General features: G+C 36.5%; 3 protein-coding genes and 2 pseudogenes across 3 annotated transcripts; 3 read left to right on the top strand and 2 right to left on the bottom strand.

Annotated features, from left to right (window-relative positions):
* The first annotated feature begins 7,418 nt into the window (after window positions 1-7,418).
* On the top strand, window positions 7,419-9,076 carry LOC120179769 (annotated as a pseudogene).
* Window positions 9,077-10,889: 1,813 nt separating this feature from the next.
* Window positions 10,890-12,672, bottom strand: LOC120179774 (formin-like protein 5). Its single transcript, XM_039185271.1, has 2 exons — window positions 12,155-12,672; window positions 10,890-12,072 (listed from the first exon to the last, which is right to left on the bottom strand). Exons 1-2 carry the CDS (start codon window positions 12,670-12,672, stop codon window positions 10,890-10,892), a joined length of 1,701 nt encoding a protein of 566 aa, XP_039041202.1.
* An 18,198-nt stretch (window positions 12,673-30,870) lies between these two features.
* LOC120179748 (pre-mRNA cleavage factor Im 25 kDa subunit 1-like) lies at window positions 30,871-32,699 on the top strand. The gene is made up of 8 exons (XM_039185263.1): window positions 30,871-31,121; window positions 31,206-31,251; window positions 31,535-31,628; window positions 31,700-31,773; window positions 31,854-31,940; window positions 32,018-32,128; window positions 32,245-32,351; window positions 32,607-32,699. The coding sequence occupies exons 1-7, from the start codon at window positions 30,940-30,942 to the stop codon at window positions 32,314-32,316; spliced, it is 666 nt and encodes a 221-aa protein (XP_039041194.1). The 5' UTR covers window positions 30,871-30,939; the 3' UTR covers window positions 32,317-32,351; window positions 32,607-32,699.
* Window positions 32,700-34,175: 1,476 nt separating this feature from the next.
* Window positions 34,176-37,021, top strand: LOC120179766 (annotated as a pseudogene).
* Window positions 37,022-64,308: 27,287 nt separating this feature from the next.
* LOC120179768 (serine/threonine-protein kinase 38-like) lies at window positions 64,309-70,690 on the bottom strand. Its single transcript, XM_039185269.1, has 13 exons — window positions 70,506-70,690; window positions 69,304-69,478; window positions 68,465-68,548; window positions 68,003-68,244; window positions 67,624-67,852; window positions 66,995-67,074; window positions 66,401-66,485; window positions 65,915-66,046; window positions 65,720-65,833; window positions 65,590-65,628; window positions 65,369-65,453; window positions 64,723-64,773; window positions 64,309-64,631 (listed from the first exon to the last, which is right to left on the bottom strand). The coding sequence occupies exons 1-13, from the start codon at window positions 70,673-70,675 to the stop codon at window positions 64,579-64,581; spliced, it is 1,539 nt and encodes a 512-aa protein (XP_039041200.1). The 5' UTR covers window positions 70,676-70,690; the 3' UTR covers window positions 64,309-64,578.
* Between the last annotated feature and the right edge of the window lie 1,399 nt (window positions 70,691-72,089).

Raw genomic sequence — 72,089 nt, 5'->3', positions numbered from 1 at the left:
AAACTCAAGTAATTAAGTTGTATTCCATTGAAGAACAAGAAATTACAGCAAATAGAGAAGATAGAATGAGAAATAAGAGGGAAGAATAGAGAGAAAACTAGAAAGGGAGAGAGTAACAGATTATAACAATATTTCATGCCCTTCCTTCATCGACTCCACTACACTTTATAGCTAGTTACCGTAACCAACAAAGCCTTGAAATGCTGACCTGTCAATAATTGATAGGATTGCTGAGTTGGCATAGCTGCTTGGGTCATAACAGAATAGAGACAACATTTATCGTAAGGAGATCTGACAAGAATCTCATAGTGAGCTAATGGGATGAAGAAAGTCGTATGGGACGGATAGCACCGTCCATCACTTTTTTTCTCGATCATGTACCGGTCAGATTATATTTTTTGATTTAATACTGTTTGCAGAAAGGCGCGCTCCTGCAACGCGCTTAATGCTAATTTGACACCACGTGGGATAAGGCGCACCCAATGAGGTGCGTCTTATGCTGATATGGGATACACGTGTGTATAGCGCGGCCCTTGGGGCGCACCTTAGGCCACGTAGGGTATAGAGTGGGGCAGGGGTCGCGCCTTAGAGAATCTGCCACGCGTCAGTAAGGCGAGCCCCCTGCAGCGCGCCTTAGGTATAATTACCCACCTACCCCGACGTTTCACACCTCAATCACTCCCTATAAATACCCTCATCCTCAATCACTTTCATCACACTAAATTATCTCAACTTCTGTCAAATACTCTTATAATCTCTATCTAAGGTATATTTTATTATATTTTTAATATTTTGTATTTAATTTATTTAAGTATTTAATTTATTTAATATTTTACTTAATTAATATTTTTACATATATAAAATGGAAGACGGTCTACTTCGCTTGGATGGAAATCATATATCTCGACACTTTGCTAATACGGTAATATTTTAACGTTTTAATTTAATTAAAATTATTAGTAATAATTTGTTGATTTATTTAATGCATGATTATTATATTAAGAATTAATTTTTGTAATTATTTAATTTTAGGAGAAAGACCGTGTATTAGATCCTTTTATTATGATCCTTAAGTTAGTGATACCTAGCTGTGTCTTGTCATATTTTGTAGAGGCTGGATTCGGTTATAGGTAGATATCAGGGTCATTGTAAGATAGAACCAGACCTTATATCTGCCTTAGTAGAGCGGTGGAGGCCGGAGACCCATACATTCCATCTTCCGTGCGGAGAGTGCACGATTACACTTGAGGATGTTTCTATGCACCTGGGGCTTCCGATGGATAGAGATGTAATATCGGGGATCGCGTAGGGTTCCTGGACTATTTGGTGTCGGGATAATCTAGGACGTGTCCCGGAAAGTTTTAACGGTGGTCGGATACCGTTAAATTGGTTAGATGCCAATTTTCGAAAGTTGAGCGAGGACGGTCAGATGATGAAGTTAAAATATATGCATGACCATGCATACTGCAGCTGATAGGAGGGTTGTTGATGCCGGACAAATTGCGCAACCAAGTTCACTGTATGTGGTTGCGACATCTTGTCGACTTTCGTGTGGCCGGATCACTCAGTTGGGGCTCGATAGTTTTAGTTTTCCTGTACAGAGAGATGTGTCGAGCCACTGACTACAGGCGTAATGCTATCGGCGGATGTCTCCTACTGCTGCAGCTTGGGAATGGTATCGATTGCCCTTTTTATGTCTCGTTGTGAAGAATCCATTCGTATTTCCGCTACTCTTGAGGTAATTATAAAACTGATTTCGTATATTAATTATTTTATATAGTGTATAATAATTTTTTTTCCTTGAAGAGGTGGTCTATTGACAGGAAAAATCATCAGAAGCTACCTGATGATTTAGAAAAAATTAGGGTGCTAATTGATCAGAAGGATGGCACACAGGTATGAATTTTAATGTTTAAAAATCGATTTTAGATTATAGTTATATAATTAGATTATTATTTTGATAAAAATTATAGATATTTGTTTTAGTTTGAATGGGTGACATATTCTAATGATGATGTGAGGACGGTGATCTCACATGAGTTGAGGGGCTCATCAAATGTTTGGATGGCGATGGTCCCTTTGATATGTTATGCAACCGTCGAGTGGCACTCACTGATCGTGTGCTCTGGCAATTTGGTTGTTTTCAACCAATTCCGGAAGCACCTCGCAATATGGACGAGTTGCATAACACAGATAGACATGGCAATACCGATATAGAATGGCTGGTGAGGCATCATGAGTGGGTTGTGTTATGGGAGGATCGATATCGGCGCCTTCCCCGTAGAGAGCCCATTTATGTTGATGACTTGACGGTTGGTGATGATTATTATGAGTGGTTCAACAGAAACGGGTCCCAATGATGCACGAGGGCGGACCTTTCCACGACATCGACATAGACGTTCATTGACACAGCACCATCGTCCCACGACTCGTGGACGGAGAGCAGGTGCTTTCGGTTCATCCTCAATTGCACCAACAGGACCTTCACAGTAGCCACCGTCTGCAGTGACTTACATATGCATCCATATATGATGTCGTCACCGCCTTTCCATTACCAGGATGTCGTCGTCGCCTTTACCTGGTTTTATGACTCCGTCGCCGCCACCTTCACAGAGTTTTATGACCCTCTTGGAGGCTATTATGGGTCTATGTTTATAGATCTGACTTGGGGTTCATATGCTAGATATTTAGCGTGTTCAGCCTCATCACCCATGGCCGCAGCACATACACCCTGTGCAGTTTTCACACTCAACGATGTCTGGGTTTTATGAGTTTTCCCAGTTTTCGCAGGCCGGTGGGATAGTTAGTCATACACCTCCAGGGTCCTTATTCTATGGAGGTGCTTCATCGTCATCAGCTCCTCATCAACAAAATTTAGCTGCTCAGGACGACGACAAGGATGACGACGACGACGATGATGATGGTGATGATGATGACTGCGAGGAGTCACAACCAGTGATACGAAGAAATCCTCCTCGAGACCGACATCCATTGCCCTGCGGAACATATTCGCGTCGCATGCATCGATAGTTTTTTTTATATTTGTATTTAGTACTTTTTATTGTAGTTGTTAATTGGACTTTTTTATTGTAATTTTTTTATTATTTATCATTTAATATTTACTTTAATTCGTTAATATGGTTGGATTTATTTTAATTTGTTTTGTTAAATTTGTTGGACTTTTTGTTAATTTATTTTGCTTAATTTTGTTTATTACCATTTAATATTAGTTATTGTAATTTGTTATTATTTACCATTTAATACTTATTATATCGTTAATATCAGTTATTCATTAATATAACGCCAACGTCCAATCTCGTATAATTGTATCGTTTTTTTAATCTTCATCAGCGGTTATCGAATAACATTAACTTGAAGTAAATAGAAATTAAAGTACAATAATTATTAATTGATAAACAACTACATCATTTCCTCATCAATTGTTACTTAATGACAACAGAAGTGGACATGTGTTTCTAGTGTGTCTGGGTTTCTACAATGCCCACAACTTCTGTCTTGTCTAGATCTTTCTCGAATATCCATATTGTAATGATTTCGATTGGATTTTGGACGACCACGCTCCCTCAATAAACTCGGATTTGGTGCAATCGAAGCTAATCTTGAACCCCATCAGGGTCTTTATCATTACCTATGGGGGAACTCAAATTCGTATACCTTAAAAACTTTAAATAGTAGGTATACGTGATCCACAAAATGGTTATAGTCTTGACGTGTATATGAGCAAGCTGTTATCATATGAGAGCATGGATATTTCAGAGCTAGAAAAAACCTGCAGTTGCACGTTCTATTCCTGAGATTTACTCTTAACGACACAGCTTCAATCCCTTGAAGAGGTCGCGGTAACTCTGTGACACGAAACATTTCATGCCTTCTAGAAAAGCTACAGACATCCCATTTGATGCAGTAATTTTTTTCTGTAGATATGCAACTAATCTAGGGTGATAGACATGACCGCCTTGCATCCAGGTTTGAGTTTGTCCCCCGAGCTTCGCAAAAAGTGCCCCCAAATGAAAATATATAGTCTTTACTGAAGCCGCTACAGGTAAGTGACGTGCACCCTTTAAAGTTGAATTGATTGCCTCTGCCAAGTTGGTCGTCATGTGTCCATATCGATATCTACCATCATATGCGTTCGTCCACATTTCTTTATCGATGAGGCTGATGTAATCATATCCTTCTCGTTCTTCGCCCGCAAATCTTGAAGCATTGATTCAAACGTTCAAGGAAAAAGTTTGTAACCTGATAAAAAATGTATAACATACTAACCAGATCAAAATGATCGAAAGAAAACAAACTACATCAGATTCACTTACCCATGCGCACAATTAAATGACGCTCATCATTTTTCTTGTATCTTCCATGGTAGTTTGCAGCAATGTGTCGGAGACAATACCTATGTTGGACAAAGGGTGGTTGCCACATTGGACCCAAAGACTCTATTGCTGCTTTGATCCCAGCTCCGCGATCTGAAATGACAGATTTTTTCCCTCGTGATAACATGTTCACGTAAATTTCGAAGGAAAAAAACCCAAGAATATGTATCTTCTCCTTCGACTAGAGCAAAAACAACTGGAAGAATGTTGCGATTGCCATCTTGGACAACTGCCAATAATAAAACTTGCTTTTTTCCATACAAGAAAGTCCCGTCGATTTGAACCACAGGTTTGCAGTATTTGACAGCATTAACGCACTACGGGTAAGTCCAAAAAACCCGGTAGAATTGGAATCGATCACGGAGAACTCGATCATTATAGTATGCATAGGAGGTTTCGAAGTCCACAATTGTCCTAGGATTCAACCTCTGTACCAACCTAAACCAGCCTGGAAGTTCGTTGTAAGATGCATCTCATTCGCCATGAAGTTTGACAATGGCATTTTGTTTTGCCAACCAAGCTTTTTTATAGGAGACAGTGTACCCATATTGCGATTGTATAGCTGAAATCAACACAGCAACAACTATATGAGAGCTTGCTTTTACCATGAGCATGATGGCTTGGCATATCACTTCCGAGTCCAAGTTGGGATGATCTTGGTTGACCCCTCCAGCACAACATGTGTGAGGACCGTTGTATACTGTTAGTTCCCATCTGTTGTTTTTCTTCTTCCTCTTCGATACGCGAACCATCCAATTGCATCTGTTTTTGCGTCGGGCACAGTAGCATACATATTTTTCTGTCGTGGAGCGGTTGACTCTCGATTGAAGAGAATTACAGATATTGTAATTTTTTATCGCCATCATCGCTTCTTCTTTGCTTGAAAACTCCATGCCTAAATATAACTCATCATTATTTATTGATGAGTAATATCCATAGTCACCGAGATGAGGCATATCCGCAAATTCTGGCGCATACATTACACCATAATCAGCTTCATACATGTGTGCTGGAGGGTCAGATTGTTCCACATTTGCTGGAACTTCATCCACATCATCATCATCATCGGAGTTGAATTGCGGTGATTCTGGGTGAATGAATAGTCCAGTCTCAACACCATCCGCACCAGGCTCACGAAGCGGTTCTTCTGGTGGAGATGATGGTTCATCCATGCTCTCCACATTTAGGTCGAAGAACCTACTACTTGCACGCCTTCCCCTTGAACTGGAAGACATATCGACATTCAGATCGAAAAAGCTCGCAGTCGAATGCCTCCCCCTGGAACTTGAAGCCATCGTGTCAAATGGAAACTACACAGACTGTTGCGTCGATGAATCTCCATATTAAGGTCAAAGGGATTTGCAGATGAATGTCTTCCCCTTGAACTGGATGCAATGTTGCCATACGGATTGTTCGTCGACCCACCTCGGTACATATCGTAAGGAGTTGCGGATGAGTGTCTCCCCATTATGGCATTAAAATCATTACACATTACTGTCGTCGGGATGTCAACTTGTTCAGCCAGCCTAGTGTGGGACCTTAATGATTGACCCCAAACAACACGTACTTGAATAAACTTTGCATACATCTCAATATCGTCGTCTAAATAATTACTTTGAGAATCAGCCATCATTTCAACATCATCATTGTTCGATAGTTCGAACGCTGTATAAGTTAATGGCTACAATGATGTTGGAAATCTGTACTGCAACAACAACATTCTTCTATTACTTCCAACATGAATCTTCCTCGAAATAATCGTTATCAGCTCCTCAAGAGTTATGTTTCTCTTGAATGATATTTTAACACATTCATTTGATACGAAAACAACGTCGGTTTCATCTTCTAGAATTTCACCATCATAATAAATAATAACTGAAAGTCGCGCCATTCTTTGAGTTTAAAAGTGCGGCAATATTATATCTGCAAAAGAAACAACTGAAACAAAGTTGATTAAATAAATAATATATGAACGAAAATACAACACAATAAATTTTTTACACATAAACGTAAATAATTTAAATAATATAATTTTATATTATTACATGTACCGCAAAACTATTTCGAAGTATGCTCCCGCTTTCTAATTTTACAAACACAAAAATTAATTGACAACAATTAGTATAATATTATTTCAAATAATCATAATAAACAATAAGTATAATAAAAAATTATCATAAATTACCTAATAACGAAAAATCGCACGAACTTCTGAATCAAATATGAAAAGATTGTCGGATTGTTGTATTAATTTTTTTATAATCGAGAGGAGATGTGAGGAGTTACCGGGGGAAAAGGGTATTTATAACCTGGAAAAGCTACAAGACGTGGTATCTGCACCGCGCCTTACATAATTATATTAAATAAAGTTAAAACGCGGTCACTAGTCCGCGCCTAATATAATTGTGTTAAAGGTAAGGCGCGGTCCTACCTGCGCTATACCCTACGTGGCCTAAGGCGCGCCCCAGGGGTCGTGCTATACACTCGTGTATCCCATGTCAGCATAAGGCGCGCCTCATGAGGCGCGCCTTACCCTACATGACACAAATCAGCGTTAAGCGCGTTGCAGGGTACGCCTTTTTACAAAAGATGTTAGATCAAAAAATATAGTTTGAACGGTGTCTGATCGAAAAAAAAAAACGATGGACGGTAATATATCGAAAAATCACCACGGATAGCCAAGAGTTAATATGTGTCCAGTCTGTGGATCGAGAGCGAACTAAAACCATTCCATGATAAAAATATATATATAAATATATATAAAATGTTTAACATTTTTAAGATTTACTTTTTATAATATAAATAAATATAATTTGAATTTAAATATTGTTTTTGATAAGAAAAAGATAAAATCAGAAATAGATTAAGATTAACAAGCGCAAAATCGAACGGCTAGAAAGGTGTATCGAGACCTATGGCATCAGCCTTAAGGGCCCAGCAAAACAACCCATCTCCATTTTGCGCTCATTATTTCCCATCACTTGTATTACGTCACGTCACCACCCACCGCCTCCATTTGCAAAAATGGCTTACTCTTGTTCGTTGTTCCAATCTTCTCTCGCCTCCAAATCCAGTTCCCGTCGTTGCATCATCGGAACCACCGCGGATTCAATCGCCCTCCCCTACTGTTATCTCATGTTCCTCCTCTTCCACATTCGATTCTTCTTCCGCCACCAGTTCCTCCAACAACAACTCCCCTTCACCCCAGAAGGACCGACGCCACGCCGATGAGAACATCTGCGACGAGGCTCGTCGCTACCGCTCCACCTCTAAGAACACCCTCTCCACCAAATATGTTCCGTTCAACGCTGGACCCGACTCCACTGAGTCCTACTCTCTCGACGAGATCGTTTACAGGAGCTGTTCCGGTGGACTGCTCGACGTTCAACACGATATGGAGTCTTTGAAGAAGTTCGACGGTGCGTATTGGAGGGATTTATTCGATTCGCGCGTAGGGAAACCCACATGGCCGTACGGGTCTGGAGTTTGGTCCAAAAAGGAGTGGGTTTTACCCGAGATTGACCCGGATGACATCGTTTCGGCTTTCGAAGGGAACTCCAATTTGTTTTGGGCGGAACGGTTCGGCAAACAGTTTTTGGGAATGAACGATTTGTGGGTTAAACACTGTGGAATCAGCCACACCGGCAGTTTCAAGGATCTGGGAATGACCGTTTTGGTTAGTCAAGTTAATCGACTGCGAAAACTGAAACGACCAGTCGTCGGAGTTGGCTGTGCTTCTACGGGTGACACATCAGCTGCCTTATCCGCTTATTGCGATGCTGCTGGGATTCCTTCCATTGTCTTTCTACCCGCGAATAAAATTTCCATTGCCTAACTAGTTCAACCCATTGCAAATGGCGCTTTCGTTTTGAGTATCGACACTGATTTTGATGGTTGCATGAAGTTAATACGGGAAGTTACCTCCGAGCTACCAATTTACCTTGCCAATTCACTCAACAGTTTAAGACTCGAAGGGCAGAAAACGGCTGCGATTGAGATTTTACAGCAGTTTAACTGGGAAGTTCCCGATTGGGTTATTGTTCCCGGTGGTAATTTGGGTAATATTTATGCTTTTTACAAAGGGTTCAATATGTGTCAAGAACTAGAGCTTGTTGATAGGATACCTAGATTGGTTTGGCCCAAGCAGCCATTGCCAATCCACTTTATTTGTATTTTAAATCAGGGTGGAGTGAGTTTAAGGCAGTCGAGGCAAATACTACTTTTGCCTCGGCTATTCAAATCGGTGATCCTGTTTCTATAGATAGAGCCGTGTATGCTCTGAAAAATTCAAATGGGATTGTTGAGGAAGCGACCGAGGAGGACTTAATGGATGCAATGGCACAGGCCGATTCTACAGGGATGTTTATTTTCCCTCATACTGGAGTTGCATTGACTGCTTTAATGAAGCTTAGGAATAGTGGGATTATTGGGGCCGGGTACAGGACTGTTGTGGTTAGTACAGCTCATGGATTGAAATTTACACAGTCTAAGGTCGATTATCACTCGAAGAATATTCCAGATATGGCTTGCAGGTTTGCTAATCCGCCCATGCAAGTGAAGGCAGATTTCGGTTCTGTTATGGATGTGCAGATGAAGTATTTGGGAGATAAAGCTCCAAAGCTCTAGGTGCTGCATTTTGAAGTTTAGGAGATTATACTCCGAGATTTATGCTTGGGTTTCTTCGTGTTTTAAGAAGTTTCGATCTAGATTGCCGTACCTAGTTTACAAATCATCTGTCAGCCACATTAGTAATCTAAACTTCTTTGAATCAGAAGCATAATGTTTTTTTCCCAATGTAGATCAGGATTATAATTGCTTTATTAAATTGTTCAATAAAAGGTTTCTATATGTGGCTTTGGGCAATCAGATCTGCGAGTTAGATAGATTGATTTTGCCTCCAGAATATGCCTATGAAGATAGCATCACTCTGCATTCATGCCATGAAGTATGTATGTAAGTGGAGTTAAGGATTTCAAGTATTTCAAGTATTTCTTCTAGTCTCAATAAATTTGTTTATCAAGTTTGGAACTAGTTGTGCTTGTGGTCTTGGTCATGCAGTTGTTTGTGCTTTTACTGTTCTTTTCTCAACACGTAGAAAGTTTTCATATTGCATCTTAAAGATTTCTATGTTCTCGAGGCATATCAATGGGAAGATACTTGGAGGTAAATATCCATGGAAGTTTTAGATCTCAGATGCTGACTCTTGAAGCAATGGTTGCATATTCGAGGTGCAATGAGCTTTTGTCAGTGATCTGTGACCCCTGCACCAGGTCGAAATGCCACTGCCATCTTAAAATCCCTTAATGACCTGAACTGGTGGTCCAAATTTCATGGATTGGTGTATCGATGTGATCAATTGATTCTTGGGTATTCATTGGATAGGAAGTCATGATTTATGGAAAAAGAAGCATAGAGATTAGAAAAATAAAAATACAGGAGAAAAGTGGTAGGTTGCGTGAGACCTTCCATCAATTTCAAAGTGTCAATCATGGTATGGCCCGTGACATGCCTTTTGCTGCTGAATTCAACAAATTTATCACTTTTCTATGTAATATCCAAATAGATCATGTCTCTTTTAAGTGAAGTAATTTTATTAAACTCGTGGGAGTAATGAAACCAAAATTAATAGATATTTGTATCAGAAACAATTTGTTAATTAATTAATTAACACCAAATGCATTATTATAAGAAACGGCAAGTTGAAAGCAATGTGCTAAAGTTTTCGTTTGATTTGAAGCAATGGCACCCAAAAAAGAAACCTTTGTTATATATGATCTTCTGTCTATCGTCACTTTAAATTCAAGTCCTCAATAAATATACCCAACATTTACAGCCATTTATGTGTAGCCTTAGCCCAGCTTCATCTTTAATTCCGATGACCAATAAAGTCTCTGAATTTAATTCAACAGTTTCTCCTTTGTCTTCAAACCTATAAATTCGGAGCACATAATTAAGATGTACTAATAAAAATGCTATAGTTTATTATACACACGGTACTAGAACTAGCTTTGGAGGAACTTATATTCACAACATCGAACAGTAGTCTCGCCCATTTTTAATATTACAAGGAAATAAAAACAAAAAACATACAATCAGCAACTCCGTTAATCTCAATACAGATCAATTAATTGATTCCTAAACATTCTAGCATGACACCAAAAGAAACTAAAACTCCTCCGCCTTGAGCTTCGACAGGCCAAAAAAAAAAAAACACAGTCAGAGTGGCATCCAGGATAATAATATTCAAATCATCAGAAACTGTAAAAACTCAAAACTTAAGGATAGGATCTTCATGACAGTGAACTAAAAATTAACTCCCATGAAGCTGTCTTTCCATTCCTAGTGACACTGGTAATTGAAATATATATATATATATATATATGCATCTGTTGTAATATGTTTTTTAATCTTGTTTAAAAGGAGAAACCAAATTCAACCAGTAAATTGTGAATTGTGATCAGAACTTGTTCAACTTTGTCTTTGTTGGATCTCCGCTTACATCCTTTGCTTCTCTTTAATGGAGTTTATCTTCTCCAATTTCCATCCGTCCCGGAGTCTGGCAATGAAGGTCTCAGCTTTAGCGTTAACATCGGGACTGGGACAACACACCGGGACGCCTGCAACTCCAACCCCATCGTCACCCTCAGTCATGCTGGCTGTTTCTGTTTCATCTTTGCTTATTTCTTCCAAGTCAGGAGAGCTACACCGCGAGCTAGGACTGCTTCGTATCTTAACAAAATCCCCACGAATCACCAACTTGAAATTTGGCATCTTAAATGGTGGTGGAGGTGGAGGCGTCGGAATTAACGGTGACTGTCCGCCGCTGTTCACGTTCTCATCATAATAACTAATATTATTTGCTTTTGTAGGCAACGGGGGTTTGCCGTTGTTAGCCGTAGTTCGTTTCCTCGAAGGTTCAGGTGGCGGGATCTGACTGTTTTGCTTGGATAATCTATTTGTATAGAAAGTAGGTGATGGTGGTGCGGGCGGTGGTGCTTGTGGGATCTGAATGTTTTGCTTAGATGATCGTTTTGAAAACGAAAATGCTGCTGTTGGCGGTGGAGGCGGGGGCGTAGGAATAGAATGGATTTTTTTGCTTTTGCTGGCCTTTCTGAAAAGATTGTATTTTTGAAGGAAAGTCGGTGGTGGTGGAGGCGGAGGCGGTGGAGGAGGTGCCAGCGATGTTGGTTGTATGCTGGTAGAATAATAAGGCTGTGGCTCAGTTGGAGAATGCAAAGGACAATCTTGCTGATGATCATGGTCTTGTGACTTGTGTTTCCTCTTTCTCTTCCGTAACGAAGCAAAAACCATCTTTATTTCTTTGGTTGCAGTACTTCTTCTACGTTCCAGTTTCCCATACTTCTGCTCTGATCTATTTCCCACTTGAACTAGCGGCGATGGTGGTCGTCGGGGAGGTGGCGGGGGAGGCGGTGGCGGTGTTACTGATGGAGATTTAATTTCACTGAAATCAACACGATCGTTCTGATTCATCACCTTATGATTGTTCTGCCCAACTGCCTGATAGCTTCGCTTCGGTTTATGATGGGAAGCTGGAGGTGGAGGCGGCGGTGGAGGTGGTGGAGACTTCGACGGAGGTGATGAAAGAGAAGAACGAAGCACAAAGGTATCAACAGGAATAACCTTGGCTTCTGATTCTTCAAATCCACTCCTCCAACTCCTACGAAGCTCGTGAACTTGATCATCAGAACTCGTTGAAGATCGATATTTTGTTTATTTCAAAATCATCAAAGAACCGAAACCGATCTTCATTATTCTCCCATAAAGAATCCTGTCGCAGATCTGGGTACGAGCTACTGCTTCTCTTTAACCTCCTAACATCGCTTGCCGGAGACGGTCTCATGTTAATCGGAGCACCACCATCGTATGTCTTCCTTTCTGAATGCTCAAACCATTGTTGAGAAACATAAACATGACGGCCGCTTTCCTTACTATTATCACTAATACTATAATTTCTAATGCCGTTGCCGTTGTTTGACTCCTCCTCGTCGTTTCTTCGCGCCAAAACGCCGCAAATAATAGCAAACAAGACCAGAAAAACGTTGAGCGAGTCCCAGCTTTTTCTGATGCCGAGGGGTCTAAGAATCTGAGCGGTGACGGAGAGGAAAGGAGGGACTACCATGAACAAGAGAAGCAATGCGAGAATGGGTAAGAGAATGATTAGGACCGGGAGGCTGAAAATAGGAGACGGTGGCCGTCGGCGAGAAGCGGAGGTAGGCAGCTGTGGCCACAACGGCGGAGGGTCACCGTTTACTTCCATGGAAAATGGACCGGCTTGCGAGATTTTCTTTGTATTTTCTGTTCTCTTGAGTTTCTGAGGTGAGAGGCTTTATAAACTGTGTTAGAAGACAGGAGAGAGATTTAGCTGATTAATTGCAATTATTTACGTATTTAATAATTTTAAAAATTGTCGGAAATAATTGTTAATACAAATTAATTTATTTCAGAGTATTTTTAATAATATGTCGGAAATGATTAAAATGTGTCATTTCTTTTCTTATTTTCTGGCTGAATAATAAGAAAGGCATATATCATCATTTATTAACGCTGTTCAACCCATATTATTAATAGATTTTTACATAATATATTTATATCTAAATAATTGTAGAGTTTTGAGTTTTATAATTTTAAAATATCAAAATATATTTTAATTTCTCAGCTAGTGATAATAAAAATAATAAAAAGAAATTATTTCATTTTACGTTGATATAAATATTTTTATATTATTTAAAATAACAATAACTTTTTTTTGTCGAAATTCAGATTTCTGGTTTTGAAAGAGGTCTTTCCAAAAGTTCCCGACTTGGGCAGTGAGAGAGCAAAAGCATAAAAGAATGAAAACCCAGATTCCATATATCCCGTTAACCCCACGTGTTGGCCCATCAATGTGGAATTAAAAGAAAATATTCAAGGAGGTTTGGTTCGTATAGAAATATTATTATTAAAGATAATGATTTTTTTATTAAGTTAAGTTGATTATAAAATAAAATTTGTTTTAAATATTTTTAATAATTTGATAATGAACGTTTAATCACTCTACTATAATCGTTAGTGTTCGAACCGTGACCTCTAATAACAATAACGATTCTTTTAGTTATAGAGGTAAGTTAGTTCGTGTTTAAAGATAATAATTTAAAAAAAAATTATTTCATGTTTGATTCATTCCCAATTTTACGCGTTGAAAAAATATTATTAACATTAGGAATTTTTTAGTAGGATTCTAAATAATTTTTCGTTATTTTTTAATTTTTGTTATTCTGAATAAAATTATTCTTAAAATAACGAGTTTTTTTATGTTAATAATTTAATTAAAATTTTCATTTAAATAATTAATTATTATACTATTATATTATTATATTATATTAATTAAATATTTAAACAATATTACACATAATTAAATAATATTTTAAGCAATTATTATCAGTTTCTCTTCCTAATTATTGGAGTGTGGTTGCGATGATTGAAATTATACCCTTTCACAGCAGCATAACTCGCACACAACGCCTTTGCCTTGCTTGCCACTTCAGCTAATGAGAAAAAGGAAAATTGATGTCTAGTTATTTAATGAATATAATTAAAACATTTAGGGTTGTTTGTTTACTTCAGAATGATTAAGCGTTGAATGATTCAAATACTGAATGATTCAAATGCTGTTTGATTCAGAGGCTCTGTATGAATTAGTTCTGAATGTAACATGTTATTTAATAATGACTCTGAATCATTCAGAATGTACTTCTGTGTTGAATCATTCAGCACTGTTTTGTTGAATCAATCAGCACTGAATTATTCAGAGGTGCGAAACAAACGAGCTGAATGATTCTATTAAGAGGAAAACAAATAGCCCCTTATTTAATATTGAATAAATTTAAAATTCAAATTATAGAACGTGTATAATTAGTAATTGTTATCTTTAAATTACAGCTTGCTTTATCAAAAGAAGAAGAAGAAGAAGATTAACTAGCAATTTATTTATTATTTTTCAACTTTCACTTTGCTGAGGCACTATGATCTTTTAGACCCAATTAAGTTTCCCAATGTGAGTCCTTATATAGCACCAAAGGCCATTCACGTTCACGTTAATTAACAAGACGCAAGTTCTTTTTAATTAACGTGTAAAGTTGCGTTAATTATTATTACAAGTTGTGGCCAATATTGTCTCGTAGAATCTTATATTAGGTTTAATGGATTCCACTGATGCTTTTTTGAACTCATTCGGTAAAGATTTTCAGAATGTTATAAAGCCGATGAAGAGACAAAATAACTTTTTATTATACAATTAGGAACGATTATCATGATTTTTTCTACACGCTTTAAGTTCAATAGCATTTGAAGTTAACGAGTGGCATGGATAATAAAAAATATATATTTAAAAAGTGAATTTAAATAATATTATTTATAAAATATGCATGAATTTATCGAGAATGAAACAAAACAAATATCATTATAAGACCATAGTAAAATATTACAAAATTTGATAGCGTTGGTCTTATTATTTGTTGTGTAAATACAAACCCTACCTTATTAAGATTGAACTTAGTGTCTATTAATAAAGTGGTCTGAAATTGGTAAATTAAGAAATTTTCTTCTCAATATATATTTTTGAAAACTGTGGGTTCACATGACGGCCAAATCAGAAACGTGACAATTACTGGGGCTGGAAAATCATTGTATTTTCGGAAAATGAATAAATACTTATAATCTGATGGAAGGGTATAGGTCTTATCATATTATATTATTACAACCCCACGACTTCCTTCAAGAAATAGATTATTGCCAAAAATCTCAGTAAAAAGAGAGGATGAAACGCACTCACGAAGGTGTATGTAGACATCCGTTTTTTTTAGATCTAAAAAATATTATAATTATAATAATAATATAATAATAATTATTATTATTATTACATTTACATTTTGTGTAGGCTCAAATGGAGCCCAACTACACTCAACAGACCCAAAAACACAAGCCCAACACCAGTTAACCTACCCAAGACCCAAACAACTGACCTAAAACCCAGCTATAGCCCGACCCGTTTACAAATAACAAACCCAGACCCGGCTCAGCAGCCCACCACAATCTAGATCCGACTTAGCCCCTAGGGTTTCTAAAACCCTAACCCTAGAGATATGATGATGATGTCGCCGCCGTCAGTTCTGATGCTACCGCCAACTGTTCCCACCTGCACCAACACAGTGACATCCATCAGCCCATCAGTCATATAAACAAATCAAAATAAATCAGACCAAAATCCCGAGGGATTTACCTAGTGATATCAATATGCAAAGGGAATGATAAAAAGAAAGAAAGGAGAAGAAAAAAGAGAGAGAAGGGAAAATGAAAAAAAAAAATATCAGAGGAGACAGAGAGAAAAGAAAAGATTCGAAAAAAAACAAATAGATTCAAAAAACGAAAAGAAAAGAAAACCAAAGAGAACGATTCTAGCCAAAGAAAGAAAAATACCAAAGAAAAAATTGAGATTCTTACCTTGGTACGAGGGGTTGGAGTCCAAAGGTCGCTGGTTTCTGGGTGTTTCAAAAGATAAATCTGTAGATTTAAGAGACTGGGGTAGTTTTTAGGTTGAACGGGGACGGGTTTCGAGTCGAGGGTGAGGAGAGGAAGCTTTTTGATTTGGTTGTCTCTCTTCGACCGCTGTAAACCAGCTTGAGCTCCGCCGACGGTGGCTATCCCTTTCTTCCCCGATGAGGGGAAGTTGAGAGAGTTTCTCTTCTGGTTTTCTGAAACGAGTGGCAAATGAGGGGAGTGGGAATTGGAAGCTTGATTTCATGCTTATATAGCCCCCACAAAACGACGTAGTTTCGAGGGGAACAGTTAGCATATTTGCGCGTGGGTAAATCCCACTTTAGGTCCTCCTGCATTTTTAATTTCATTTTCAGTCAATTAATAAAATTTTACCTTATTTTATTTTGAGCACTTATGTTTCAGTATTTATGATTTAGTCATGATATTGTATGTTATGTTGTTCCTGTTAATATTTGACTTTGGTCACAATATTTATTATTATTTCATTTTAGTCACTGATTTAGAGTGTTGTGTATTTTTGTTGATGTTCGAATTTGGCCATGACATTTGTAAATCTTTTATTTTAGTCACTGTTTGGCATTTGGTTTAATTATTGGTTGGTCCTTTATGTTTCTGTTAGAATTTTCGGAAGCTCGAATCGACAACCGGAACGATTTGAAAAGAGGGGTCGAAACGGTTTTGTGTTTAGGGAGTAAGGAGATTGAAAGATAGAGAATTGCACAGCGATTTATAGTGGTTCGACTTTCTCAACCAAAGTCTACGTCCACTACCTTAGCTCCTTATCAAGGATTTTCCAACAAATTCACTAATTTGTTCTTTCTTTTAAAGACAAAGAGTAACATTACAACTCCCTAGTTTTTCCGGGCTAAACTAGAACCTTTTCCCTAGCTTTTACATGGGATAAGCTAGAACCTTTCCCCTTTACAAAAGGATAAAAGATGTAAACAAGAAAACCTCTCTAAGGTGGGTGTTTACAAGATTGAGCTCACAAGAACAAAATATTTACAAGAGAAATATGAAATAAGAATGAAAAACTCTTCTCTTGTGTTTGATTGCTTGGATAGTTGTTCTCTTACTTCTTCAAGTGTCCTTAGCTTGTATTTATAGCTTGGAATGTGTTTGAAGTCATATCTAGCCGTTGGGGATGTTTTGGAGCCGTTTGAGAATGATTTTTCTGCAAAGATAGGCTGCCCAGAATGAGAGGAATTGATATCCCTTCATAGGGAATCGATACCCCTTCATAATATTCAAATATTATGACCGTTAGGCTGATGAACAGTGAGGGAATCGGTACCCTTAAGGGAGGAATCGGTTCCCTTCGAGTAATCTGTTATTTCTCGGAGTCAAACCATGTAGGGAGAATCTATACCCCTGGGGGGAATCTGTTCCCGGGGAATCGATACCCCCTGGGGGGAATCTGTACCCCCTGAACAATCTGATTTTTCTTGAAACCCTTTAAAAAGAGAATATTTTTGGCTTGATTAAGGCTCGAAATACTTTGTAAAATTGTTTTAAAATAGTTTAAGTATAAAACACAATTTTACACTTTAGTAAGGATTAAAATGAACTTTGAAAGACTTGGAGTAATATTTTGATATTCGAATAATTACATCGAATATACTTAGAAAATATTTTGTAAAATCTTAAAATTCATTTAACTTAATTTGTTATATCGAAACATCAAAATGTTTTCAACAATCTCCCCCTTTTTGATATAACAAAACATTTAAGTAATTCTAAGATTTTGAAATAAAGTTTGAAATTACTCCCCCTTACTTTAACACTTCTCCCCTTTAAAACACCTTAACACTTCTCCCCCTTTTTGTTAAATCAAAAAGACTCTAATCTTTTAAAGTTCAAAATAACTTTGGAGAGTAAGTAGTAAATTTGAAATTTTAAAAATCATTTGAAAAAATCAAAGCTCCCCCTCAATAAATGCATTCCAAATAAAATTTAGCTTTAAGAACAAGACACTTAAACAAAATTGAATTTCAACAAAGAATAACAAACATGTTAGTAGCACGTGAAATTCAATATATCCAAGACTAAAATACTTTATGCAATACCAATTGTTGAAATTTGATATCAATACCAATTGTTAAAATTAAGTGCATATGCATAAAGTTTTCCAAAAATGTTATGCATTTGAAAATTTTGATATCAATTGTTAGAGATATATCATTTTCATTTAAACCACATGCATAAGCATTCAAATTTAGGTCAAAAATTTTAAAATTTGTAAAATCAAAGTATTTGAAAAGTTGATATCAATTGTTAGAGAGATATCATTTGCATTAAAACAAATTTTGACCAAAATTTTATTATGATGAACTAAAAATTCTGAAAAATCATTACAACTTTAAAATATTCATCATAATCATCTTTTCAACATACATGAGATTAAAACAATGATGCATAATCATTTAAAACCAAAACACATACATGCTTAAAATCAAATGAGCAACAAAATAATCCAAAATTAAAAGTATTAAGCTTAGAGGTTACCCATTCCTTTTTCATGTGTGGCTAGAGCATCTTGAATATCATCATTTTCATCACAATTGCTTCCACACACCTACAAGATACATTTAAGTAGATTTTGGTATCCAAATTGCTTTGGATCCTTGAACGTTAGTTACAATTCCCCTTGTTCGTTTTGGAACCCATACTTGCCTAATTTTAAAACGTTTTCCTTTCTTCAAAGGACAAGTATGTTCCATATGACCATTATAATGGAAATGTGAGCATTTTGCCATATTTAAACATAATAGGTTGATTTTAGAAATTAATTCTTTTTATTTTATTAAGCTTTTAAACTTAACACCTAACTCAAAATTTTCTTTTTCTAAATCATTTATTTTGATTTTTGAAAGCTCTAAATTATTTTTCAAAATTTCATTTTGATTTTCAAAATCAACTTTTGCTTTCAAAATCAAATTATCTTTATTTTTGAGTTTTGAAATTAATTTAGTATATTTGGAATTCATGGTCTCAAATCCCAAATACAACCTATTATAAGCATCTTGTAACTCATCAAAAGTAAATGAATTAAATTCATTTGAGTTAGAAGATACCTCGAATTCTTCTTGAGTGGTCATGAGGCATAGGTTGACTACTTCATCTTCATCATTGTCTTCATCCACCTCATCACTTGAATCTTGATAGCTTTCATTGATGCCTACGTCCTCATTCTTCTTCTTCTTGTTTTTCTTCTCTTCCCTTTCTTCATCTTCCTTCACCATCATCTCATGAGTGAGAAGGGAACCAATTAGCTCGTCGAGAGTGAGAGACTTTAGGTTTCTTGCTTCGATAATGGTCATCTTCTTTGATTTCACTTCTTTGGAAGAGAGTAAATCATCTTCCTCACAAGCTTCTCATTTGGGATTACTTCTCCATATCCCTTGAGACCGTTGACAATCACGGAAAATCTATCCGTCATAGCTTTGATGTCTTCATCGGGTTTCATCTTGAAGTTCTCGTAGCTATGGTTGAGAAGACTTTTCTTTGATTCCCTCACTTCATCGGTTCCTTCATGAGTGACTTGGAGCTTATCCCAAATCTCTTTGGCACTGGAACAAGATGAGACTCTTCCATATTCATTTGGGCCTAAAGCACAAAATAGAATATGTATAGCCTTAGAATTAAGCTGAAATTTTTTCTTCTCTTCTCTACTCCAATCGTTGTACTTGCCGAGTGGAGAGGAGTAACCGTCCATGATTGAGTACCAAGCTCCTAGATTGTATGATTGAATGAAGTACATCATCTTATTCTTCCAATGTGCATAATTTACTCCATTGAAGAAGGGTGGCTTGTTGACCAATTGTGAATCCATAATAGGATATTCTTCAAGATAATAAGCACCGGAGGAAAAAGTCATTTCTTTGTCGGTTGCGTCGGGAATTGGTAGAGCTTCTTCTAGGATCGTATCAAGGTGGTTAAACCTTCTTAATGAGTTAGACTCTGATACCAATTGTTAGGATTTTCGGAAGCTCGAATCGATAACCAGAACGATTTGCAAAGAGGGGTCGGAATGGTTTTGTGTTTAGGGAGTAAGGAGATTGAAAGATAGAGAATTGCACAGCGATTTATAGTGATTCGACTTTCTCAACCAAAGTCTACGTCCACTACCTTAGCTCCTCACCAAGGATTTTCCAACAAATTCACTAATTTGTTCTTTCTTTTAAGGACAAAGAGTAACCTTACAACTCCCTAGTTTTTCCGGGCTAAACTAGAACCTTTTCCCTAGCTTTTACACGGGATAAGCTAGAACCTTTCCCCTTTACAAAATGATAAAAGATGTAAACAAGAAAACCTCTCTAAGGTAGGTGTTTACAAGATTGAGCTCACAAGAACAAAATATTTACAAGAGAAAGATGAAATAAGAATGAAAAACTCTTCTCTTGTGTTTGATTGCTTGGATAGTTGTTCTTTTACTTCTTCAAGTGTCCTTAGCTTGTATTTATAGCTTGGAATGTGTTTGAAGTCATATCTAGTCGTTGGGGATGTTTTGGAGCCGTTTGGGAATGATTTTTCTGCAAAAATAGGTTGCCCAGAATGGTAGGAATCGGTACCCTTCATAGGGAATCGATACCCCTTCATAATATTCAAATATTATGACCGTTGGGCTGATGAACAGTGAGGGAATCGGTACCCTCAAGGGGGAATCGGTTCCCTTCGAGTAATCTGTTATTTCTCGGAGCCAAACCATGCAGGGGGAATCTGTACCCCCTGGGGGGGAATCTGTACCCCCTGGGGGGAATCTGTTCCCGGGGAATCGATACCCCCTGGGGGGAATCTGTACCCCCTGGACAATCTGATTTTTCTTGAAACCCTTTAAAAAGAGAATATTTTTAGCTCGATTAAGGCTCGAAATACTTTGTAAAATTGTTTTAAAATAGTTTAAGTATAAAACACAATTTTACACTTTAGTAAGGATTAAAATGAACTTTGAAAGACTTGGAGTAATATTTTGATATTCGAATAATTACATCGAATATACTTTGAAAATCTTTTGTAAAATCTTAAAATTCATTTAACTTAATTTGTTATATCGAAACATCAAAATATTTTCAACAGTTTCTGTTTAGTTCATTTCAGTCCTTTATATTATTTATAGGTTATTTTCACTTCTAGTACTTGTATTGTTTAATATTTGTGATTTTGGCTCTGATTTATTTGTAATTACTTTTTAGCCTTTCAAGTTTTGTTAAGTACCAATTTGGCCCCTTAAATTTTCAAATATGTTTATTTGGCTATTTATAGTTTGATGTGTAAACTCTTTTTATTGTTTTGTTTTAGTCCCTTATGAATTTACATATTTCGCTTATTATGTATATTTTTATGTATAACATTAAATAAGTGTTATTATTTTATGTTGTAAATATTTTATTTTACATTTACAATCACTTTTGTTTTTATTGTATTTCCTTAACGATTAATGTTATCTGAATAATTTCAAGAACACATATGCGTAGAATGAGCGTGGAAAGCATCACTTGGTCGAAGTGGTGCGATCCGATACGGCATTTTAACGACATGAGAACTTGAAATAAATTTTGTTTATTTTGCTAATTAATTTTATTATTCAAATGATGCAACTCTTCAAATAGCAATTTATTTTATTTTATGCAAAATGTCGATAGGCAATTTATATTCGATATGCATCTTTTATATTTTTGAAGATAGAATATTCGAGTAAAAGGATTTTCTTTTAGTTAATTAATTCAAAGCAAATTAATTAACTTTAATAAAAGGATTATACTTTAATTATCAATGCGATTTATAATTTCTGCCATTTTGATAACGTGTAAGTGAAACAGTACTAATTTTGGACACTGTGGGAGTGTTAATCATTCCCTACGCGTAACGGATTCCCGGACCCATCAAATCAAATTTCTGATTAACGCATACCGAATTTTGTCTTAAAAAAGGTTTTTTTTAAATTGTTTTAAAAGACTTATTTAGGTATTCGATCTACCTAACTCAAAGTTCGATGATAACTCCCTTTTCAATTTAATCCAATTCAATTTATAAATCTCTAATTTTTCAAATAAAAGTAATAATTATTTTTAAAAATAATATTTAATAAAATTTTTAAAAAATGGTTATAACAGTCTCCGGTGATACAAGACATGAACGGATATTAAATCATGCTGTGATTATAACGCGCGTGGTTAACGTGTGGGATTAAGCTTATTATTATTATTATTATCATCACGTAAATAAAATTAGAAAAACGAAAGTAGGAATGGACAGACAGAGACCGCGAAGTGTCCTCTAAGTCTCCCCAACAGCTAAGCATTTCGGCTCGTTAGCGTCGGTAGATAATCTGTTGTTTTCTCCCACGTTTAATTTAGTTCGTCAAAATTCATACGTATTTAATTTGTATTCCTTGGTTGAATTGTTGTAATTATAGATTTATTGTTTACCTCCCCTTACCCTATTGCATATGAAAATAAGATTTTGTTGTTGTTGTATAGATTTATTGTTCATAATACTAATACATTATAATAAATAAAACAAGTTTTACCATAGCAAGTTATATGTTCACAGTACGCCTTTTTTTTCTATGATCTCATGGTTGAAATGAGTTATTAGTGTAATTTTTAATATAAATTTTCATATAAAAATATTTTTTTAATTCCAAGAAAAAAAAATAAGATAGGTTTCGAGTATGGAGTATTTCATGTTCCCCATTTCAAAAAGCAGTTTCTTACAATTATGGATAGATGTTTTTTGTCGCCTATTGTTAATCAAGTTTACTCATACTATCTTTTTAGTTTTCCTCTGCTTTCATAATGAATAAAAGGAAGCTCAATTATGTCCATTCTTTGTATCGGATGCTTCTGGGGACGCTCTTGTTTCAGAGTATTTCCGTCCTTCACCTATAATTTAGTGGACCAATTCTATAAATTGTGGTGAATTTTTGTAAGTTTAACATATAAGATTAGTGGCTAAAGACTAAAATCCAACTCGAATGAAGCTCTTTTGTGGTGGATGGCTATGTCACTATAAACTAATTGCTTTTCCATGGCAGTTTTATAGTCAATTCATTTTTTTCCCATATGAAAAGGCTCTTCTTTGAGAATCAAGTTGTGGCTTGTCGTGACATTCAGCTCTAACCTATTAATCATTTAAAACGCTTATAGAAAATGTATTTGCCTACAACATTAGAAGAGAGTTTTGCCTGCTTTCCTGCATTCACGTTCTTATACCATCAACTTTGTTGAATCCCAAGTATATATACAAATAGAACGAATTTATTTACATTCATGCTCACTTCCTTTATCTTCTATCTTTGACCCCCAAAGTACAATTAACCTAAATTCAATCAGATTTTTAAAAAAAAACTCCAAACATCTCTTATTTCTTTCTTCATCTTTGATTGATGATTGACGTCATTATTGATTTTGATGTTGGTCGTTGTCGTCGATATACCTTATTTTTCTTTTAATTTGTTATATCATCTTCTTTTATTTTTAATAGCTGTCTTTGTTACACATTTTTTTTGTTTTTATGATAATTTTTCTCTGTCTTTTGGTACACTTTTTATTGTTTAACTGTTGTTTTTGTTTATATTTTTTTCTCAAGATTGAATTTGATATTACCACGACCGATCAAGACGATACTATCATTATGTTGTTATTCTCTGCTTCAGACTCTCGAATTGCATTTGTATACACAATTTGTATCCGTGGATTATTTTCTAACATTACTCAACTTTGATTTGTGTTTTGTCAATAATCTTTCATTAGCTTGATTTTCTTTTGTAATTCATTTATCAATGCACTTAGATTTATTTGTATATATGTCTTTTGTTGAAATTTTTTGTTAGATTTTCAAACATTTTTCTTGTATGATCATTCTTTTGTCATTGGTTACAAAAAATGTCCTAATTATATGTCTAGGTTGTAAAATTTTATTATAATTTTGGATCTTTTCTATTTTTAATAAAAATAACAGTTTGTATAAAAATAAATAATTATTAAATGGTTAATAATTTATTATTGTATTTTAATAAAATTAATAATGATCCGTTAATGGGTGATTTTCCCGATATATCACCGGTGACCTGTAATATTACCGATCTAACACCAGTCAGACTATATTTCTCGATCTAACACCCTTAGCAGTAAAGCGCCCCCTGCATCGCGCTATACGATGATTTGGCGCCACGAGGGGTATAGCGCGCCCCCTGCACCGCGCTATACGGTGAGCTGGCGCCACGTGGGTATAGAGCGGCCCCTGCAACGCGCTATACGCCACGTAGGGGTATAGCGCGGATCAGGTACCGCGCTATACATTTACTCCTGACATAATTTTATATAGCGCGGGGCAGGTACCGCGACATACCTTTAAACATAATTTTATATAGCGCGGATCATATACTACATTTTGTATAACTTTTCTCGCTATAAATACCATTCTCCGCCGGTTAATTTCTCACATCTCTCCTCTCAACTTATAAATTAATACAACAATTTCGTCAACGAGTCAATAATTCTGGCAATCTTCTCATATTTTATTTAGAAGTTCGTGCGATTTTTCGTTATAAGGTAATTTTGTTATAATTTTTTATTATATTTATTGTTTATTATGATTATTTGAAAAAATATTATACTAATTATTTTCAATTAATTTTTGTGTTTGTAAAATTGGAAAGCGGGAGCATACGTTGAAATAGTTTTGCGGTGCATGTAATAATATTAAATTATATTATTTAATTTATTTACGTTGATGTGTAAAAAATTTATTGTGTTATATGTTCGTTCATATATAATTTATTAAATCAGATTTATTTCATTTATTTTTTTTACAGATTTAATAGTGCCGCACTTTTAAACTCAAATAATGGCGCGACTTTCAGTTATTGTTTATTATGATGGTGAAATTCGAGAAGATGAAACCGGCGTTGTTTTCGTATCAAATTAGCGTGTTAAAATATCATTCAAGAGAAACATAACTCTTGAGGAGCTGATAACGAAGATTTCGAGGAAGATTCATGTTGGAAGTATTAGAAGAGTGTCGTCGTTGCAGTATAGATTTCCAACATCATTATTGCCATTAACTTATACAGCGTTTGAACTTTCGAACAATGATGATGTTGAAATGATGGTTTAAGCTCAAAGTAATTATTCAGACGCCGCTATTGAGATGTATGCACATTTTGTTCAAGTGCGTGCTGTTCGGGGTCAATCATTAAGCTCCCACTATGGGCTGACTGAACAAGTTGACAGCCCGACGACAGTAATGTGTAATGATTTTAATGCCATAATAGGGAGACATTCATCCGCAACTCCTTACGATATGTACCGAGGTAGGTTCACGAACAATCCGTATGGCAACATCGCGTCCAGTTCAAGGGGAAGGCATTCATCTACAAATCCCTTTAACCTTAAAATGGAGATGCCATCGACGCAACCATCTGTGCAGTTTCCATTTGACGCGATGGCTTCAAGCTCTAGGGGGAGGCATTCGACTGCGAGCTTTTTTCGATCTCAATGTCGATATGCCTTCTAGTTCAAGGGGAAGGCGTGCAAGTAGTAGGTTCTTCGACCTAAATGTGGAGAGCATGGAGGAACCATCATCTCCACCAGAAGAACCGCTTCGTGAGCCTGGTGCAGATGGTGCTGAGACTGGACTATTCATTGACCAAGAATCACCGCAATTCAACTCCGATGATGATGAAGTTCCAGGAAATGTGGCACAAACTGACCCTCCTGCACACATGTATGAAGCTGATTATGGTGCAATTTACGAGCCAGAATTTGCGGATATGCCTCATCTTGGTGACTATGGGTATTACTCATCAATAAATAATGGTGAGTTATCTTTAGGCATGGAGTTTTCAAGCAAAGAAGAAGCGATGATGGCTATCAAAAATTACAATATCCGTAATTATGTTCAGTCCAGAGTAGACCGCTCCACGACCGAAAAATATGTATGCTACTGTGCCCAGCGCGAAAACGGATGCAATTGGATGGTTCGTGTATTGAAGAGGAAGATGAAAAACAACAGATGTGAACTAACAGTATACAACGGTCCTCACACATGTTGTGCTGGAGGGGTCAACCAAGATCATCCCAACTTGGTCTCTGAAGTAATATGCCAAGCCATCATGCCCATGGTCAAAGCAAGCTCTCATATAGCTGTTGCAGTATTGATTTCAGCTATACAATCGCAGTATGGGTACACTGTCTCCTATAAAAAAGCTTGGTTGGCAAAACAAAATGCCATTATCAAACTTCGTGGCGAATGGGATGCATCTTACAACGAACTTCCAGGTTGGTGTAGGCTGGTGCAAACGTTGAATCCTGGGACAATTGTGGACTTCGAAACCTCCTATGCATACCATAATGATCGAGTTCTTCGCGATCGATGCCAATTCTACTGAGTTTTTTGGAGTTACCCACAGTGCGTTAATGCTGTCAAATACTGCAAGCCTGTGGTCCAGATCGACGGGACTTTCTTGTATGGAAAATACAAGCAAGTTTTATTATTGGCAGTTGTCCAAGATGGCAATCGCAACATTCTTTCAGTTGCTTTTGCTCTTGCCGAAGGAGAAGATACAGCTTCTTGGGCTTTTTTCCTCTGAAATTTACGGGCACATGTTATCACGAGGGAAAACATCTGTGTCATTTCAGATCGCGGAGCTGGGATCAAAGCAGCAATGGAGTCTTTGGGTCCAATGTGGCAACCACCCTTTTCCAACATAGGTATTGTCTTCGACACATTGCCGCGAACTACCATGGAAGGTACAAGAATAATGATGAGCATCAATTAATTGTGCGCATGGGTAAGTAAAACTTAGCAAGTTTGTTTTCTTTCGATCGTTTTAATTTTGCAAAGACAACAAGTTAGTAAGTTATACATTTTTTGATCAGGTTACGAACTACTTCCTCGAATGTTTGAATCAATGTTTCAAGAGTTACGGGTGAAGAACGAGGAAGGATATGATTACATCAGCCTCATCGATAAACAAAATGTGGACGAACGCATATGATGGTGGATATCAATATAGACACATGACGACCAACTTGGAAGAGGTAATCAATTCAACCTTAAAGGGTACACGTCACTTACCAGTAGCGGCTTTAGTAAAGACTACATATTTTCGTTTGGGGGCGCTTTTTGCGAAGCTCGGGGGACAAGCTCAAACCTGGATGCAAGGCGGTCATGTCTATCACCCTAAATTAGTTGCAGATCTACAGAAAAAAATTGCTGCATCAAATGGAATGTCTGTAACAAGCTTCTCTAGAAGGCACGAAATGTTTCGTGTCACATAGTTGCCGCGACCTCTTCAAGGGATTGAAGTTGTGTCGTTAAGAGTAAATCTAAGGGACAGAACGTGCGACTGTAGGTTTTTTCAAGCTCTGAAGTATCCATGTTCTCATGTGATAGCAGTTTGCTCGCATACACGTCAAGACTATAACCATTTTGTGGATCTCGTATACCTACTATCTGAAGTTTTTAAGGTATACGAATTTGAGTTTCCCCCATAGGTAATGACAAAGACCCTGATGAGGTTCAAGATTGGCTTCCGATTGAACCAAATCCGAGTTTATTGAGGGAGCGTGGTCATCCAAAATCCAATCGAATTCATTGCGATATGGATATTTGAGAAAGATCTAGACAAGACAGAAGATGTGGGCATTATAGAAACCCAGGACACACTAGAAAAACATGTCCACTTCTGTTGTCATCAAGTAACAATTGATGAGGAAATGATGTATTTTATTTTCAAATAATAATTCTTCTACTTTAATTTGCATTTACTTCAAGTTAATGTCATTTGATAATCACTGATGAAGATTAAAAAACAAACACAATCATTAAATTTTAACAAACTAATAACAATAAGTATTAAATGGTAAATGATAACCAAATTACAATAACTGATATTAAATGGTAATAAAAAAACGAACTGAAATACATTAAAAAAGTCCAACAAATTTAACAAAATAAAGTAAGTATTAAATGAGAAATAAAAAAATTACAATTTAACAAAATAAAGTAAATACAAATATAATAAAAACAAAATCTATCGATGCCTGCGACGCGAATGTGTTCCGCAGGGCGATGGCTGTCGATCTTGAGGAGGATTTTTTCGTATCACTGGTTCTGACTCCTCGCTGTCATCACCGTTATCGTCGTCGTCGTCTTGCGCAGGTACATGAGGAGCTGATGACGATGAAGCACCTCCGTAGAATAAGGACCCTGTAGGTGTATGACTGACTATCCCACCGGCCTGCGAAAATTGGGAAAACTCATAAAACCCAGACATCGCTGAGTGTGAAAACTGTACAGGAGGCGGTGTCTGTGCTGCGGCCATGGGTGATGAGGTTGAACCTGCCAAATATCTAGCATATGAACCCCAAGTCGGGTCTGCAAACATAGACCCATAATAACCTCCAGAGGGGTCATCTGTGACTGTGGCGGTGGCGGGGTCATGAAACGGGTGAAGGCGGCGGCGGCATCTGGTAATGGAAAGGCGATGGCGGCATCATATATGGCTGCAGCATCATATATGGCTGCGGTGGCTGCTGGGAAGGTCCTGCTGGTGCAGCTGAGGATGAACCGGATGCACCTGCTCTCCGTCCACGAGTCGGGGACGATGGTGCTGTGTCGGTGAACGTCTCTGTCGACGTAGTGGAAAGGTCTACCCTCGTGTATCCTCAGGAAGTAGAAACGGTTTCCCGTTACTGTTGAACCACTTATAATAATCCTCAGCATACATCAAGAGGTCATAAAAAATGGGCTCTCTACGGGGAAGGCGTCGATGTCGATCCTCCCACAACACGACCCACCCATGATGCCTAACCAGCCAATCTGTGTCTGTCTTGCCGCGTCTGTCTAAGCTATGCAACTCGTCCATATTGCGAGGTGTTTCCGGAATTGGTTGAAAACAACCAAACTGCCGGAGCACGCGATCAGTGGAGTGCCACTCGACGGTCGCATAACAGATCAGAGGGACCATTGCCATCCAAACATCTAATGGACCCCTCAACTCAGGTGGGATCACCGCCCTCACATCATCAGTAGAATATGGAACCCATTCAAACTAAAACAAATAATATATAATTTTTATCAAAATAATAATCTAATTATATAATTATAATCTAAAATCGATTTTTAAACACTAAAATTCATACCTGTGTGTCAACCTTATGATCAATTAGCACCCTAATCTTTTCTAAATCATCAGGTAGCTCCTGATGATTTTTCCTATCAGTAGACCACCTATTCAAGGAAAAAAATTTGTTATACGCTATAAAATTATTAATATACAAAATCAGTTTTATAATTACCTCAGAAGTAGTGGAAATACGAATGGGTTCTTCACAACGGGACATAAAAAGGGCAATTGATACCATGCCCAAGATTGCAGCAGCAGAAGATATCCGCCGATAGCATTACTCCTGTAGTCAGTGGCTCCACACATCTCCCTGTACAGCAAAGCCAAAACTGCCGAGCCCCAACTGAATGATCCGGCGAGACGAAAGTCGCTAAGATGTCGCAACCACATGCAGTGAACTAGGTTGCGCGATTTGTCCAGCATCAGAAACCCTCCTATCAGTTGCAGTATGCATACCCGTGCATACATCTTAACCTCATCCTCAGAGGCGTCTACGCTCAACTCCCGAAAATTGGGATCTAACCAATTTAACGGTATCTTACCTCCGATAAAATTTTCCGGGACACGTCCTAGACTATCCCTACACAAAGCAGTCCAAGAACCGGAAGCTATCCCCGATATCACATCTCCATCCACCGGAAGCCTCAGGTGCATAGAAACATCCTCAAGCGTGATCATGCACTCTCCGCACGGAAGGTGGAATGTGTGGGTCTCCGGCCTCCACCGCTCTACTAAGGCAGAAATCAAGTCTGGCTCTATCTTACAGTGACCCTGATATCTACCTATGTAACCGAATCCAGCCTCTACTAATACGGCAAGACACGGCTGGGTATCACTAACTTAAGATTCCTAATAAAAGGATCTAATACACGGTCCTTCTCCTAAAAATAAATAATTACAAAAATTAATTCTTAATCTAATAATCATGCATTAAATGAATCAACTAATTATTACTAATAATTTAAATTAAATTAAAATGTTAAAATGTTACCGTATCAGCAAAGTGTCGAGATATTTAATTCTTAATCTAATAATCATGCATTAAATAAATGACTAAATATTACTAATAATTTAAATTAAATTAAAACGTTAAAATGTTACCGTATCAGCAAAGTGTAGAGATATATGATTTCTATCCGAGCGAAGTAGACTGCCTTCCATTATATATCTGCAAAAGAATTATATTAGTAAAATATTAAATAAAGTAAAAACATAATAGTAAAAATATTATAAAATATACCTTAAAAAGAGAGTATTTGAGAGAAATTTAGAGAATTTGAGAAAATTTGGTGTGATAAAAGTGATTGAGGATGGGATATTTATAGGGAGGATGGGGACGTGAGTAATTAGGGGTATAACGCGCCCCCTGTACCGCGCTATACCTCACGTGTCAGATATACAGGTATAGCGCGCTTCAGGGGCCGCGCTATACCCACGTGGTGCCAGCTTACCGTATAGCGTGGTGCAGGAGAGAGTTATACCCCACGTGGCGTCAAATCATCGTATAACGCGATGCAGGGGCGCGCTTTACTGCTAAGGGTGTAAGATGGGAGGGTAAAGCCCAGAAGACAATAGGTAAACCGAAGTATCCAAGCGCAGAGACGTGTCTCTCCCATATTGTCCTTCCATTCCCAACAAGAACATCCAGAATGCTGATCTGTTGTGTTTTGCACAGACAATCGTTAGTCTAGTGTGAAACCAAGTGTCTATGGAACGCCACGTCAAATACAACTAAACAGACGGAAACAGAAGAACATGCTCTGCTTTTGGGACACGTTAGATTTAAATCGAACACCCTCGTTTTTCTTTTGCCCTCTTTCCGTCCGTCGCTTGAGTTTACTGGGAAAATTTTAGATGGGAGATCTTCACATGGGAGTAGAAGCCGAAGGAGAATCAATCAACGGTCATAGTAGCAGCGATGATGATGGAAAAAGGGTGGATATTTACCCTCTAAGTTGTTACTATTTTGGATCCAAAGAAGCCATTGTGTTCAAGGATGAAACTCTGTACGATCGTATTAATAGGATGAAATCCAAGTACTTCACCAGATCTCTCTCTTTGTAGTGGGTTCTTTTTATATGCTTATGGGGTTTAACACTCTAAACCTTTTTCTTCCCTAGTTATGCGGCTTATGGATTGAGGACTTGTGTAGAAGCTGTTATTCTGGTCGGTTCTGTTTTCTATTACCTTGGTTTTGTTTGTTCAAGGCTGAAAATATGTACTATTTCCTAGTTTTCTTAAATAAAACAATTTGAAAGTGCCTTCCGGACTTGCAGTCCATGGCAAACTGCTAGTCAATTGGCAGCACAATGATATTTAGGCCAGACTGCTTATAAAGGGTAGACTGTTTTCTACACGGAGACCATTATGTGTTCCGTGCGAAATTAGATTGAATGTATTAATTTAGTTATGCCTTTGTACACATGTTCTAAGCAATGTTGTCTTTCAGGTTCAGTTGTTCAAGCATCCTCATCTGCTGCTGCTGCAAGTTAGAAATTCCTTCTTCAAGCTTCCTGGTGGTCGTTTGAGGCCAGGTGAATCAGGTAAGTTGCTAGTTCTATGGAACTGTCTTATAAACTCGAGTCACTGAACTAAGATTGAGCTGGATTTCCAGATATCAATGGATTGAAACGTAAGCTTTCCGGGAAGCTTTCTGCTACGGAAGATGGCTATGAAACTGAATGGCAGGTATAGCAGTTTTCTCCCATTTATATTTGCACGTATTGTTGTGAAATGGTGTGAATATTCTCATTTTCTTAAACATATAGGTAGGAGAATGTCTTGGCATGTGGTGGCGGCATGATTTCGAAACGCTAATGTATCCTTACTTGCCTCTCAATGCAAAAAAGCCCAAGGTTTGTTGGTACAATAATCTTGATCCTGCAGTGATGTCATACCTTTCTCCGTTCTAATGTTGATCTAAATTTTATAGGAGTGCACCAAAGTCTTCCTTGTGAGGTTACCCGAAAGTCGAAAATTTATTGTACCCAAAAACATGAAATTGCTTGCAGTTCCACTGCGCCAAGTTCATGAAAGTCACAAGGTACAAGTTAACACTGTGAATTGGTGCTTGAACATTCAATCAAAACTAAGTCATAACAGAGTGCTGTCCTCGTGTTTATGCTTCATACTTTAATTACCATGTGTGTTTTTTTGTAGACGTACGGACCGATAATATCGGGAGTGCCACAGTCGCTATCCAAATTCTCCATCAACATTGTTGACATTTAGAACTTGCTTACTTACCATAATCCTTGGGTTTCAGGTTAAATTATCACAAGGTACAAGTTAACACTGTGAATTGGTGCTTGAACATTCAATCAAAACTAAGTCATAACAGTGTGCTGTCCTCGTGTTTATGCTTCATACTTTAATTACCATGTGTATTTTTTTGTAGACGTACGGACCGATAATATCGGGAGTGCCACAGTCGCTATCCAAATTCTCCATCAACATTGTTGACATTTAGAACTTGCTTACTTACCATAATCCTTGGGTTTCAGGTTAAATTATAAGAACAGTGAGAAGGCCTGTGCTGCAGCTGGACTAAGTTTTCAATCTCGTGTATGTAATTTTTCATGAAATTGTCGAACACACTTGTGTATAATATACTATACGATAGTTTTCTTACGGGACGTGATACACCGACATTGAGCTCAACAATATTAAATTTATCTTGTTTGTGTGATTCTTTTCCAGGATGTTTTTATTTTTAGACTTGGTGGAATCCTAAAATATGACATGTTTGTTTCCCCCATTTTAGTAGTTGATAAAACATGATCTTTTGTCGGTAGAAGACATGCCTGTCTTGTTATGCCGAGTAAGTTAATGTTCTGTGTCTTGTACGAAAGTACTGTCTTGGGAAACTGGGAAGCCAAGTCGATGATTCGGTGAACGGAACTTTGAAAAAGTCCTCGTTGCTTTTTCTTTATCCACTTTAACGTATTAAAGAATGTTTTAAAGTTTACATATATATTAGAATTTGAGAATTGATATGGACTTGTTTCAAAACAAGTAAAGAATTTCACATCTGTATTTTGTTCAAGTGATCAATCTGAACAACCATGATTCGTATTACATTGCAATAACTTCATCCTGTTTGGTCTTGAAGTTAGTGCAGGTTCTATACAAGCCTTACGTTATCGCGTGATGCCTTGCCTAGCAAATTTTCTGTAGACATCACTTAATAGTACTAATTCGTACATACAACCAGAAACCGTAGCCGTTAAATTTGCTCAACTCTCCAAGCCCGTTGGGTAGCCATAAAAATGACAGACCAAAAAACAAAACAAAACATCAGCCGATATTCATCGCATCCAAATTAAAGCCCCTTTTGTTTAATTTTGTTTTCCATAGTCAATAACAGGCCAGCTGAAAAGGGTGAACAACTTGTCAGTACTTTTAAATAAAAAAATACAACTAATTTCTTCTCACGTGGTCATTAATCTTTCTTAACCAATAAGAATTCCTTATGTTGCTGTCAACTCAACCATATTTTTAGCTTTTCAACTATGCTACAACATTCTTTAAACACATGCTTATTTTATTTTCAAGAAATTTTCAGTTTTTGTTACTGCCATGTTCACCCAGCTTATCCGACAAAAAGTTTGACTTTCAACATGTATGTTTGAGTTTGTCATAATTTTACCATATGTGTTGTTTTATACCACTTCAGAGCTTTAGCCTTGGGAATTAAGTTCATATGTTTTAGATGTTGGACTGGTTACACATTTTGTCACATATCTGTTCAGAAGCTTGTTTTCACTATGATGTGATAAAATATATCTGGTCATTTCTTCAATATCTAAAACATAACAATAAAGCCAAACCAACAGTGTCACCTTTGTTTTGGCAGAGTGCAGATGGAACAAGTAACCAGTCTTGCTAAAGTCATAAAAGCATGGAGGATATGTAGTTTTTGTTGTAAGTGCATAACTTTTTTTTTTTTTACTCAAGTGATTTGACCTGCTGTAGTGGAGACAAGACCCAAAGTTGAGGCATAATGATTATCCCCAAAAAAAAAAAAGTTTGTCTTGCCAGAGGACTTGGAGTTTGAGGTACACATTGAAACACTGTCAACTTCCTTTTTTTCTTCTCTTAATTTTACTTTCAGAAAATGACGAAGGCAAAGGGAATTTTAAGCCCTAATCTGAAGCTGTCTCTTCCTCCTCCTGCCGAGACCTCCTTCGCTAAATTTCTGTAAGCGTGATTAGTTATTACGTCCACTCATTCAAACTTTTTTTAAAACTTTCTTTTAAGTTTTTCAAAGTTTGATTTTGCTGTTATATATTATTTTTTTTAATGGAAGAACCGAGAGCGGCACATTCAAATACGGCGATCTCCTCGTTAACAAGGATGGAGTTCGAATTGTATCTAAATCCGAATCTGAAGCTGTAAGATATTTTATTCTTCTTTTTCCAATGAACTTGCGTCTTTAATTCTTTTCATTGTTGAGATTCTTTTGACTCAATAGATGCTTATCGTTAGCGAATTTAGAAGATCTTGTCATGTTTCAAAGATTTTAATTTGTCTCTCTCCTTTTCTCTTCTCTTTGTTTTAGCCTCCGCCTATTAAGCCATCAGAAACCGACTCGGAGAAGATATAGACGAAATTAAAGTTATTGGCAAGGGTGATGGTGGAATTGTGCAATTGGTCCAACACAAATGAACTGGACAATTTTTTGCATTGAAGGTAAAATATCCATGAGCCAAGTTTAAGTGTTTTCAACACTTTCTCTATTCGCAATCTCATGTTCTTTTTTAAGAAGTCCTCTCATTTTTTTTCTTGGTTAAGCAAGGGTAACCTCACCATTTCAAGTTTCGACGACATTTGGATGATTTTATAACATCTTGTAGGGTAATGAAATTACATTGTGTGAATGCTAGAACCTTATATTTCCTGTTAAATTCAACGGAGCTGTAGAAAATATATAACTTCAGTGGTTGTTCTGGTTTATATTATTAAAATGTCTGAATTATGTAAACTTTTTGATTCTTGATAGGCTTTATCATGATAAATGATGACCAAAAATATTTCCCAAGTCATGCTTGACAAATGTATTTTGATCCATTTCCTGTCAAAGTGATGCTTCTCTTGCTGGTTACACTATGAATTAGTAATAAATTGTTCTCTTTTTAAGAATTGGAGCTATCCAAATAACCATTCAACAAAAGAATTTGATTAGTTTTGCATCTCCTTCTTGTTCTCGTGATATAGCAAATCCTGACCTGATTTCTTTCATCAGATTATTCAAATGAATATCGAAGAGTCAGCATGCAAGCAGATTGCAAAGGAATTGAAAATAAATCAATCGTCTCAGTGTCCACATGTTGTTGTTTGTTATCAGTCTTTCTATAAAAATGGTGCCATTTCAATCATCTTGGAGTATATGGATGGTGCATCCCTAGCAGATTTTCTGAGAAAGGTTAAATCCATTCCCGAACCCTATCTTCCTGCGATATGTAAGCAGGTTGGTACATTTTCACTCCGAAACAATCAATTGTAAGAACCAGATGTTCTCGTTTTCATTTTATATTCTTCTCATAATGCAGGTGCTAAAGGGTTTGATGTATCTTCATCATGAAAGACACATTATCCACCGAGACTTAAAGCCATCTAACTTGTTAATAAATCATATAGAGGAGAGGTCAAGATTACCGACTTCAGTGTGAGTGCAAAAATTAAAAGCACCTCAGGACTAGCAAACACTTTTGTTGGCACATACAACTATATGTCTGTAAGTAATTTACTGTACCAAGAGAAACTAGTTTTGTGGCTAAGGTTATTTTATTCTTATTTGTTCAACATTTATTGGTTTTTAATGTTGATTTACTTCTTTTGTAGCCTGAGGGAATTATTGGTGATAATTATGGCTATAAAAGTGACATTTGGAGCTTAGGGCTAATGTTACTTGAGTGTGCAACTGGTCCATTCCCATACTCCCCACCAAATCAGGCGGAAGGATGGACTAATTTTTATGAGCTCATGGAACAAATTGTTGAACAACCACCACCTTCTGCACCTTCAGATCAATTTTCTCCTGAATTTCGCTCATTTATATCTGCATGGTAAAGGTTATTTTTTAAATGAAATACTTGATAAACTTGCCTAAAAGATGTTATAGAATTTTCACTATAATGAGAATGATTTTTATATTCTTTCTCCGAAAGAGATCGTTTAGTAGTTTCCTTTTGACACTGGAGTGATAGCCTCTGCAGTTGTATTTTTTCTTTCACTTGGATTTCGTGGAACTGTTTGATTGTATGAGTTTACTGAAGCCTAACTTGGAGTTCTTTTATCCATGACAGTGTAAAAAAAGACCCAAATGAAAGAAAGTCGGCTCATGAGTTGCTGGTATGTAAACATATGGATTCCTCTATGGCGTCTTTCTAAGTAGATAAAATAATCGAATGAATATCTGTTAATAAGGTTGTTTTCCTCATGATTTTCAATGTGAATACAGGGAATGCTTTTCTTGAACATGTATGATGGCTTGGATGTGGACCTCTCGTCTTACTTCAACAGTGCAGGATCACCGCTTGCATCTTTAGAACTTATGTGGTATGTGTATGTATGAGTTTGTCATAATTTTCCCATATGTGTTGTTTTATACCACTTCAGGGCTTTTGCCTTGGGAATTAAGTTCATATGTTTTAGATGTTGGACTGGTTACATATTTTGTCACATATCTGTTCAGGAAGCTTGTTTTCACTATGATGTGATAAAATATATCTGGTCATTTCTTCAATATCTAAAGCATAACAAGAAAGCCAAACCAACAGTGTCACCTTTGTTTTGGAAGAGTGCAGATGGAACAAGTAACCAGTCTTGCCAAAGACATAAAAGCATGGAGGATATGTAGTTTTTGTTGCAAGTGCAGAACTTATTTGACCTGCTGTAGTGGAGACAAGACCCAAAGTTGAGGCATAATGATTATCCCCCCCAAAAAAAAAAATTGTCTTGCCAGAGGACTTAGAGTTTGAGGTACACATTTATTGTTGTGCTGTTAATGTTTTCATAATTGAAAACGTATTTCTGTCATTTATCATCTTTCCAAAAAAGAAAAAGAAATCTTGTCATATATCAAGAACAATTTATAAACTTCATGAATTAGAAATTGTAATGAAGTAAATAATGGAAGTGAATCTTTTCCTGTCTGTTTGAGCTCTAGGTGCATTAATTCTAATCGGATTATGGTATTGCGTGTGTTTTGGGCGGACTGAAGTTCGAGTGGATTGAATTAGTTTTATAATTACAAGGGTTCCTTTCGAGAGGTAGTCTCATATTTGTATTGCCTTCCTCTTTGCCAAAAGCAACCCTTGAGAGGTACTCTCCTGCAGCCAGCTTGAGCAGCAAGGTTGGTTCCCTCACCCATTTTTTTAGGCAATTATCACCATTCAGGGATTCGTTTGCAGATTTGTTAATTACATCCCATGAACAAAAACATTTCTTTATCAAATGAGTCACATTGCAACTTTTTAGATCACGATATATATTTTAATATGAAATTTTGGAAATTGATGGTAAATCAAGTGATTAATTTGGATCACGAATCACGATCGGTCTTATTATTTGTTCACGTCAGTGCCTTTATACACTCAAGTTCGGCTTCAACTTTGATCAAACAATTGATGATTGCTTTCTTCCACTGTTCCAGCCAGTTGTATCCAATATTTTCATCTTAAATACATACCTATGCAAAGAAATATTATTTATTAAATGAGAAAATAACATCGGTGACAAAAAATGCCTTATAATATACGATTTTAACAACTTTTTTTGGATTTGCCAAAATGACCAACTAAATCGCAATGTGATCGATAATTCGCAACGCGATCTCCGGTATCGCAAATCAGTTTCCAGATTCGCAACGCGATTCTGACTATCGCATTGCGATTTTCCAAATTCGCGTTGCGATTTTCCTAAATCGCAATGCGAATACGTAAATCGCAATGCGAATACGTAAATCGCAATGCGAATCTGACTATCGCAACGCGAATCTGACTATCGCAACGCGATTCTGACTATCGCAATACTGAATTTCAAATTCGCAACTCGATTTCTGAATTCGCAATAGGTTTTAGTTTCGCAACACAAATGTTTTTGGGTATATAACTACGCAGCAGCAACAACTCATAACCTAAATCCCTAAATCGCAACTCATTTCATCTCCATCTATCACTCTCTCCGACGACATCCGTTCCTATATCCAACGACATCCTTCCCCATCCGGCAACAGGTTTTAGTTTCGCAGCTCGTTTGTTTAGTAAATTAATTTACAATAATAAAATCATCTAATATTGATCATGTTTGGATAGATTTGTGTTTTGGAGGGTCATGGGAGAATGTTCATGGTGTTTTACAATATATGCTTTTACCCATGAATCTTCAACTAAAACTGTCATTAAAAAAGTTAACTTATGAAACTCTAATGTTATGTGTTGCAAATAAATTGAATTTAGAGCCCCTAAGTGGATTTTTGGTTATCTTATCAGAGAAATGGTAAAGTTTATTTGTTAACCGACAATGAAGATGTTGAACGATTCATTGCTTACATTAGTGTTTCAAGTGATGATGTTACATTGTATGTTGTTGAACCTAGAAGTAGTGAAGTTGGGTCAGTAGCGGGTAGTAATCAACTAAGTTTTTCAACCCCAGTTTATGGTGCTCAAAATTTAATGGTTCCACCACAATTTCATCACCAAGAAAATATTGTTTCACCACATTTCCAATACCAAACACAATCTCAAAACCCACAACCTTTCCCTAATCCAAATCCCAATCAACTTTCAGCACCAAATTCCGATTTTCGTATTGACCAGTTAGACGATGATGAGCCAACAGAAAAAATTGTGAGTACTAGTCAGTATTCGAAATTTGATCTTGGTCAATACCCGGACTTTGATCTTGGTCAATACTCGGATTTTGATGATTTTTCAGAAGAAGAAACAGACCCTGCGTGTAATGATTTTGATATTGGTCAATACCTGAATTTTGATGATGAAACAGCCGTTGCCGAGGAAGATGTTGTTGATGATAATGAGGAGGAAGTTACGACTGTAAATGAACATGTTGAACATCCATTTTGTAATTCATATAACCCTGAAGAAGAAAAAGAAGAAGAAGAAATCCCCAAAGAAAAGTCCCCGAAGAAAATGCCACGGGAGTATAACTGGAATATGCCATAATTACTTCAGATACCGGAAAAAGAGTTGGTAAAGATAGCAGTTGATTGTTACACAAAAATTATTCGTATCAAGAAAGATGATTGTTTTGATACAAAGGAAGACTTGAAGATAGCTTTGTATACGAAATGTGTGGAAGATGGCTATCAACTAAAAGTTAACAAATCAAGCAAAGATCGTTTCGAAACAAGGTGTATGATTGACAAAAATTGTACGTGGCGTATGAATGCAAAGAGGATAAAAGATTGCAAAATGTTTTCAAGTTAGGACTTTTATTGATAAACATACATGTTCAAGAACCCAAGTGTTTTCTCACCATAGACAGACAAACAAAAAGGTGTTGGATGGTTTTCTGGCTGAGTTAATATTTTTGAATGGCAGGGTATATCGGGGACATGAAATTATGACTGACATGAATGCTCGGTTCAAGATTAGTATCTCATATTCTCAAGCTTGGAGAGCCAAATGTTTTGCCTTGGAATTGTTGAGGGGGTCGCCAGAAGCATCGTTTGCCCAACTGCCGGCTTATTGTCACAATTTAAATCTGAAAAATCCTGGGTCGGTAACTCATATCAAAACAGATAGAGATGGACGCTTTGAGTTGTTGTTTATCGCCATTGGTGCTGCGGTTAGTAAATCAATATAATTTTGTTGACTCATTTTTGTTAGTTACATGCATTTCACATGTAAATGATTATATTTCTTGTGTATATGATTTTGTAGATTCGTTCGTTTATTACTTGCATGCGCCCAATTATTATAGTTGACGGAGCACATTTAAAAGGTCGATACCTTGGTAGCAGTAGCCATGGATGCTAACAATGGGATACTGCCAATAGCTTACGGGGTTGGTAAATCTGAAACCTCTGATTCATGGACATGGTTTATGGGGCATCTTAGGGATTGCATAGGTCTTATTAGCAATCTGACAATCATATCTGATAGGGCAAACTCAATTGACAACGCTGTTAGAAGGTGTTTCCCAGATGCTTTTCATGGACTTTGTGGTGTTCATTTGTATAGAAATCTAAAATCAAGGTCTGCTGGTATAAAAAATCACAAATGGACTTATTGGAAGGCTGTAAAAGCTTATCGGGAAGTGGATTTTAATAAGCATATAAACTGTTTAAGACGTGTTTTGCCTCGGTGTGCTCAAATACTAGAAAATGTCAGGTTTGAAAGATGGTCAAGAGTACATCAACTTGGAGCAAGATATGATTTCATGACGTCTAATAGTGCAGAATCAATCAACGCTCTAAGTCGTCATTCCTGGAAATTACCCATTACTATGTTAATGGAGATTTTTCGAGCCTCTATTCAACAGTGGTACTACAAGAAAAGAAACCATGCAGGTATTATTTCTTTAAATTCGTAATTATCATATATTTTACTAAGTATATTTATTTAAATTATAGGAACATTGGAACATCGTGTTACACCATGGACTAAAAAAAGATAACGAAAGTGTTGTGAAGTCAACGTCATGGAGAGTTGAACCATGTTCAAACACTTTGTTTGAAGTACTGAATAATAACTTAAATGGGCTTGTCGATCTAAATTCAAAGACGTGTAGTTGTATGAAATGGCAAACATCTGGTTACCGTGTAGCCATGTTATAAAAGTTGCTCTTCATCTAAACCAAGATTATTCAAGCGCATACGCTATGGATTGCTACACTACAGAAGTATATCAACAGACTTATGTCGAGATGTCTACCCTATTCCACATCCTTCTGAGTGTGACATACCAGATGACTTACAAACAGTTTTGCCACCAGCCATGGACAGAATGCTACTGGCCGACCAAAAAGTCACGATCGTATACCGTCTAAGGGTGAAGAGAAGAAGAGATCGACATGTAGTCGGTGCAAGGAAAGTGGTCATACAAGGTTGATATGTGGATCACCAGTGCCATCACAATCATCTTTTCCTCTACCAAAATATGGATCCTCATCAAAATCCCAATCACAACTGGCTTCACCTTTTGGGACTGTTAACTTAGGGATTTTTAAATGCAAACGTTGTATTATGTGTGAACTTTTAACATTTTCAGTTAGGCATGTATTAGTAACTTGAGTTTGAACATTGCTATGATATGTTCAGTTGTTATCACTTATTAGACATTCATTTGACTATCGCAACGCGAATATGACTATCGCAACGCAGAAATGACTATCGCAATGAGAGAATCGGAATGCGAAATGAAAATCACAACGAGAGAATCGCAATGCGAAAATGAAAATCGCAACGCGAATTTAGTTTCGCGTTGCGATTTTCATTTTCGCATTGCAATTTTCATTTCGCATTGCGAATCTCTCGTTGCGATAGTCATTTCCGCGTTGCGATAGTCTGTTTTGCAATCAACATAATGCAGATTGAAATCAACAAATCAACTATTAAATTTCAATAAATTAAACAAGCACAAATAATAATTATGTACACATCAATTAAACAAATCAACATTTACAAATCATCTTTTACAAATCAATTAAACAATCAAAAAATAATAAGAAGAATTATTTCCTCATCAATTATTGAATCAACTTTTGCACTCATACATCCATTTCACGCAGCTCACTTCAGGATTAACCTGCAGAAACTAAACATTGAATCAACAACACTTTCTATACATATAAAACCTACAAACAACAAATTATTGAATTCTAGCTACTTAACCAAACATTTTCAAACCAAAAAGAGTATATATGTTTAACAACACTTGCATTTGACTTACAAATTGTTTATGGACACTTTCATAACGCGGATGCAGGTAGGCAGCGTGTCGCATATATCGCTCTAGCCATAAAATGCCGAAACCACAAGCCTGCTGCACCTCTATCTCTATCGGTGGGAGGTAGAAACTGTGTACTTCCTGTCGTCAAACGCTCCAAGCACATGCATACGAGAGGACCACAATCCCCTCTGGCTTCCTTCGTTTGTTGTGGCGCGGTCTCGTCTCTGATAACTGTAACATTGAACTTCTTTGGCTTCTTGTTTCCAAATTAGTCCAATAATTAATTGCATCCAAGAATTAGCCAATAAGAGCTCCATCCCTTAATAATATCTCTCAAATCAGACAATGATATGTAATTTATCATGCTGTCATATACTATTGTCTTTAGGGATGGGAGCTGAAGCTCGACGAGAAGCCAATGAGTACGTTCCAAAACATGGATAAACACCTACATCGAAATGTAATAATTCAAATTACACACTTATTTATGAACACCTTTAAAATATTTAAACAAATAAATACTAACCTTATCGACCTCCCACCATGCAGGATAAAGTTTAGCTTGTCCATTAGCTAACACATATGATTCCTGTCGTTGATTCTCCAAGTGAACTACGTGAAAAGACGTCGGCATAATTGTATATCGCGTTTTTTTATATTTTTCTTCAATTACCTTACAATTAGAAGACGTATCACCCATACATCAATATGATGTTTTACAAAAAAAGACATATATTAGTGAATTACATAAATTTTAAAAAAAATTAATCAAACTAAAATATATAAGAAATATAAGACTTACCCCCCATTGAAATAGTCGTTGTCTTCAACCCCTAATAATACACCCCACCAAGACCGTTCAATCAACAAATGCATATCATCTTTGAGTTTGTATATGTCAGCGTAACACTATTGGCTCCGCTCATGTAGATAAAAATCAACTGCGGTCTTAGCCCAAAGGGTATTATCCAGAATATTTCCGGTAGTTGTTTCCTCTCCACTTCATCTGCCCGGTAGTTGTTTCCTCTCCACTTCATCTGCCGGAATGGTACTGGCCGGTAACTTATACGAAAGCCAACAGTCATCCATCATGTCCGGCACGTGAGGGGGCTTCTCAATAAATCGATATATTACGCCGTGTGAATCGGGCTCTAGAATGTTGGGAGGGACCTCTTCAACGATGACAGTGGCCTCTTGAACGGTGGGAGACTCTTGAGGGATGATAGGGGCCTCTTGAACGATAGGGGAGGCCTCTTGAACGATGATAGGTGAATCGAGCTTTTTCTTACGGATTCTTCGCACTATTGGGGTGAACGGAGACGTAATGGCACGTGCACGCCGTCTGATGCGTGAACTCCGTCTTGCAAGAAAAACCCGACGTAGAGCATCCACCTTAGCGGGCCGAAATAAATTAATACATAAATCAGTAAATAACAGACATGATATTAAACAGTGAAAACAAGACAAATATTTCAAACTTGCACGGTATTCACCCAAGTCATTATTATATCATTGTTCACAAAATGTATCAGATAACATTCTAGAAGTAAGCACTTATATAAATATTTAAAAGGACAACATATAGGTTTAGTGCAGGTTCAATGATAACATAAAGAGTAGTAGTTTATTCTTGAAACTTAAATTTTCAACACTGTGAAGTTAGTATTTGTCTTTTGGTTGAAGTAATGCAATTCATTCAAGTTTCAATTTGCAGAAGAAGAATAGAAGCACAGTGAAAACAAAGACAAATATATTTCAAACTTGCACGGTATTCACCCAAGTCATTATATCATTGTTCACAATGCATCAGATAACATTCTAGAAGTAAGCACTTATATAATATTTAAAGGATAACATATAGGTTTAGTGCAGGTTCAATGATAACATAAGAGTAGTAGTTTATTCTTGAAACTTAAATTTTCAACACTGTGAAGTTAGTATTGTCTTTTGGTTGAAGTAATGCAATTCATTCAAGTTTCAATTTGCAGAAGAATAATAGAATCTGAAACTTAAAATCGCAACGGAAATAACTATCGCAACACAAAAATGACTATCGCAAATGACTATCGCATGCGAAAATGACTATCGCAATAGAATTTGACTATCGCAACGAGAGAATCGAAATGCGATTTTCATTCGCATTGCGATTCTTTGTTGCGATAGTCAAATTCGCATTGCGATAGTCATTTTCGCATTGCGATAGTCATTTTTCGCGTTGCGATTTGTTGTTGCGATTTTCATTTCGCATTGCGATTCTCTCGTTGCGATAGTCATTTTCGCATTGCGATAGTAAACTATTTTTCTTCTGCAAATTGAAACTTGAATGGATTGCATTACTTCAACCAAAAGACAACAAAAACAATACTAACTTCACAGGGTTAAAGAAAAACAGTTAAAACAATATTGGCAGCAACCGAATGAATTACTAAGCAATCTAAGTGAAATTACGAGTAAATTTATCATCAAGTTAAATATGAAAAATATTAAACTTACCTCGTTGCGTAGAGTATGAACCTCGTTCTGCAACGATGCTACAATCTCACGTAGAGCTGCTACTCACACGTAAAGTAGACACCTCAACACGCCATGCACTTGTCATCGCGTAAAGTACCGACCTCCTCACGCAAGGCATTGACCTCATTACGTAACTCCCCTAACTTATCCCGTGGAGGTGGAGAACAGGGAGATAAACGTCGTGACATCTTTACCGGTCGCCTATCATGAGGTGATGGTGAAGAGGCTCGATGATGTGACAGAATAGGTGATGACTCTCGTTGTGGAGGTGTATATTCGGGTCGATCAGGTGATGGCTCTAGGTGAGGTGATGGCTCTCGAAGTGGTGGCTGCTCATCATCAGTGCCATCAAAAAAACGCTTACTAGCTTGCCACCAATCAGTGGCAAGCTCAGCTTCCGGGGTGTCAGCCTCTGTAATGGAGTGTTGGCCTCCTAACAATATAAAAGCTCAAACAAATTAACGTGTGCTAGTAAACTTGATTTTAAACATTGTAGTATTTATGTTAACTTACATTATTTATTGTAGTATACGGTAGTAAATCTTCCCATTGCTGCAAGGACCGTTTTCTCTTCCAGGAAATAGCCCTAAGAATATCATTAGAAGTTTTTAATGCATATGTCTGCATGGCGGGAAAGGCCTCAAATATCCAAATCTACAAATAATATAATAACAAACATTAGTAATTTTTAAAGAACTAATTTAATTTTGGAAACATTATATAAAAATTATTACCTTAAAGGCCCAAAATAAAGCCTGAAAAGTGTATTTGGAACATCGCCACGCAAACTTTTCGATCATCAAGGCAGACGACAACTTATTCCATGTAGCTTTCCATGGATACAAACCCCATGGAAACATGTTCTATGCATTTAGGTCCTCTACCAATTTAATTATATCATTAGGAATAGGTTGTCGGGCCTCTCTGCCTAAAAAGTCGGCTTGCAAAAGTATTAGAAGGCATACTCGGACAACATCGATGTCATCCATCCGAGTAAAACCATCTTTCTTATTCAATAATCTCGTCAATCTTCCACGTGTAAATCGCTTCTCCGTTGACAGCTCAGGAAAAACCCGGGAAACCATGATAGGCGGGTAATATGTCTAGTGTACCGATCTACATCATCGTGTCCGAAGCGTAGCCCGGTGATTAAGCAAAGCTCTTCCCGCCCAAAACACGTATACGCCGGTGGAAAATCAAACCATATCTCTTCATCACGACGTTGTATAGTCTCTGGTAGATCGCTAGTAATGGTTTGAAGAAACAGATGGGTCAACATAGCATCTCCACCCGGATGTTGTACTTTTAGCCATGGCCCGAAGAAAGTATCCTCAAATATTTTTCTTTGTGCAGGTGAAAGCTTCGACACAATTGTTTTGGCCATGCTTACTTTATTTCTTAAGGTCAATTGAGCCGAATAAAAGTTCTGCAAAACAATAAACATACCAAGTTAGATATACCAAAAACTACACTGTGAAGATATAACAAGAACAATAAACATAAAGAGTAGTAGTTTATTCTTCAAACTTAAATTTGCAACACTGTGAATTTAGTATTTGTCTTTGTTTTTTTGTTGAAGTAATGCAATTCATTCAAGTTTCAATTTGCAGAAGAAAAATAGTTTCTGAAACTTAAAATCGCAACACGAAAATGAAAATCGCAACACGAAAATGACTATCGCAACGCGAATTTGACTATCGCAACGCAAGAATCGCAACGCGAAATGAAAATCGCAACACGAAAATGAAAATCGCAACACGAATTTGACTATCGCAACGCAAGAATCGCAACGCGAAATGAAAATCGCAACGACAGAATCGCATTGCGATAGTCATTCTCGGTTTCAAATACTAAAATTGAAAGAAACTTGAATGGATTGCATTACTTCAACCAAAAGACAAAACAAAGACAAATACTAACTTCACAGGGTTAAAGACTAAACAGTTTAGCAGTATTGGCAGCAATCGAATGAATTTAATAAGTAATCTAAGTGAAATGGTTAATCTATTATTGAAAACACCAGTAAACTTATCATCAATTTCAATATGAAAAACCTAATAATAATGCAAAAATTTCAAAATAAAAATAATTAAAAATCTAACCCTCGGTGGTTGATTTGGTTGATTTTCCATTTCTGACCGTGAATGATTTCGCCGGAGATGGAGACTGATATCGTCGGAGATGGGACTGATATCGTCGGAGATGGGGACGGATGTCGCCTTAGAGAGTGAGAGATGGAGATGAGACTGAGTTGTGATTTAGGGTTTTAGGTTATGAGTTGCGATTACGGTATATACTGTGGACGGTTCAGTGTTTCGATATATTAATATATTCGTGTTTGGAATTTGAAAAAAATACGTGTTGCTATACGAATGGCGCTATGTAAATCGCATTGCGATAGTCAATTCGCATTGCGATTTGCATATTTGCATTGCGATTTGCGTATTCGCATTGCGATTTACGTATTCGTATTGCGATTTACGTATTCGCATTGCGAATTTGGAAAATCGCAATGCGATAGTCAGAATCGTGTTACGATCTGGAAACTGATTTGCGATACCGGAGATCGCGTTGCGAATTATCGATCGCATTGCGATTTAGTTAGTCATTTTGGCAAATCCAAAAAAAGTTGGTTAAAATCATATATTATAAGATATTTTTGATCACTAAAATTATTTTCTCTTATTAAATCAACCAACTTGGAAAAGAAAAACAAGTGGCAGGTGAGCAATGAGATCCCAATTTGGATCACTTGCATTATAAAGGATGATTAGTACGACAAATAGAAGAGGAGAGTATGATGCACTGCATACATTACAGCCTCCGTGTCCATGATCGACACTGTGGAAATGAGCGGTGAAGTTGGGTTAGACTGATTCATTCCATTTGATGTGCTCTCAACTTTAAGCATCATCCGATGAGGATCATCTATCTCGCTCTCCCACTACACATTGATGTAAATCTCCATTGGGGTATGCCATTTAATTCGAACCCACTTCCTTTCAGTTGTTCTTTTCATCTTTTGCGGTGACATCCCGAGAAATGAGACATGATTTCGCATCAGACACATTTTCATCATCGTCACCAGTATTTCTTTCTTCCCCCTACCAGGGTAGTTGATGAATTTCTCTCATGATTAACCTCTAAAGCTGAAACTTGCTCAATTGATATGCTGCTGATATAACTAGATTCAGATTCAGAACACGGATGGATATTCCGCCAAATGTTACGGATCCATCTTCCACACTTGCATGATATTCTCTGAAAATGCAACTATTCTCGGTTTTAATTTGATTTGGCAAAATGGTTCCATCATTTACCCTGCCACCTTCATGTGGAGATGATGGTGCTGTTTTTTCTCTACATGAACAAACACAACGGAAACCTTGGTTTTCACCAGAAATAAACTATCAAGCTTGATTTTTCCTTTCTTTCATAGGGCGATCAAAAACTTGCCTTCTTTAGAGGTGACATCGGAATTTGAATCTTGATATTTCCCTATCTCTATCCCCACATTGCGGCCTCTTCTGTCAGGACAAAAAAGGTTTTACATGGCTGCAAAAATGAGGGTACTCTCTGAATAAGTCGCTAAATGAATGAACAGAGTAAACAGACCAATGTCTACTATTTTCTTTCTTTCGCTAAATGAATTGCATTCTAGAATTCAATCTCAGGTGCTCGTATCCAAGAGAGCAATTTCACCTGCAAACATTTTAGAAATTTTACTTGGAGAGAAAAGAGAGAGAGAGAGAGAGAGAGAGAGAGAGAGAGAGAAGGGGGGAGGAATGAAATGCAAAATTAATTACAAACAGCGAATTAAAACATAGCCTAGGATCAATAGGACAGTAAAAAGCCAGTACCCTAGAAACACGGTAAAAGGAGGCTCAAATCTGATGCCACAAGCCACAACCTTTTAGTACGAAGTTAATAAATAAATGCTGTTAGCAAAGATCTTACCCTATTTCCTGAGATGTTTAACTCAAAACCTGCAACTTCAAGTAGTAAAGCAGGGAAGATACAGAGCCAAGTGTCCCAGTCAGTCACAAAAATCATTTTTTCCTGGTTGAAGAAGCACAATCAACTATTGTATTGAACTGATTCATGAATAAACCTGAGGAAAATTAATACATCCAATATAAAGACTTTTAACTGAGCTTGCAGTTGGCCAAGTGAACTAAAAACCCATAAACCAAATATAAGATTATGTTTACAAGGTATAATTAAACTGCAAAAAAAAAAAAAAACTTTTATTAGGAATATAAATGCATGTACAAGAAAAGCCTTGCTCTCTGAATTGTAAAAGCTACAGCCAAGATACAGGGTCTTCTAATATATAATTGCTAAGACATACTAACTTGTGGGAACAAAGGACTTCCAATGCCTGACTGGGCACTGGACTTCCAATATGTTAATCAATAATTCTGATGAAAATTATCAATTATTTAATTAATCCTTAATTTGGTTGGTCCATAGTACCTATGACGAATTGTATGATTGATAATTATTATTTTGAGTAATGAGAGAAAAAGAGAATGTTACCGTTGGAAGAGAAGAGGAGGGGCGTGAGGAAGAGGAATTGGGGGATTTTGAAAAAGGGTTAGGAATTCGGAATAGTGAATTGGGAAAATGACAATTTTGATAGGACAAAGGAAATTAAAAACACGTGAGAAGCACATGAGTTCTACACGTGAGCAGCTCAGGGTCATTAAAACAAAGTAGATAAAAACTCACCTGAAAAGGAGTGGAAGCAGGTATGGAAGAGTGCACAACCTATCCCAAATGAGTTCTCCACGTCACCACATAGATTGTTATGTTTAGTTAGCAAGGACGGACAGCTAGCACATCTAGAGTATGGGTACGTTGTATACAAATAAAACCATTGTACCGCTGGAGGAAAAATCATCTTGTTATTGAATGAAGATTTTTTTCTCGAACTTATCTCTATTCTCTTCTCTATTTTCTTGATAATTCTTCGTTTTCTCTAAAGTTCATAACAGTTTGGCATTAGAGCCTTGTATCCTGACACTGTTCTCAAGCTAGGTAAGCAGAAAAAGAATCAGACCATGGCAGAAACTACAGATCTCACTGCCATACAACAACAACTCGAAGATTTGGCAAAGAATTTGAAACAAGCTGTTGATGAATTCAAGCCTCCAAAATGGTGGGAGGCGTAAGATGATCGCCTCACTAGTTTGGAGAAAAGAACGGAAACAAAGGGTATGTAAGGTAGATCCTGCGAATTTTAACTTGAAGAAAGGATGAGCAAGAACAATTAGACAGTGAAACTCCTACCAGGACAAATGGGAAGAAACCAGTAACGGTGACGGTGATTAATAGCAAACCCAAGTTTTCTTATAACCTCGATGAGTCATATATCTTTAAATCCAAACCATCTGATTTTCAAGCGAATCAGCAGAAGGGTGACAGTAGTGGAATTAGAACCAATCAAGAGGAGTTTGTAGAGGAAAAAAGGAACAAGGTTGGTTTTTTGGGAGTTCTGGGTCAATGTTTCCTAGGCCTAGAGTGGAACTACATGTCTTTGATGGTACAAATCTAAGAGGGTGACTACAAAAATGCCAAAAAAAAAACTTCATTTCGTTGGAGTACCTGATGATCAATAGGTGGAATTTGTTGCAATGTATTTGGTGGGTAAGACAGAGACTTGGTTCGACGGTTACATCATGCAGAAACATCGAGTTCATTGGCATGAATTCAAAACTGACCTTTGTCATCGATTCAACAATCAAACCTATCCAGATATTATCCAGGAGTTTAGCAAGTTAACGCATACAGGTACTGTTAAAGAATACCAAGAGTGATTTGAGGAATTAAAACCTCACATGTTAGTGCAGAATACTACACTAGGAAAAAGGTTTTTTGTTTCCATTTTTATAAGTGGATTGAAGGATGAAGACAAACACAAGATTAAAGCATTAAACCTGAGATCCCTGACTGAAACTTGTAGACATGCCAAATTATATAAAATCTCATTGGAATACGTAACCAAGTGGAAACGACAACCCTTCAGAAACCCACCTTACTCTGCTTTAAACAATTTCCCCAAACCATCGCCAACTACTGTTACACAGAAGGTTTCAGTTCAGAACAGAAACACACTCTTGAAGCATCACAGACTCAACAACATGTGTTTTAAATGTAGAGATAAATATTCTTTAGGGTATCAATGCAAACCTCGCCAACTTAATTCTATGGAGAAAGGGGAGGATTTGGATATGGTGAAGGCATTCCAGGAGGATCCGGGCGAACAAAGAAGTCAGGAGGAGGAACTTTTAGAAATTTCAGTGAATGCTATTATTGGGAACGTAGGCCACACCACAATTCGAATTAGGGGCTTCATTAATGGTAAACCCCTAAATGTCTTAATCGACATTGGAAGCACACATGGTTCCTTACTCTAAGGTGGGCTAAAGAGGGGATTGAACTTGTCTCAACCCACTAACGATTACTGTTGCAAATGATGAGAAAGTGTTTAGCTCAACCAAATCGAATCAGGTCACTTGGACAATGCAAGGTCACACTTTTTGTCACAATTTTCATATTCTGTAGTTAGATGGCAGTGATATGGTTCTAGGGGTCGATTAGACGCTTAAGTTTAACCCTATCTTGACGGATTTTTCTTAAAGGACATTGAGTTTCAAAAAACAGATGGTCAACAGATTGTTATTTGAGGGCAGCAGAACCCAATAACATTGAAGAAGGTGACGGGATAAAATGGTGAAGATGACAGCAAAAGAACCTGACTTAGTGAGGGTGATATATTTGTTAACTGTGGAGTGAATGGACTCTCAAATACCAGATGAATTGCAACCCTTATTGGCAGAATATGCTAGCATCTTTGAGGAACCTACTGGAATGGCACCGGTGCGAGCTCATGATCATCCTCTTACTCTAAAACTGGGATCTTCTCCAGTTAATCTCGGCCCGTGTAGGTTCACTCATCATCAAAAAGCTGAGATTGAAAAAAACAAATTAAGGAGATACTGTCTGCTTCCATAATTCAACCCAACAAAAGTCCTTTCGCTTCTCCTTGCTTGATGGTTAAGAATAAAGATGGATCTTGGCATTTTTGTGTTGACTATAGACAGCTCAATAGTCAAACTATAAAAAACAAGTTTCCAATTCCGATGGTGGAAGACTTGTTGGATGAACTCAATGGAGCAGTTTTTTTTTCTTCTAAATAGACCTACGATCGAGGTATTGGTAGAATTAGATACAACCGAATGAAATCCATAAGACTGCATTCCAAACTCACCATAGACATTTCAAATTTAAGGTAATACCCTTTGGTCTTACCAAAGTACATACTGCATTTCAAGCCCTTATGGATGATTTAATTTCATTTTATCTCAGAAAATTTGTCCTAGTGTTTTTTATGATATATTATTCTATAGCTTCTCAATGAATGATCATGTGCAACATCTAAGGTTGGTTCTGCAAACACTTCAAGCAAATAAACTATTTGCCAAGAAGTCAAAATGTTTCTTTGGCCAACCCCAAGTGGAGTATTCGGGCCATATTGTCTCGGCTGTGGGAGTCTCTACGGATCCAGCAAAAGTGGAGGCAATGACTCAATGACCTTTGCCAAAGAACTTAAAATCACTCTGGGATTTTTTGGGATTGACTGGATATTTTAGACGAATTTATTAAAGGTTATAGTGAGATTAGTCGACCACTAACGTAGATGTTGAAGAATGTCAACTTTGTTTAGTCCCTTAAAGCGAAAACAACCTTTGAAACCTTGAAGGCAATCATGTGTTCAGCACTAATTTTGACACTAAACTTTTTTAAGTGTTTTATTTGGAAAGGGATTCAAGCTGCAAGGGTGTGGGAGTTGTATTATTCCAAGAAGGCAGACCGATCGATCATCTAAGTAAAGCCTTAAGCCCGAGACATGTGAACCTTTCTATTTATTAAAAAGAATACCTTGCTATATTGTTGGATGTTTCGAAATGGCGACGTTATTTAGAAGGGATCAATTTATTATAAAAACTGATCATGAACCTTTGAAGTATCACTTGGAGCAGAAACTCGGTACTACGATACAAAAGTGAGGTTTGACAAAGTTGCTAGGACTGGATTATGTAATCCAATATAGGAGAGGAAAACCAAATGCTGCAGCAGATGCATTGTCACGACGATTTGAAGAAACTACTCATATTCTTATCGGGATTACTATCATTACTCCTAGTTGGGTCCAAGAGATTGAGCAGACTTATGAAGGTGGCATTCTTGCTAAAGAATGGATTAGTACATTGGCGGTCCAACCATATGCTGGCAGCCGATGGAACTATTCAAAAAGGGTGTTAAGGTATCGAGGTAGGGCCTATATTAGTGATAAGGGCAGTCTTAGACTACATATTTTACAAACATTGCATGACTCTCCCTAGGGTGGACATTTGGATATTCAGACTACCTATCAACAAATCAAATCTTGCTTCTATTGGCCAGGACTTAAGAAGATGGTGACTGTTTATGTTTGAAACTATGATGTCAGTAAATGGATTAAGGTTGTGCACTTGGCAAAACTAGGGGTTTTGCAACCTCTACCTATTCCTAATCAAGCTTGGGAGGTAGTCATTATGATGTCAAGATGGGATGAATTGACCTTTTAAAAATAGTGGTGAAAGCAAATCAAAATTATAACTTTTGCACAATGATTTGAAATTAGTTTGACTTCTAAACCAAGTTTACATCCACTACCTTAGTATCTACGTTAAGGATTTATCAAATCCACTAGATTTACTAACCTTTGAGGATAAGGTGTAGTCTTACAACAATACGTAAGGTTTATACCCAAAACCTTATTTACACACTCTCAATAAAAATAAAAAAAAATTAACAAACAAAAGAAAACCTCACAAAACAAATAAGTTTGCAACAAATAACCTCTCACCCAAATAACACTTGAATAAAATAAATAATGTAGCTTAGAAATGTGTTACAATGAAAAGATTGAAAAATTAAATACAAAATAATATTTTGATGCTGATAGGTTGGTTCAATATGATTATTTTGTTGACCTTCAAATGTTTTCACCTTCAATTTATACATTCTCTATCATGAGAGAATTAGAAAGACTGCATATAAATTAGACTTATCAGATACCTTGCGAATTCACCCTCTATTCCATGTTAGTTTGTTTAAGAATAAAATTATGGAGACGGTCGTTCCATCCACAGACCACCTGTAATAGAAAACGAATTAAAAGTTTAGCCCTGATGATCAGGGATAAAAGAATAGTCAATCGACTAAATAAACATGTGACTCAACTCTTAGTTCGATGGACCAATTTGGATGAAACACATGATACTTGGGAAGACTACTCAGTTCTCAGTGTTGGGAAATAAACGAGTACGAGTAATTTCCCTATAACCAGATTAGTGAGAATGTGAAATAAAAGCGGAAAAATAATACCCGAAATTGATAACGGAGTTCAGCCAATTTGCTTACGTTTCCGGACTGCTGCAGATCTTTTAATAAAGGGAGAAAATTTACAGGTGTTTATAAAAATACTTGAGAGAGAGCTAGAATGATTTGGGGATTTTGGGACGATCTTGAAGCTAAATGGGATAGAGTATTTATAGTTGAAGCTTGATGACTAATTTTATAAATATCCTAAAGTCTAGTGACTAAAGTTAGTAATTATCCATTCCATTTTCAACAATTTCATGCCGCCTAATTTTGACAAATTAGCAGCCCCATTTTGAATTCTAAAGCAGCAGTCGGCTACCAAAGAATTTTCAACAATCTCTCATTTGAAGACTGATTTTAATCTGTCTTCACACCTCGATCAATGCAGCAGCAACATTTCTGGTTTTTTTTATTCTAGCATGCCAATTGAAGTTGAACATAACTTCAGTTTGTCTGTAGTTACCGCCCTGTAAACCCACTTGTTATTGGGCAGTTTCTCCATGGTTGCCTTGTCCCTCAACGTCTTGGCTTCTTTCGACTTTTTTCTACTAATCTTTGAAGTATTGTTCCTCACTTGAACATCCTTGGCAAACCCTTGTTTCGACCCTTCTCTTATGATGGTCTCTGAAGCTATGTTCTCTACACGAACATGCTCAACAAACTCCTTGGACATTGGTAAAAATTAACCGTATTGAGCCAACTCTTAACGCCTCTTCAATCTTGGGTTCGTCCTCTTCTCTGGACAACTCGATCTTGGGCTCATCCATCACCTTGGATGACTCGGCTCCCCTCGGGTAATCTTGCAACACTTCTTGTAACACCCCCAACCCGTATCCGACCCGGATATGAGTCCGAAGTGTCACATTGACTTTTCAAACATTTATTCGTATAAAATAGTGAGTAATTTAAAAACTTTTATAACATTTAACTTATTCAAAACGTTTACAAAATATATCAGAGTTCATACAATTTATATCTTTAGACTACACGCCAACTACACTCTATATACAGTACATATATTTTCTGATCTGACATTTGGTAAGGAGAACTGACTTGTCTTGCTCCGCATTACTCTTTACTCTTCTCGAAACCTACGTGTGAAACAATCACACGCTAAGTCGTTGACTTAGTGAGGTAATAAATGAATATGCAACAATAAACTTATGAATGTTCATACTTACCATTGGATCATGACATTTCAAGATGCATGTATCTATCACACGATAACATATATAATCATATAATGCACATACAAAACTTACCTTCTTGTATCACTTTCACTTTAATTCGGTATTTCAATTGCATTGCTCATGTATATTATTGAGAATAGAGGTATGTGAGTGCATTGAGGTTGTGCACTAATGCTGTCACCACAGCTCGTATCAATTCCCTCATGGGGCACCGAACCTTAGTTCAGTATTCGTCCCGAAGGACCACGATCCAGAGGTCACAATATAAACTGTTCATATGTGCCTTTAAACATATGTAGACTGTTCATATGTGCCTTTAAACATATATAAACTGTTCATATGTGCCTTTAAACATATGTAAACTGTTCATATATGCCTTTAAACATATATAAACCCTCGACTCTTGGCATGCCAACTACACCTATAGTTCTCATATCGTATACTATGGGCATTATTCTTATACCTTTCATATCACTTGTTCTTTCTCTTCTGTCACATACCACATGTATGTGTAATTATATATTTCATATCATATCACATGTATCACAAGTGCATACATTCGCGTAGATCATATAGCTCATATCACTTAATTCATATCATGTTCTCATATCACATATCATATCACCATAATTATCATGTATGCATGTTCACAATCATTGTATTATAAAAATCAACATAAGGATTAGACTTATCACAAGTCTTATTCCATTATACTATTCATATAGTATGCACTTACCTTAGCTTTGCTTTGATTCGATTCTAATCCTTTGATCGTTCCGGAATAAGCTTACTTTTAGTATCTACATAATCACACATGGATCTATATCAGTATTATAACTAATATACTCTAATGATTCACTCTTTAGACTAAGAGAAAAGTCAATTTCATCTTTTAATGAAGGTATGCATCGATGCACTATTGATGCATCAATGCATAAAAGATATTCGATGTAGTATTATTGCTGGGATGCATCGATGCACTCCTTATGCATCGATGCACCGATTGCATTCGATGTTTCATTATTAATGGGATGCATCGATGCACTACTTATGCATCGATGCATGAATTGCATTCAATGTCTTTATTTTAAATGAGTGCATCGATGCACTACCAATGCATCGGTGCACATTCAAACAATTTCTGGATTTTAACCTTGATGAATCGATGCACTATGAATGTGCATCGATGCACTCTGCCCAGAACCTCTTTTTGAACCCGAAAATCCATTCATTTTGGATTAAATCCTTCATGTTTAATCCCCTCTTTCACTCTTAACTCTAGTACACATCCTTAAACCAATTTATATTCATTTATTTCATCTTTAACCTTCAAATCCTACTTCATATGAAATTCAAGAATTACATCAATAATCCAACATGTTTGAATTCCACTTTTAACACTTCATATATCTTAACTAGATTGATGACAAGTCAAATTTAACTTTCAATTCTAGTTATGAACTCTATTCCAAGATTTCATTTAAGAACTTCAAATCTTAAATCTCTCCTAACTCCATCATCCTTTGATGTTAAGATAACTTAAGCTTTCCTTTAGCTTAGTTATCATCTAATGATCAAAACCCAAATCTTAAAATTAACAAATAATTAACTAAGTAGAAGACTCACCTTTGAGCTTGGAGTTACGAGAGGAGAGGAAGGAGAAGTTCTTGAGAAATATCTCCCTATATGCTTATCTCTTAATAAAGAGATAAGATAATTATCTTTTAGATAACAAGACCATTTTACCTATTAATTCATTCAATAATTACTAAAACTTTTAGGATTTATCTCCAGATAAATCATTAAACTAATCCATTCTTCTATTTTAACCACTAAATTCTGAAACTTTACCATTTAGTCACTAACCCATAGTTTGGGATGTTACAACTCTCCATCCCTTAAGAAAATTCATCCTCGAATTTTCATTGCACAAGAAGATAAGATACTGCCTACACATCCACTATTCCTTTTCTCATATTACCTCTTGAAACGAGGACAAGTTCAACACTATTAGCATCTCCTTTAACCTTGGGTGCAAACCCTCAATAAACCACTCGCACGAATCCTTCTCTGTCGGAATTAACTCGGCCGCAAAACGACTTAACTTGTTAAATTCACACTCATATTCATATACAGTGAAATCCCATTGCTTCAGATTTAAGAATTCTTGCTTCATTTGCCTGATTAACTGATCTCCTATATACTTGTTTTTGAACTCTTTTAATAACAAAGACCAGGTCACTTGGTCACTTGTCATTCTCAAAGTGACGTTCGTCCACCAAATTCTTGCTTGCCCACGAAGCAAGGAGACCACTCCATTTAATTTCTTCTCATCAGAACAATGGAGTCCATCTAACATAATTTTCATATCATTGAGTCAAAGGTCTGCAGTAACAGGACCTTCCTCATATTCACCCTTGAGCTCGGGTGCTCATAACTCTTTTAACTATTTTAATACATTCATTCTATGAGTTAACGAAATATACAATTGAAAACACATCGGAATATCATTCAACATCATGAATCATTCTCTAATCTTATACAGACATTCCCTGAGATTTTCGCTCTTCTCCCTGCCTGGCCAGGGCAGGTGAATGCTATTACCTTCAGGTCTATCGTCTTGTATTTCACTTTACAAACTCTCATATCATTTCTTCTATCACATGTGCATATAATCATCCAATTCATATCATATAACATGTCATTTGCATATGTTCACATATCATCTATCATATCATATAACATATCAATTTAACTCTATTAACAAGACATCACACTCCTTACCCTATCAGATCAGATTTTTTTTTCACTTTGTGTTGGCATGTACACTTTTTAAAACACTTTTGATTTCGTTTTTAGCCTAGAATAGGCTAAACCGTAGCTTTGATACCATTAAATGTAACACCCCCAACCCGTATCGGACCCGGATACGAGTCCGAAGTGTCACATTGACTTTTCAAACATTTATTCGTATAAAATAGTGAGTAATTTAAAAACTTTTATAACATTTAACTTATTCAAAACGTTTACAAAATATATCAGAGTTCATACAATTTATATCTTTAGACTACACGCCAACTACACTCTATATACAGTACATATATTTTCTGATCTGACATTTGGTAAGGAGAACTGACCTATCTTGCTCCGCATTAATCTTTACTCTTCTCGAAATCTACGTGTGAAACAATCACACGTTAAGTCGTTGACTTAGTGAGGCAATAAATGAATATGCAACAATAAACTTATGAATGTTCATACTTACCATTGGATCATGACATTTCAAGATGCATGTATCTATCACACGATAACATATATAATCATATAATGCACATACGGAACTTACCTTCTTGTATCACTTTCAATTTAATTCGGTATTTCAATTGCATTGCCCATGTATATTATTGAGAATAGAGGTATGTGAGTGCATTGAGGTTGTGCACTAATGCTGTCACCACAGCTCGTATCAATTCCCTCATGGGCACCGAACCTTAGTTCAGTATTCGTCCCGAAGGACCACGATCCAGAGGTCACAATATAAACTGTTCATATGTGCCTTTAAACATATGTAGACTGTTCATATGTTCCTTTAAACATATATAAACTGTTCATATGTGCCTTTAAACATATATAAACTGTTCATATATGCCTTTAAACATATGTAAACTGTTCATATGTGCCTTTAAACATATGTAAACTGTTCATATGTTCCTTTAAACATATGTAAACTGTTCATATGTGCCTTTAAACATATATAAACCCTCGACTCTTGGAATGCCAACTACACCTATAGTTCTCATATCGTATACTATGGGCATTATTCTGATACCTTTCATATCACTTGTTCTTTCTCTTCTGTCACATACCACATGTATGTGTAATTATGTATTTCATATCATATCACATGTATCACAAGTGCATACATTCGCGTAGATCATGTAGCTCATATCACTTAATTCATATCATGTTCTCATATCACATATCATATCATCATAATTATCATGTATGCATGTTCACAATCATTGTATTATAAAAATCAACATAAGGATTAGACTTATCACAAGTCTTATTCCATTATACTATTCATATAGTATGCACTTACCTTAGCTTTGTTTTGATTCGATTCTAATCCTTTGATCGTTCCGGAATAAGCTTACTTTTAGTATCTACATAATCACACATGGATCTATATCAGTATTATAACTAATATACTCTAATGATTTACTCTTTAGACTAAGAGAAAAGTCAATTTCATCTTTTAATGAAGGTATGCATCGATGCAAGACTTATGCATCGGTGCATAAAAGGTATTCGATGTAGTATTATTGCTGGGATGCATCGATGCACTCCTTATGCATCGATGCACCGATTGCATTCGATGTTTCATTATTAATGGGATGCATCGATGCATTACTTATGCATCGATGCATGAATTGCATTCGATGTCTTTATTTTAAATGAGTGCATCGATGCACTACTAATGCATCGGTGCACATTCAAACAATTTCTGGGTTTTAACCTTGATGAATCGATGCACTATGAATGTGCATCGATGCACTCTGCCCAGAACCTCTTTTTGAACCCGAAAATCCATTCATTTTGGATTAAATCTTTCATGTTTAATCCCCTCTTTCACTCTTAACTCTAGTACACATCATTAAACCAATTTATATTCATTTATTTCATCTTTAACCTTCAAATCCTATCCTTCATATGAAATTCAAGAATTACATCAATAATCCAACATGTTTGAATTCCACTTTTAACACTTCATATATCTTAACTAGATTGATGACAAGTCAAATTTAACTTTCAATTCTAGTTATGAACTTTATTCCAAGATTTCATTTAAGAACTTCAAATCTTAAATCTCTCCTAACTCTATCATCCTTTGATGTTAAGATAACTTAAGCTTTCCTTTAGCTTAGTTATCATCTATTGATCAAAACTCAAATCTTAAAATTAACAAATAATTAACTAAGTAGAAGACTCACCTTTGAGCTTGGAGTTACGAGAGGAGAGGAAGGAGAAGGAGAAGTTCTAGAGAAATATCTCCCTATATGCTTATCTTTTAATAAAGAGATAAGATAATTATCTTTTATATAAAAAGACCATTTTACCCATTAATTCATTCAATAATTACTAAAACTTTTAGGATTTATCTCCAGATAAATCATTAAACTAATTCATTCTTCTATTTTAACCACTAAATTCTGAAACTTTACCATTTAGTCACTAACTCATAGTTTGGGATGTTACACTTCTGGCATCTTAAGTCTGCACCCCCTCGTTTGCTCGACTCTTACCCTCGGCTTAGCATCTTTGGCAATTGAACTTGTGCCAAGACTGCACATATCTTCACTAGGTCCACCATTTGGTTCATCATTGGGTGGACTTTCTCTGCCACTCGAGGAACAACATTCCTTATCATTTGACTTGCCTTCATCATGGATTCGCTTGCCACTATCCTCGACTTTCGGCTTTGTTTCGGAAGTCTTGTTTTTCTTGATTCCAAATTCTTTGATGGACTCAGCGGTTGTCAATGCTTTAGACAACTCTTTGACTTCCCTTCGCTTCAACACTTTCTTTTCCCACGGCTTCAATCCAAACATGAGGGTGAAGAACTCATCTTCTTCTGTCAAACTTGGGACTTTGAGCATGAGTCTTCTTAATCGACCCACTACTCCTTAAGTGTCCCTTTATGCCTGAGACGCCTCAACTTGGACCACGCCTCCATCCTGGCATATTGTGAGCATACTTTCTCACTTTACACCCTCGGCTTGATGGCTTTATCTCTTGCTATCACACCGAGTCCTTTCTTGTGCTCGACTACAGCTGCTTTGACACCTGCAGTCTCGCCACGCCTCGCTTCTCGATTTACTACTTGTGAACTTATAGTCCCATCAAGTCTTTCCACTGACTTGATTGCTTGAACACTCGTAATCGCATCGGGCTTTCTTCTGGGTTCGGCGGCCTCAACATTAACAGCCTCGTCTCGTCTCGATCCTTGCTTGGCCGCATTGACCCCCTCAATCGAACCAAGTCTTTTCCATGGCTTGGCAGCTTTATCACTTGCGACCGCGCCAATTCCCGCTACTTCTCCTTCTTCCATCCTTTTCATGATGGCTGTAAGGCGACGCTTCTCGGGACATCCTCTAATCAAATGAGAACCATCACAGAAGTAGTACTTCAATTTTTCCTTGCTCCCCTTCTTCTTTACATCGGACTTAGTCTTGTCATTTTTTCCCAATGGCTTTTCTTGGCTACGAACAGTCGATGACTCACCTTGGCCATTCGAAGAGCTTTCTCTACCATCTTCCTGTTGCACCTTTTCCCCGTCTCCACCACTGTTGCCATTATCTCTGGGCATGGGCTTGGACAACGCATCGCAATTTGGCTTGTCACCTACAAGCTCAGTCAGCTTTCCGATTACAGCTATGGCCTCCGAAAGTCTCTGGGCATCACTTTGCTCTCCCCCGACCATCGCCCTTGGTCTAAGTCCTTCCAAGAAGGTCTTGAGCGCATCCCATTCACTCATTGCTCCCTTGCATATGAGCAGCTCCCTCTTGAGCTCATCAACTTCGTTTCTCAAAACCATCGCTCCCACTCGAATCTGGCTTCGTTTGGATCGTTTCTGACAATTCTTGCGAACCACCGTATATTAGAACACTTCCGTCGATAAATTCATATTGCCGACAAAATTTTTACTATTCACGAAATTCACTATTCACATAAATAGTAACCTCACAAAAAAATTGACAAATTTCATAATCAAAAGCTCTGATTACCAATTGTTGGGAAATAAACGAGTACGAGTAATTTTCCTATAACTAAATTAGTGAGAATGCGAAATAAAAGCGGAAAAATAATATCCGAAATTGATAACGGAGTTCAGCCAATTTACTTACGTCTCCGGACTGCTGCAGATCTTTTAATAAATGGAGAAAATTTACAGGTGTTTATAAAAACACTTGAGAGAGAGCTATAATGATTTGGGGATTTTGGGATGATCTTGAAACTAAATGGAATAGAGTATTTATAATTGAAGTTTGAGGATTAATCTTATAAATATTCTAAAGTCTAGTGACTAAAGTTAGTAATTATCCTTACATTTTCAACAATTCCATGCCGTTTAATTTTGATAAATTAACAGCTCCATTTTAAATTCTAAAGCAGCAGTCGGCTGTCAAAGAATTTTCAACACTCAGGGCTCAATTTTCGAAATTTGATCCTTTGGGTCAAGGATTCTTACATGGGAGGTGTATTGTTACAGTTGGAAGAGAAGAGGAGGGGCACGAGAAAGAGGAATTGGGGGATTATGAGAGATGGTTAGGGATTTGGAACGGTTGGGGGAAATGGCAGTTGTGATAAAAGGGCAAAAGAAATTAAAAAGACATGAGCAGCACGGGGTCAGTAAAGGAAAGGAGATGAAAACTCACCTGAAAGGAGTGGAAGCAAGCCTGGAAGAGTGCACAATCCATCCCTAATGAATTCTCCACATCACCACAGAATTGTTATGGTTGGTTAGCAAGGACGGACATCTAGAGTATGGGTACAGTGTACACAAATAATATCATTGTATTGCTGGAGGAAAAAATCATCCGCCTATTGAATGAAGATTTTTTTTCTAAAACTTATTTCTATTTTCTTCTGTTTTCTCTAAAGTTCATAACAAAGAACCAACGAGAATTGAGACCAGTTTGTAAATTTATTGGCGAATTTGGGAGAGAAGGCAGGAATTATGGATTTATCGTACATTTGTTCTTATTTCATACTGCGTTTTTTTATTACATTTTGCAATGTAAATTTTAAATATTATAAACAGCTATATATTTTTAAAATTTTCAATATTCCTCCAAAATATGTATCACGTGCAAATCCGACAGTAAATGAGTGAATAAATATTCATTCAAAAAATCAAATAAATGATTTTAAATCATTGGAGAGCATAGTACAAATCATAATTTCAAAGCTCCCTTTGTTATTTTTTTCCTCTGTTTTGAAAATCGAATCGGATCGGCCGGTTAAACCGGAAATCGTTCTTTAATCCGGTTCAATCTAAATCGGTTGAACCGCTATTAGTGAATCGGCCAGAACTGTTGAACCGTTCGAACTGGACCGGCTGAAAACCGAAAAAAAACCGGGATTTTTGTTTTTTTTAAAAAAAAAATTAAACCAAACAACGTCATTTGTTAAACGAGCCAAGTCGAACTCGAGTATTGCTGAGCTCGACTCGAACTTGAAAACTTTAAAAGTAAGATCAACTCAACTCAAACTCACAAGCTAAAAATTATCAAGTTCAACTCAAACTCGAAATATAATATTGAAACTTGAACTCAAAAAGGCTTGAACTCAAAAAAAAAATTAGAAGCTCGATTGAAGCCTAAAATTTGAGCTTGATTGAAGTGAAAGAATAGTTCACTCAATGCTGACCAAAAGGCTCCATGATTTTGAATGTCAAATTAACTCTATTATTTATAGAAGTTAGTTGTGAAGCGCTTCTATGTTTCTTAGCAATGTGAGATTGTTTTGTTCTCATATTTTTACTCTTTAGACTTTTGAGATGCTCTTCTATGTTTCTTAGCCATGTGGAATTGTTTAAAAAAAAAATTAAACCAAACAATATCATTTTGTTATGATTTTTTTAACCCCAAATTTATTTTTTAATTATAGTTATATAATTATATTTATTATTTAATATGTTTTATCTTAAATATTATGTTGTAGTTAATTTGAATCATTTTGTTTCACTTGATTTTATGATTTTTAACTTATATATGTTATGACTTGCTTTGAATATGACTTATGATATAAAAAATTATTTTTTATTAAATATTTTTGATATTTTTATTTAATTTTTTAAATAATTATGACGTCGTCCGGTTCTTCCAACCGGTCGAACCGGTTCAATCGGTTGAACCAGTAAACCGATAGCATGACCGGTTCGTTAACCGGTCCGGTTCTGAAAACCATGTTTTTTTCCTCTTTCATAATGAATGAAAATTCAGGTTGGCTATGGTGAAAGGCGATCTCCCAATGAAAAGGTATAGAATTTGCAATTCCTTTACCGTAGGACAATGCTTTCATATAAAACCAACAAATATCTTGACTCACCGAGTCCAGAGTCCTTGACTTCGAATTTTAAGACAACTTAACTCGAGAGACTAAATGGACATAGAACTCTTGCTTATAGCTACTACCAACCAACCCCCTCAAAGAACTCTAACTGATAATTTCTGTACACTTATTGGTGCGGCGAAAATGTGGCTGCAAACTTGAATAAATAAGCAGATCATGGTGGAACCTGACTGAAAATAAGCAGGCAGACTCACCAATCAGAAAAACAAGAGCTCGTTTATCCATTGTGCATGGTGCTATACAAGGAAAGGATGGAGCCACTCCTCCAAGTGACATGCATGCCATGCCATCTCTTCTGATGGTCAAAGCATCCTTGTTTCCTTGTCAGTACTAGAGTAGTCCACACCAGAATCACCTAAAAGAGAAACCCATTCGTGAGTAAAGTTTCTCGATCAGGTAAACAGGTTCCAGACCCTAAATATGATAGTCTAGGAATGAAATCTTACTGTGGAATGAATCGGTTGATGACTGCCTTTCTGGTCCGAACTCCTTTATATCTGCAGCAGTTGAATGAATGATGAGAAATTCCGTGTTTGGAAGCAAGACAAACTAGAATAGCATTTAAAACAACACATTGAGATGCTACAACTCGATTCGAATGAATGGTGGCCTTCTTTCCTTGACTTGCTAAGCTAAAACAAGTATCATCTAACAGTCAAACAGTAAGCGGTATGAATAAACTGAGTCGCCTTTGTAAAGTTCATCAATTCAATTGCAGCAGAAACATCCCTTATGTTTAAAAGTACCTTGCAGCTCAGATTAATGAATATTCAGAAGAAGCATTTTACTTCAAGGAAGACTAACAATACTAGCATAGAAAGAGTTTTGTATCAGCAGGCTAACAGCTGAAGGGAAACATAATTCGACGGAGGTTTTGTAAAGCAAGAAATAATATACAACAGTGTCCTCGAATGTGAATGTTTATAACCAGCTACGTAGGTCACTGCATCAAAGGATTTGCAAGTTTTGATTAAAAAAATCAACATAATAAAGGGAAACAATTCGAATGAATGTAATTACCAATTATGAAATCAAAGATTTGACAAGAAAGAGGCAGTTATGGTAACACTCAAGGAACAAAGGATCTCATACCAAAAGAATGGCGTAACCCTTTAACAGCCTCAAAATTCTTGTATGTATAGCCCACAAAATTAAGATCTTTAGGAGCTAAAAACGTCTGTCAAGAAGGTAAGAAATGACAATGGTAAGTTATTCAAATTAAGATCTTGGACTAAACTATTGAATATTCACAGCAAAATAATGGTTAAGTTATTCAAAGCTCAAACTGCATCACCAATTGCATTCATAGGTACCTTCTTTAATGGCCCAGATCCTGTTCTTGGAATGTCCACCTGTGATACAGTCAGAATTTTCTCACCAGTAGTCCCCAATAAAAAATTGTTAAATATCTAGAAAGCATGAACGTGACTCACAACAACTTACCTCATCAAATTTCATAAAATTCTGAGTATCAAGCGCTCCCTCAACATGTGGTTTAAATGCCGCATCCATTTCATAGAGTTTGTCCCATTGAGTATCTTTGAACCAAGGATGGGCCTAACATACTCATTGTTATAATGTCGAAAACAAAATGTAAAGGAAAAGGGAAACAACTATTTTGGTTTTCTCAGAAATTACTTTAATTTGATCTGCTCCTAAGGTACCAAGCCTATGGTCAACATCACAAAGCAATTTACATATCAAATCCTTTGCTTCGGGTGTCAGCCTTGTTTCTTCTGGAAATTTCAAATGATTTTTCCAGAGCACAATCTGGAAATTTCAATGCAAGTATTTAATTGTTTATAAGAGGTCTGAGAGCTAAGGAATTCATATGAAACACTTAACACAACAAACTAATTTAATATCACACTCAACCTCACAACACAAAATTGTACAACATGAATTGAATTACTCGAATACTAACTAAACCTTAAATTATTGTTAAGACTACCAAAAGAACAGAAGGAAGCACGACACAACGAGGCAGACAAGATCTGTAATGGGGTTATGAAGAAGGGAACATGAACATTTGAAATAAGATAATTGAAGTTAAAAGCTAATTCCCCGTGGATCAACTCAAAGTAGCTGAAAAGTTTGGAAACAAAATTTTAAACCATATAAAACCTTTCTGCATGTCGTCACTGGATCATCAGAGTAAAATGGAGGATAACCAACAAGCATCTCATACATGATAGCACCAAGTGACCACCTGAAACAGGTTAATTGATGAGAATTTATTGAAGAAAAACCCCAATTACCTTATCCATTATGATTATATAAAATGCATAGCACAATTTACAAAAAAGATCTCTGTTAAGTCTATTCAGTTATTGCAGGGGGAAGTCTTCAGAGAGAACCTTGTATATCCAAATGGAAGCTTACTTCAGATCACTCTCTAACCATTTTTTCACATTAAATTCTAATATATCTTGGAAAAAAAGGAATATTCATCTTGGTTTAAATAAAATTTCTTTTTTAGCAAAAATGATTTTGTTTCATAGGCATTTTCAGACTTCGGTGAAATTAGAAAAAGGAATAAAACCAGCATTCCCTCAACCAAATTTTCACGGAGCAAATTATTTAGCGTTAAAAATTTGAAGTCCACGTTCAGTTAAAAACATAAGGAAACAAAAAGCAGAAGAAGAATGAAAAAATGACAAAAACCGGACATAAATTTTACAAATCTCATGACAAAGTATCATTCATCCGAAGTCATACCAGTCGCACTCCATGCCATATCCTTTCTTCAGCAGTACTTCAGGGGCAATATAATCTGGGGTTCCAACTGTTGAAAATGCCTGCCATTGAAACCTTAAGAAAACAACCGAAGGATAATTGAAAAAATAAATAATTATGTGTTTTACTTGATTCCCTCCAAAAATTCACTTAAAAGGATGCAGCCTCTAACAAGGCATACTAGCAACAGAACAAAAACGGATAAAAGATAGGCTTAATCCTAAAGTTCAATTCATTCAATATCTAAAAAGCTATCAAATAAATGGGGCTAGAACTTAGGTTTATTCCACTTCAGCAAATACACTTGCTGATTCACTCAACTATCCATAGGAGTTTAAACATAATTACCCAGCATGTTTATGGCTCTTCCATCATTGCAACAAACATTTGAGTTTTTAATGAAACCTTAAAATGATAATGTCTGGTACAAATACTCTCACCATGGCTCCATGCATAGCCACAAATTTATTTTAATCCATTATGATATTACCATCTCTGAGTTTAGATTCTGGGATTCTCAGAAATGAGATCACTAAACATGCTTCCGTATACAGGCATGCAGACATCGGAGTGACAACATGTAACTTAACAAAAAGAAAGTACGGTATTACCAAATTCCTTCTGTTAAGCTGCCAGTGCTGCAATTGCTCTAGGGGATTTTTCCAGCGCCTTCCTTTACCAGAATCAACATCCATTGATTCATTCAAATTCTCGTCATCAAGAGTTTCATTTTCATTTATAGAAGATAAATTTCTACAGTCTAGAGGCTTGCAAAGACCAAAGTCCGAGAGCTTCAAATGACCATTTTTGTCCAGCAGAAGATTATCAGGTTTAAGGTCTCTGGAGCAAGGACAAAGAAACAAGCTCAAGTTTGTCAGATACTGATAAAATTCACAAGAGCTACTGCATGTCAGAAATTACACGGCCTTAACAATATTCCACATTTACACTACCCAATATTCTGTTGGTAACAAACAAAAGGCTACTAACCTGTGAATGTAATTATGCTTATGAATAGATTCAATGGCAAGAACACTTTGAGCAATGTAAAATCTAGCCACTGTCTCGGTTAGAGTGTCTTCTCTCATTAGCAAAGTCATCATGTCACCACCAGGCAGATACTCCATGATTAGATATAGATAATCAGCATCTTGAAATGAATAATAGAGTTTCACAATAAAGTGACTAGCAACTTCTGCAAGCAAATTCCTCTCAGCTCTCACATGTTCAACCTATGTTATATGCACAATCTGTGAGTCTAAAGAAATGAAACAAGTAGCAAAACTACACGAGAGAGAGAGAAAGGGAGAGAGAGAAAGGGAGAGAGAGAGAGGGAGAGACAGAGATTTTGCAGCATCATGAAAACGTGTAGAAAGAACAATTGAGATGGAATTTTCAACGTGCTATGAACGAATAAATTGAGCTTAAATGACTAAAGATTTCAGATCTCACCTGTCCCCTGCTAAGCATTTCTGATTTCTTCAACTTTTTCATGGCAAATATATCACCTGATTTTTTCTCTCGACACAATCTTACCTATAAAATAACAACGAAATATGAACAAAACCTATGACGTCATTACATAACAGTCGAAAATTGTTAAAAAAAATTGAGATAACCAAACAAAAACAAGAGAAATTGTGTTAAAGGAATTATTTTATCAGGAATGTCTAGCAGCTAAATTTGAAATTCTATAAAACAATTATACAATGATTGCATACAGAATCCTGATCAATTTTAATTTGGAGGATTTGTTCTTTTCTGAAAAACCAAGGTACCATCTATATAACCTCTTTCATAAAAGAATTGGACTTTTGAATTTTCAAGTGATGTCTATGAAAAAGGATTGTCATGTCTCAACCAATATAACAGAACAGAAGCATCTAAACTGTAAAGTAAGTTTATTCGGAACATATTTAATCAGCTTTTCTAGCTGAGTGTGATCCTACCACAAGGTTAGCAATGTTGCAACATGTTTAAATTCACATTAGACACCAAAAGTTATACCATCACCTATCTTCGTTATCACTATCTCTAGCATTACATACACAGCAGTACATGAATGTTATTGCTTTCGGTCAGTTGTTTAACATTTAAAAATCTGATTTCAAGTAGCACGGTTCTGTAATTATTATTTTTCTTTCCATTTTAAAAGAATGTTTTTTGCTGTTACAATCTTTTTGCTAATGCCATGCATGTTACTACACAACTTGATGGTTCTTGCAGTAAAAGGGGGAAAAAGAGAGAAAGGATGTTCTATGATCACTGTGAAAACTGTTTGTAGTACTAACCTCTCCAAAAGCTCCTCTTCCAATAATGGTTAAAAGATGAAAATCATCAACACAAATCTTGTGCCTTTTAAGCCGCATATAATATGATTCTTGGCGCTCCAACTCCTTTAGCAGAAATATTTGCTCCTCTTGTGGAACATCTGAAGATGCCAACTGCTTTTCCAAAATCAAACGCCTGCAATTTTGCCAGGATACATCAAAGTCGAGACTCTTACAGTTATTCTCTTCTCAATAACGGTCTCCTTTAGGACTACAATCATCTAAGATAAAAATGTGAATAGTTACAAGGAAACAAAAAAGAATAACTGCAACCCACATATGAGACTCTGCGTACAGAGAGACTATAAGAAAAAGGCCTCTTAACAAGTAGTCCATACTCTAGAATCTTGGAACTGGAAGACGGAAAGAAATGAAAAAACAATGTGTGCAAAAAGAAAATGCCGGTTTCTGTGACAAACATCACGGTTTTCATATAAAATTATGCACTCAAACAAAAGGGGTTGGAAGATAAAAACTTTGGACCTTCCATGGCCTCTGTTGGAGCTCCTTTTTCCTGCTGCGTTGTTCATAGAACAATGGACTTGCATTGAAATATATGCCATTTTCATCGAATTTCTATTTATTTCTTGACCAACAGATTCACTAGGGGGAGGGGAAATGAGTATATATATTCATCACTTTTATGTATTTATGTTCAGGGAACTCTAGAGAATTGTTCCCATGTCCATAGAGCATATAAAAGGATAAGAGAAGAGAAAAACAAGACACTCAAAATCTGTTTATTAAACGATCTAGATTCACTTCTCTTTAATTCATTGCAAATCTCCCACTGACATCCAAATCCTACAATAACTTTTTTACTTTATATTAATTAAGCAAAAGGGCCATTATAAACAAATTTCCCTCGATTAACCCCCCAATTTATAACTTTTTTAATGATTTTCATTTCAATGGACCAATGACATGCAATTAAAAAAGAAAAAAAAACAAAGGCGTTATACATTCCAGCTTGAAAATCATAGACCATACAACCAAAAAAACAATCACAACTGAAAGTGCCCAAAAGAAGATCTTTATGAAAAAAACATCCAAAGATAAAAAGGAGTCGAGTGGAGGCCGTGCAAAAACATTCAACAAATGAATCATATAGACATAATTAACATGCAATGTATATAAATATACATGAAATATTCTCACTATACCTTTCTTTGCGATCTTGGATATGTTTCATATGGGCCTTATAGTGGCTTTCAATGAACTGCTTAGCCGCAGCCACCCTTTCAAGCGTCAAGCTGGTCACACCATCCCATTCCTCCTGCTCTTCCTCCAACACCTCTTCTTCTTCTTTCATCTCCTCCCCTTGATTCTCCATTATTATACCTCTCGATCCCTTTCTCTCGCTCTTTTCTTTCCCCTTGTAAACGAAATAACAGCTTTTTATTTATTTATTTATTTTCGTTTATGGTTTTTGATGATCGTGACAACGAAGCAGGCCAAGAGGGGGGCCTCGGGTTATTACATGTAGAGACAATAAAACCTGGAAAAAAATAACAAAGCTTTGCTCTGCCTCTTCAAAACCCGGATTCCTTTTCCGACACGTGGTGAATTTCCGTTGGCTGTGGCCCCACAAACTCAATGCTTCTGACACGTAGGATTTTATCATCGTGACCAGCGTTTAGTGGTTAGAGTTGAGAAATGAACGGTCTTCGATTATCGGGTTAGATGGGACCCTTTACTAGCTGATTAACGATCAGGGGAAAACATAGCACATCAAAGTGTGTGCCGATGTCCGTACCTGATCATATATCGATGACTTGTGCTTTTATCGCTGAAAGAGATGACCTATTGAAATGCTGTACTTGGACAATTGATTCTGTGTGAAGCTAGCGTCGTACAGGGGATTTAACCTAAATATCACCCTATAATTTTAATATGTCTTATATAACACTGTTTGGTCAATATTTTTCAAAGTAACACATTTTCTGTTGATGTGGAAATAAGGTACGTTTCCGGGAACGCGCTTTAACCGGATTTTTGATGACTGGGATTTTACGCAGGTAAGACACTTTTCAGGGAACTATGGGTTTTTACTGACTGAGATGTCACGCGGGTAAGACGCATTGCAGGGGTTGTGCTTTTGTGAGGTTCGATGACACGTGAGAAGGAGCGTTGCAGTGGACGTGCCTTCTATTAGTAGGTATTTAATTCTCACCCGTTTTTCCCACCTCACCCTCCTCCTCCCCTTATATAAATCCCTTTAATCCCTCTCATTCTTCACATCAAAACAATTCTTTCTCTCTAATATAACTCAAATTCATCTCTTATTTGAGTTAAAATTTTCTTTGTAGTTGATAAGAAATTATTTTTTAATTAGTATATTTTTTAAATAGTTGTTATATATTTTCTATAAATAGTTTTTTTTTAAAAATAATGTTATATTTTTAATAAATAATATTTATATAATTATTATTTATTTAAATTTATTAATTAATTATTTGTGCTAATTATATTTGTTTGCCTACAGTTATACTGGAAAGCGAGATGCTCCTACGATTGAATGCAAATCATATCTCAAGATATTTTAGTGATATGATAATAGTTTTTTAAAATTTATGTAAATGTTTATTAATTTTTTAATTTAAATTTATCATGAATTTATATTAATTTTAAATTTTTGGAATGTTTATTAATTAGGAAAATGATCTTATTTGGAGACATTAATTCGAAACACGAAGATACCGACACCAACACGTATTTGGCTGTATTTGTCTTCCGTCGGGTTCAGG

This window comes from Hibiscus syriacus, unplaced genomic scaffold, assembly GCF_006381635.1.
Source record: "Hibiscus syriacus cultivar Baekdansim isolate YM2019G1 unplaced genomic scaffold, ASM638163v2 tig00112452_pilon, whole genome shotgun sequence".
In the NCBI taxonomy this organism is placed as follows: Eukaryota; Viridiplantae; Streptophyta; class Magnoliopsida; order Malvales; family Malvaceae; genus Hibiscus; species Hibiscus syriacus.
The sequence above is the reverse complement of the archived record's forward strand: the minus strand, read 5'-3'. Positions and strand labels throughout refer to the sequence as shown.

Bases quoted from the DNA above. Each gene is read 5' to 3' on its own strand.
- LOC120179774 (XM_039185271.1), bottom strand. From the start codon at position 12,672: ATGGAAGTAAACGGTGACCCTCCGCCGTTGTGGCCACAGCTGCCTACC. The intron at 12,073-12,154 runs GTTTCGGTTCTT...CGAGCTTCGTAG, and splicing joins TGGGAGAATAATGAAGATCG to GAGTTGGAGGAGTGGATTTG.
- LOC120179768 (XM_039185269.1), bottom strand. From the start codon at position 70,675: ATGGAGAATCAAGGGGAGGAGATGAAAGAAGAAGAAGAGGTGTTGGAG. The intron at 69,479-70,505 runs GTATAGTGAGAA...GCAAAATTGCAG, and splicing joins ATCCAAGATCGCAAAGAAAG to GCGTTTGATTTTGGAAAAGC. The intron at 66,047-66,400 runs GTTTTATATGGT...TGAAATTTCCAG, and splicing joins CAGTGACGACATGCAGAAAG to ATTGTGCTCTGGAAAAATCA.
- LOC120179748 (XM_039185263.1), top strand. From the start codon at position 30,940: ATGGGAGATCTTCACATGGGAGTAGAAGCCGAAGGAGAATCAATCAAC. The intron at 31,252-31,534 runs GTCGGTTCTGTT...GTTGTCTTTCAG, and splicing joins GTGTAGAAGCTGTTATTCTG to GTTCAGTTGTTCAAGCATCC. The intron at 31,941-32,017 runs GTTTGTTGGTAC...TAAATTTTATAG, and splicing joins TCAATGCAAAAAAGCCCAAG to GAGTGCACCAAAGTCTTCCT.